The sequence below is a fragment of the Rhizophagus irregularis genome, chromosome 2 (genome assembly GCF_026210795.1).
Source record: "Rhizophagus irregularis chromosome 2, complete sequence".
NCBI classification, from domain to species: domain Eukaryota; kingdom Fungi; phylum Glomeromycota; class Glomeromycetes; order Glomerales; family Glomeraceae; genus Rhizophagus; species Rhizophagus irregularis.
This window is the reverse complement of record NC_089430.1, coordinates 4,380,695-4,445,116: the sequence shown is the minus strand read 5'-3', so window position 1 is coordinate 4,445,116 and position 64,422 is coordinate 4,380,695. Positions and strand designations below refer to the sequence as shown.

The window sequence follows — 64,422 nt, the reverse complement described above, 5'->3', positions numbered from 1 at the left end:
ACAGCGGAATGTAGTCGAGGGCTTCGCTCAGAATATCAAGCAACTTGAGAGTTTGTTCCAAATGAATAAGAGAAAACGAAAGCGAGAGGATGGTGATGATTTCGATTATCTATATGTTGTTGTCACTACAGCTCGCACTTCCTGCTCTACACTCCAGTAAAAATTTCACAAGGCAGTAAATTACCATTTAGCATCGAATTTTCCGAAGATGCTTTGGTTAAAGAATCCGTAGAATATCAAACATTACGTAATGGCGTGAAAAAGGTGTTGGGCGTAGTAGTAGGTTTATTAAAGGATAGGGCATGCGCGGAAGACGATTCTCTCTCAAAGAAAAAAGCTAGTATAGAGGAATATCGTTCAAAAAAATAAGCATGTATAATAGTCTGCAAATGTAGCATAGAAACGTCATGTACTACTGGCTGTGTCCTGATCCTTTGTATTTATTTTTGCGTGTATTAATAAAAAATTTTCTCTTGATGAAACGAGGCGCATGTAAATTGTCACCGTATCAGATGTTATTATTTTTAAGATGTGCTTGTGCAATTATTGCAATTATTAATTGATTTTATTGAATATGTGATATTATTTCATACATTTGAAGCAAATAACTATAAAGCAAATACTATATTTAAGATGGCCTCGAAGTCTCGAACAAATAAATCCTGGCTATTTGTAAAAAAAAATGTTAAGAAAATCTGATGAATATTCGTATCTATGCATTATCAAAACCCCTGGCTATCGACAATGCTGCAAAACTCATCGTTAATTATAATTTTATGTTTCAGAAGAGAACAGACGATAGATTGGCTTATTTAAAATGAATTGTTACTTTTTATTCTCTTTCGTTATTATTTGTTTATTTTTATTGTTGTGTAATATATATTTGCTATATTCAAGATTTCAAGAACTTTTTTTCTATTAATTAATGTCTACCAAATAAAATAAATAAAACAACTAACTTTACGATTTTATGATGTAAAATATGAATGAATGTTTCATTTACTTTACAAGGTTCCACTCATCTGAATTTCATTGAATAGATTAACTAATATTGGAAACCGGTATCGAATAAATTTGTTAGTAACCACCTAATGTCCTAACGTTACATAAACTTTGCCATATTTTCTCATATATTATAATTTTGATTGATAAAAAGATCAAGTTTTGGTTTGATTTATTATATTTCGTTATATATACGAAACGGAAACTATATTATTGCGCAGTCAAACGAAAGATTGATTGTTTATCAATCAATATAGGGATTATTTTACGACGTCATCGCTCACCTTCTAGATAGTTTGTATTGATATTTTAAAATTTCAACTCCATCCGGTTAAAACAATTGATTTTAATTTTTATTGTTTTAATATATAATTTACTTTCACAACTATAAGCCGGTAATACGATTATTTATTTTTATTTTTTTTTTTGACTAAACAAAATTTTCGGCGCAGTAAAAATTAGTGGTACGTTGTATGTTACACGTTCCAATGCATAAATCGTACAAAACGAAAAAAAGAATTTTTTCTTCTGGGTAAAACAAAATTTTAAATTTTTTCAAAAAAAAAAAAAAAAAAAAAATTTTAAATAAATAATAAATTTAAAATTTATTAACAAATTATGGGAACTTATGGAATTTGTAAAGAATGTGAAAAAGAAAATACTGGATATCAATGGTGTATAGAATGTAATTCAAAACATTTTCAACAAAATTTTAAAAATTGGACTAGTAATAATGATGATATTAACAAATTAATTCAAGAAACTCAATTATTATCAATTAATCATTATAGAGTATTAGAATGGATACCATACAATAAATTTTATGATATTGAATATATTGCAAAAGGTGGTTTTGGAAAAGTATATAAAGCAAAATGGATTGATGGATATATTCATCATTGGGATACCAATGAAAATCAAAATTGGAAAAGATTTAATTCCAATGAATTTGTAGCATTGAAAAGTTTAAATAATTCAGAAAATGTTACACTAGAATTTATAAATGAGGTACAAATTAATTTTTTTTTAATAAATTTTTTAAATGTTATTTTACTTATGGATTTTTGAAAAAATTTATATATATTTAGATTACAATGCATTGTAAAGCTATTGAAGACTCTTATATTTCTTTTATTGTTAGAGTTCATGGAATTACACAAGACCCGGAAACAAAAAATTATATGATGGTTTTGCAATATGCGGAGAAAGGAAGTTTACGAAATTATTTAAATAAATATTATAGTAAGTTAGATTGGAAAACTAAACTTTTTTATTTGTGGAATATTGCATATGGACTTGAAACAATCCATGAAAGGGAACTAATTCATCGAGATTTACATATTGGTAATGTATTAAAGTTTCCATATTATTCCAGTATAACTGATATGGGATTATGTAAACCTGCAGATTATAATTCATCAGAAAATTCAAAAAATAGAATATATGGTGTTTTACCTTATATCGCTCCTGAAATTTTAAGAGGACAAAATTATACTAAAGCTGCTGATATTTATAGTTTTGGTATAATTATGTATGAAGTAATTTCTGGATTATTTCCGTATTATGATTTAAGTCATGATGAAAATTTAGCAATAAAAATTTGTCAAGGACTTAGGCCAAGATTCAATAATATTAAAGTTCCCCAATTAATTGTGCATTTAATTAAAAGATGCTTGGATGCAAATCCATTAAATCGACCAAAAGAAAGAGAAATTAGTGATATTTTAATTAAATGGAATGAATATGATAACAATCAATCAGAAATAGGAAAACAAATTAAAGAAGCAGAAGAGATCAATAATAATTTGCCAACTAGCAATATGTCTTCAGTTAATTTATCATATGAAATACATTCAGGAGCTGTTTATACAAGTAGATTACTTAAATTTAATAATCTTCCAGAACCAAAAAATTCTGATGATTATTATGAACAAAATGATAATATAATTAGTGAAAAATTTTCAGGTAAATATTTTTTTTTAATATTTAAATATTAATATACTAATGTTATTTAATTAAATAGAAACTTTACAAATTGATCTTTCTCAATTGAAAAATTAATGAAATCAATAAAGATGGTAAAATCAGAAGTTCTATAAAATTATTCTTTTTTTTTTTATTTATATATTTAACCTATAAATTTTATTTTTTAGATCAATTAGCAAATGGAAAATTTTGAAAAATCTTATTGTAAAAAGAAAATTATTGATGAGTGTATTTATATTTAGTAAAATTACTGATTAAATGAATTGAATAACGATTTCCTGATTTCAATTTATCAGTAAACGTAAAAAAAAAAGAAAATTTCTCTAATATGATTCAATTTAATATTAGATCACAAAAAATAAACATAAAATAAGAGTTCTCAAGCGTAAATGACTAACAATATTCTGATAATATATTTTTTATTTGAAAATACTATGGCATTATTAAATTGACGGGCGTTCCATTCTACAATATTCATCAATATTAAAAACCACCAAAGAAAATTTTTTGTTGTTTATGATTTTCTCTTTAGTGCGTCTATATTATTGAAGTTTCAAAATTTTTATAAATTTTAATAATCGATGTAATTTCAAGAATTATTTTTTAAATTATGCAACCAATTTAGAGCTTTTGTTTTAGACCTATAAGGTAACTGTGATTCAATGAAACTAGTGAAGGAAAGATACTGTCTGTATATTAAAAACTACTTTATGAAAATACTTTCATAAATTTTTTTTTTTTTTTTTTGACGAATTTATAATTAAATAAAAGTCGTATACTTTGTCACATAATTATTTGTGATTGCGTTACAGTTTGATAATTTATCATTAAATAGATATAAAGTAGATAAAAAAATTTTCTATATCGAAAATTTCTCTGATATTGCCATCCGAACGTCTTAATTCGTATCAATTTTTTATATTCAACTCAGAAGGCTATCTTTCTTCCTAAAATCTAAAAAAATTTCGGTGTTTCGTAAAGAAAAAAAAGAGTTACAGCACCCAGTATTCCCACGTTGTCCCCAACCGTAGTACTGACTGGGCCATCAGTGGCTTAACTTCGGAGATCGGACGGGTTCCGGTGCTTTTCACTGTGTATGGCCGTAACTTAAAAAAGGGTCCAAAATTTACCCATTTAAAATTTTATAATATGAGACTTGGTTTTTTAGGAATCCAAATTTATTCTATAATCGATACATTAATTATCATCGATCTATTGCGGAAATTTTTTTTTTTTAAAAAATTTACTAAACCTTGATTCTATATCTTAAAGTCGTCTCTTCACTCTCATGTAGTTATATTAATAAGTTAAATGTTATTTTTAACACATTTTTTATCGTTTCAGAATTCAGATCTTATTATTAAATAAATATGTTTTGATTTAAAATTATTAATTATGCATTTATGGCTCAAATGAAAAATTTTTGAATATTATATTTTTTTCTATATATACAAGAAAAAACTATGCGTAGTGTATTGTAGATATTTACTTTCGCCCAACTAAATTTTAAACATATACTTTACATCAAAAAGGATGCCCATTATCATTAAAGGACTGAAAAAAAAAGTTAACTAAAGCCAGAAGATCCAAGTTATACATCCAAACAAATCCTTATATCATATCGTAAAATGCCTCCGTCAGTTTGACGATTTGAGCTTATGTGCGTGAAAAAGGTGTATACATGTTTTTACTTCATTATACAAATAATTAAGATGACCAAGTACTTTAAAAGGCAAGACCGTTCCAGCGCAAAAAAAAAATCTGACCGGAGGAAAAGTAAAGAAATGATGGCATATTTACTATCATTCCACACCAGTAGAAACTAAAAAGTAAAGCGATAACCGGCACGATAAAAAAAATATAAAAAACCTTTCTAAATATCTTAAGTTTCCCAATATTCATCTACGAATGTTTACTGCTTGATGATATTGATCTCTGAGTGTATTATAATTATTATTTTCTCAATATAAACTAAAATTAGTTCATCTTGCTGAAAAAATAACCGTTCGGTTGATCGAATACACTTGATCAATTACTGCGGCCGTCCATGACCAATTAATTAGTCGTACAACATCGAGTCAATTTCTTAGTTTACAAAAAAAAAAGACCAATAAAACCGGAGTAAATTTCCTTTATAAAGAATATGATAGTAATATGATATTACAAAAATTGATATAAAATATTTACGTTGTATTATTTCTTGTCAGCAATAAAACCTTTTGAATTTATTTGTTTACATAAAATTTAAAAATACAATGATAAGAAAAATATTTTTTCTTAAAAAAAAACAAATAAATGACGATCGAATGTATTTACACATGATTTAGGTTGCGTAAATTGCGTAACAATAGATAAATATATCTATCAATCGATAAATATATAAAATAAAATTTTCACACGTACGAAAAATTAATTGTTACACGAATCGATTAAATATAACCCGATCCTTGTGTTTTTGTTTTATTCCTGTCTTATATTTCTCTTCTAATTTAATAGAATGAGTGAACAAAGTATAATTCTTTTCGGGCGTACCGGATATGGAAAGTCCTCTATTGCTAACATGCTGATTCAAGGTGATATTTATCAAAATAATAATAAGTTTACAATTAATGACAATGCGAAAGGAGAAACTTTAAATATATACACTGGCTATACGGAAAAATATCAAGTATTTGATACAGTCGGATTAGGTGAACCACTATCTCATATCGTTCCTCATAAGGAAGCTGTTAACAAAATAAGAGATTATTTTTCGAAATGTAAAGTAACTCTCAATTATATATTTTACGTTCAAAGGAAGGGTAGAATTACCGATGAAGATAAAAAAATGTTCAAGTTGTTTAAAGAGATCTTTGAATGGGCAGAAAAAAATATTGTTATTATCATTACTAATAGTAAACCGGAATGGATTGAGAAAAATTTGGAACAATTACTGAGGATTTAGGAAAATATCCAATTATTTCGGTTGATTTTCCCTTTACTGATGAAGATGAAGATGACATTATCGCTTGCAGCCATAGAAAAAAAAGAGCGCAAAGTCTGCAACGTTTAGAAGACAAATTGTTAGAATTGAGATACAAAAGTATTAAACCAGAGGTTCTCAGTTCAACACAAATGAACGAGAAAACTGTATCAAAAGTTGTTAGATTCGTTCCAGTTGTTGGTTCAGTATTTCAACTAATTTCTTCTGGTGTTTATTATGCGTTAGATAAACCAAATAACGCAAAAGAACGGCTTGTAGATGGGGCTGTTAGACTTGCTGCAGATGTTATAAGTATAGTAACTGTTGGAGCGAGTAAAAGTGCACCAACGGTAATTTTTAAGGAGTTATTAGTAAAGAATTACAGAAAATAATCAATAACAAATTTCCCAGTTCGAGTAAATAAGTATTTTTATAGTTCTTTATAATATATATTTCATTTTGCCTTAATTGATACACTTGATAGTTGGTATTTTTTATCACCTACAAATTATAATTTTTTTATTAATTAATAAAGTTTTTTTATTTTTATGTCCGTGAAGTGTATTTACTCAATTCATGATAATTTATAATTGCTAACATAATTTCTTACGAATTTAGTGGTGAGTGGTCGCTCCATTTATACATTTTTAAGTGCGGAGTGATTGAAAAAAATTTAAAATCGATCACGTTTAATTTCAACGTATTTATTCATTTTATTGGCTAAACATCACGTGATAAGTAGTATAAAAAATTTTTAAAATTCTCTAATGACACGAGAGTTTGTAATGGGGCTGAACTATTGATACATGTGATATCACGTATTTTGTTTACCACTGGTGTTACATCCTCCCGCGACGCGATATTTATTTTTGACATTTTTAACGAGCACATCAAAACTATTGAATCACGTGATAATAACATCAGTCCAATTTTGTATATATATACCATAGTATTTTTTTTCTCTTTCTAAATAAAATAATTTTTTTTTCTTTTATTTCAGCGGCTTAGTTTTCTTTGGGTCTTGGGTGAGGAATACCTATCGCGTCTTCACTTAGAAATGAACAGGAAATAGTCGAAATAAATAAAATATTATTTTTTTCTTTTATTTCAGCGACTTAGTTTTTCTTGGGTGAGGAATACCTATTATTTGTCGAATCTTCGCTTAGTATTTTTGGGTGAGGATACCTATTATTTGTCGCGTCTTCACTTAGAAATGAACAGGAAATAGTCGAACTCTTTTGGGAGCATGAACTGGTTGCTTGCAACACCCACGACCTTCGTTTTCTGATAGCAACGCCCTCGTGTGTGCAACCCTTCTCCATTTGGCGAAGCTGGTTGGTAACGCCTTTTCTTTGGGAGTATAAACTGATTGTTTACAACACCCACGACCTTCGTTTTCTGATGGTAACGCCTTCGTGTGTGCAACCCTTCTCTATTTGGCGAAGCTGGTTGGTAACGCCTTTCTTTGGGAGTATAAAACTGATTGTTTACAACACCCACGACCTTCGTTTTCTGATGGTAACGCCCTCGTGTGTGCAACCCTTCTCCATTTGGCGAAGCTGGTTGGTAACGCCTTTTCTTTGGGAGTATAAAACTGATTGTTTACAACACCCACGACCTTCGTTTTCTGATGGTAACGCCCTTGTGTGTGCAACCCTTCTCCATTTGGCGAAGCTGGTTGGTAAATCCTTTTCTTTGGGAGTATAAAACTGATTGTTTACAACACCCACGACCTTCGTTTTCTGATGGTAACGCCCTCGTGTGTGCAACCCTTCTCCATTTGGCGAAGCTGGTTGGTAACGCCTTTTCTTTGGGAGTATAGAACTGATTGTTTACAACACCCACGACCTTTGTTATCTGTTGGTAACGCCCTCGTGTGTGCAACCCTTCTCCATTTGGCGATAACTTAAGGTTTTTCATGGAATTGGTTTTACAACACCCACGACCTTCGTTTTCTGTTGGTACGCCCTCGTGTGTGCAATCCTTCTCCATTTGGCGAAGCTGGTTGGTAACTTAAGGTTTCTCATGGAATTGGTTTTACAACACCCACGACCTTCGTTTTCTGTTGGTACGCCCTCGTGTGTGCAATCCTTCTCCATTTGGCGAAGCTGGTTGGTAACTTCAGGCTTTGTTTGCCACCGGTGGAGAAGCCGGTTGGTAACTCAAGGTTTCTCATGGAATTGGTTTTACAACACCCACGACCTTCGTTTTCTGTTGGTAACGCCCTCGTGTGTGCAATCCTTCTCCATTTGGCGAAGCTGGTTGGTAACTTCAGACTTTGTTTGCCACCGGTGGGGAAGTCGGTTGGTAACTCAAGGTTTCTCATGGAATTGGTATCACAACACCCACGACGATTCGTTTCCTGTTAGTAACGCCCTCGTGTGTGCAGCCCTTCTCCTTTTGGAGAAGCTGGTTGGTAACTCCAGGCCTCCGAATTAGTTTCTATTTTCTGCTTACTAACGTTTATTTATATTAAGATACTAGGACCTCTCTTACGTCTACGAAATTCCGTCTATGACAAATGTTTCTGATTGACCCCTTAAATATTAATTGGCTTGATTTTTCCAATCACCCGATATAGAAAGTAAATATATATGACATGCTTTCAAGGAAGGGAGTACTACGGATCCTAGGCCGTTTTAATGCGAGTTCTGCGTCATATTATTTTACTGCTCTCCAAATGTTTCCGAAAAATTCTACTGCTAATTTGTTCATATCACTATTATTGCTAACTACAAGACTTTCACTATCCCTTCTACAAACATCAGATTTCCGATTCCACCCATTAATCATTATATCACTCCTATTTCCCCACCCACACGGATTATGTAAGAATTATATTCCGCAAGAGAACTTTCGCGAGATTAAGTAATTTAGAAACTACCACTAAAGCATAAATTAAATTTGTGAGATTAGCAACTAAGGTAAAAAAAATAAGTAATGCAACGATTCATACTTACCACGATGATTCATTTTCATAACATTCCGTTCTGCCTCATATTTAAAAAATATGCGTTATAATAAAGGTATTTCGATTTTTTTATCGCAAGTTAAAAAAGCTAAATGGATCACAGAATATGTCAGCCGATTTTTAAATGAGGTAAAATTATTTATTTATTATTAATAACTATTAAGATATATTTAATTAATTTTAATTTGAATAATAGCTTAAAACACATTGGAAATTAAATTATTTACAAAGTGATTCTTTAAAATTTTATGAAATAACTAAAGACGAGATACTATTTTTTAAGCAATTTTACAACATTTTATGATATGATAAAATTAATTATTTATTACTTTTCAGCGTGGGACCTTGTATTAGTGGAAATTCTTATATATCAAGATTTTGGATTATCTGGACTATCAAATAAAACAAAAATTAGACAATAAGATACATGGTGTGTTGCCATATATATTGCCTCAAAGTTTTTAAATGTAGAACCATATACAAAAAAATTCTTTATTTGCTGATAATTCGGCAAACGCCAAATGTATTTAGAAATTTTGTCAATTAAATTTCTAACCACTGTATGATTAATCAAAATTTTATGCCTTAATGATTATGGTAATACTGAAGCTTTTATTGTAACTAATAATAATATTGTCTCATTATCACTCTACGATTTTAGAATATCAAAATATCTCAAAACATGAATTAGATTGTTTGAATTAATAATTCATCTTAAACAAACTTTTAAACGTCATTATAATATGTAATAGTTTTAAATTGTATTCTACTTTTTTTTTCAAAAACATAAATAAATAAATAAGTATATGTCATTAACATCAAAATTTATTGGAAAAAAATCTATTCATGAAAATTGATTTTATGGAATTTAATTTAAATAATGAATAATATAAGACTTAATAATAAGTTTTTCGTCAGTGTCAATTTTTCAAAAAATTATAATACTCATGAATAATCTTATTTATAACCGTTAAATACTGATAAATTTCATATCCTAATAAGATTTATTTACTGGTTTATTTTATGGAAAGTTTAGCAATTACATAGTATAAAAGGTATAAATATCCTATTAAGATACTTTCATAACGGACTTAATACCTGATGTTGATCTAGTATTTTGACGCAGTAAAAAAAAAATGATCCCACTGCTCGTTACACAACATGTTGAATCGAACAATATGAAAAAAAGTTTATTGTTCCGACGTAAATAAACTCTTCTGTCAACAATATTTAATCAACCAACTTAACAAAAATAAAATTTTAAATTATGAGATGTTGTGGAATTTGTAAAGAATGTGAACAAGAAAATACTGGATTTGAATGGTGTATTTCTTGTAATGCAATACATTTTAAACAAAATTTTAAAAATTGGACTAGTGGTAATGATGATATTGACAAATTAATTCAAGAAACTCAACTATCAGCAATTGATAGTTATAAAGTATTAGAATGGATACCTTACAATAAATTTTATGATATTGAATATGTTATAGAAGGCGGTTTCGGAAAAGTATATAGAGCAAAATGGAATGATGGATATATTGATAGTTGGGATGATAAAAATAATAATTGGAGAAGATGTGGTTCCAATGAGTTCGTAATTCTCAAAAGTTTAAATAATTCAGAAAATGTTACATCTAAATTTATCAATGAGGTAAAAACTATCTTCTTAGTATATATGATGACATTTTTAAATATGACTTTACTAATATGTATATTTATTTAGATTACAATGCGTTGTAGGACTAAAGATTTTATATTTTCTTCTGTCATTAAAATTTATGGAATTACACAAGATCCAGAAACAAAAAATTACATGATGATTTTAGAATATGCGGAGGGTGGAAATTTACGAAATTATTTAGATAAAAATTATGATAGAACAGATTATTATACAAAATTTAGTGATTTATATGATATTATATTTTGTCTTGAAAAAATTCATGGAAATGAACTAATTCATCAAAATTTACATATTGGTAATATATTAAAGTTTCAAGATTATTTCAATATAACTGACATAGCCCTATAAGAAATATGTATACGGAAAGGATACGTTTTGTATACATTTTTTGTACGTTTCTATAGATTCCGTATACAAATTCCGTATATTTAATAAGCAATTCATTTTTGAACATTTTTTAAAAAAACTAATGTATAAGAAATGTATATGGAAAAAATTAATCATGCGGAATGTATACGGAATTTTTAAACTTAATATTTTTAGAAGATAATTTTACAAAAATCCCGTATCATAACACGAGATCACATGATTGTTTATTGTTTTGTTATGATACGTTTTTTGTTTTTTATATAAACCCTTACTTTGATGAGTTTGATCTTCCTTTCTGTCTTTCCTTTCCTTTCTCTTTCTCTTGTCTTATTTTTGTTCTAAATTTTTCTTCTTTCTTCGTCACCCCCTTTTAAAAATAATTTTTTTTTTTCGTACCTCACTTTAAAAAAATTTTTTTTCGTCACTCTCCTTTGAAAAAAATTTTTTCTTTTATTCTCACTCTTCTTTTTTTTAAAAAAAATTTCTTCTTTCTATTTCTATTTCCTCTTTATAAAAAATTTTTTATTTTTCTAACTTTGACGTCCTCCCTTTAAAAAAAAATTTTTTTATAATTTTCCTAACTTCGTTACCCCTCTTTTTAAAAAAATATTTTTTTTGGTTTATTCTTTATTCCCCTTTCTTTTTTATTTATATTTAATTTCATAGGCCAGCAGATTTTTTTTTTGTGAGAATATTCAGTTTCTTTTTTCTTTTTTGTAGATCAGTTTGGGAGTCCTTTCCTTTTTGTAGGATGATTCAGGATTTTTTTCTTTTTTTAGGTCAGTTCAAATTTTCTTGTTCTTTTGTAAGTTGGGTTCAGATTCTTTTCTTTTTGTAAGTTGTTTCAATTTTGTTGCTTCAGAGTCTTCTTTTTTTGTAGGTCAGTTTTGGATTTATTTTGTTGTTTTGGTTTCTTTTTCATTAGACGCCTCATAATTCTTTTCTTTAATGTAGGTCAGACATTCTGGAGTTCTCTTTCTTTTTTTGTAGGAATGCTGACCTTTGGTGACTTGGACAATTGCAGATACTATATGAGGGGGGGTTTTGTTTCCAATCTTTTTTTTTGTTCTTTTAGGTTGTTTGACTCCAAATGAACCTGAACTTATAGATAATTTTGGTTGCAATAGGTGGTTTTAATAAGGAGGGAATTTTCATAATGTATTTGTACTTTGTTTATTTTTTATTTTTTATTTAATTTAATAAAGTAAAATTAGATTTATGTAAATACAATTATAGTAAACTATAATACAAATAGTAAATTCAGTGACCAAATCGTATAAATTTCGTGATAAAATCAGTGATCAAATCATGTAAATTCCATATAAATCCCGTGCAAATTCCGTATCCAAACCATATTTTTAGTGATACGGAATTGTGCATTTTTCCGTATCCTATTATGATACGTTATTTCTAAGGAAAAAAATCGTATAAAAACTTTATAAAAATCGTATCCAATTTTTTTATAGGGTAGGATTATGTAAACCTGCAGATTATGAAGCATTAGAAAATACAAAAAATAATATATATGGTGTTTTACCTTATATTGCTCCTGAAATTTTAAGAGGACATAATTATATTAAAGCTGCTGATATTTACAGTTTTGGAATAATTATGTATGAAGTGATTTCTGGATTACCTCCGTATTATGATTTAAGTCATGATGAAAATTTAGCAATAAAAATTTGTCTGGGTCTTAGACCAAGATTTAATATTAAAGTGCCCCAATTAATTATGCATTTAATTAAAAGGTGCTTGGATGCAAATCCATTAAATCGACCAGAAGTGAGAGAAATTTATGATATTCTATATGAATGGCATGAATATGATGATCAATCAGAAATAGGAAAACAAATTAAAGAAGCAGAAGAAATCAACATTAGTTTACCAACCAGCAACAAACTACCGTCATATGAAACACATTCCAAAGCTGTTTATACAAGCAGGCTACTTAATTTCAATAATCTTCCTGAACCAAAAAATTCCGATGATTATGACGAACAGAATGATAATATAATAAGCATGAAATCTTTAGGTAAATTTTAATTCTTTTGATATAAAATTTATTTAATTACTAATGAATTTTTTTTATTTATAAATTAGAATCTTTAACAAATTGATATTTTTCAATTGAAAATCGATGAAATTAATAAGGAAGATAAAATTTAAACTTCTATTTTTTAGATCGAAATAGCGAATCAAAAGACAAATAAAAATTTTGAAACACACCATCAACATCTCTTTCCATAAATTATTTAGCTATAATTAATTTGAATTATGTTTTAAGTTAAGTAAGCCAGTAACATTAGAGAATATTAATTTTACTTTATTATTGAGAAAATTCTACTGAGATGAACTTTATCTTATTTATTTTTGATGTTTTAGGTTGTTTTAGGGTTTTGTAATTCAGTTGTTTATTGAATAATTGATAGATTTAAAATTTTTAGGTGGTTTAGTAAAATTTCAAATTTAATCTTATATAATATGTATAAAATTAAATAAGATTTTCGGGTGTTAAATATTATTAATCTAGATTCCAGAGAGTGTTTCATTTAAGTAATCTGTCACATTTATGTATTTAAGTGCAAATAAAGAAAATATTTTAAAATCATATTTTTAAGCAAATCCAGTTAAGTTTAGTCACTGTATATAACTACTTAAGTATTTGTAATAAATTGTTTTGTTTTATCAAACAAAAGCTAACAATAATAAAGCTTATTGATAACATGTCGATATTTTTTTTGGCTGACCAATAAATTCTTTATTTGGACAAAATTTGTAATACATATCAAACAGAATTAGTCTTACTTAAAGTAGGAATTTCATGCTTAAGACGTAATTAGTAACTTTTTTTCAAAGTAAATATGACTAACAACATAAAGTGGAACGGATATCGATCGTACTGTACATAAATAAAATATGTTAGCATAAAACAAAAAAACATTTGTGTATTAAAAAAGCAATATTAATATATATATTTTTTTTATAAATAAACAGCAAAGATGCTAAAATTAACTTACAATTTTAATATACTTTCTGAATTTATTAATGTTTTCTGGCATAAATATGAAGAATTCACTTTTGACCATATTAAAAATCATTAGTTGTCAGCTGATGACTCAAATGTGACTCAAATAACTGGTATTAAATTTAAATGTCTCAGCCATTCTCATCAAATGACCTGGTCATTCTTTGATCCGTTTGATCCGATAAAACATTATGGACAAATGAAAATCAGAATTATCTTAAACATCTTAAACATACTTTATAACTTTTAAAATTCATTAAGTAAACGTAATTTGAAGTGACAAATGACGCTTTGAATATCTTTTTTTTTTTCGTCAGAACAGTGTTAAATCTACAGTATTTTGAACATGATCAGCAAAAGACAATAAAAAATTTAAAATTTTTCCATTCATTAATTTCAAAAAATAGCATTCAAGATCTTTTGAATTTTGAAAAAACTTTTAGAACAGAATAAATTACTTTTTCTTTAAAATAAAGCTTTTAAATCCTATAATTACGAAATAGGCGCAATTTTTTGTTTTGAATTGCTACGCCACAAGGAGGCTTAGCCTGACACATATTCGGACAGATCACTCAATCATCTGATCATGCTGTGTAGCCTAATTATTTTTGTATAACTAAATAAATAACTAAAACTCTGTTTGGGTTTCAATAAATAACCAAAACAATATAAAACTCCGTTTTGGTTTCAATAAATAACTAAAACAAGTACAATTAAATATAAAATTCCATTTAGGGTTTCTTTTTTTTTAAAAAAAAATAAATAACAAAAAAAATGACTACATTTTTTTATTTTAATCTTACAAAAGATCTTTCCTCAATATTAGAAGATTCCGATGATTATAATGTAATTATTCAAGTTGGTGAAACCAACAATACAAAAGAATTTCGAGCACATTCGGTTATTTTACGTGCTCGTTCTTCATATTTTAAAGGGGCACTTTCTTCAAATTGGATTGAAAAGAAAGATAATATGATTATGTTTAATAAACCAAATGTTACTCCAATCGTTTTTGACATGATTTTAAGGTAAGATGTTTTTTTTTTATTAATTTTATTATATTATATAGTAATAATAATATATTTATATTTATTTTAATTAAAGATATATTTACACCAGTGAACTTGATTTAACTAAGCAATCGGGTGAAAATATTCTTGAATTGTTGATTGCATCTGATGAATTACTTCTTGAGGAATTATTCGAATTTGTACAAGATTATTTAATTTTGAAACAAACTAGTTGGATTTATCAAAATTTGTTTTTTGTTCTTAATGCAGTTTATAAACTTGTCGGTTGTAAGAAGTTGAAAGAATGTTGTTTTGAATTTTTCAGTGCCAATTCATTACCATTTATTACTTCAAAAACTTTTCTTTCAATAGATAAAGATATCCTTCATAATTTACTTAGTAGAGATGATTTACAAGTTAAAGAAATTGCGATTTGGGATTGTTTAATCCAATGGGGTATTGAACAAACGCCTGATTTGGAAAGCGATAGAACCAATTGGAATAATGAGAATTACGAAGCATTGAAGAAAAATATAGCTAACTTTTTCCTTCTCATTCGGTATGCAGGAATTTCTCGTGAGGATATAGTTGATAAAGTCTTTCCTTATAAAGCTATTATTCCTAAATTCATTTATAAAGAAATTGAAAAATATTACCATAAAGGAACTTTTCCATCTTTAGCATTTTCATCACTTAGAAAAATTAAAATTAAATCAAATATTATTGAATCAGAACTAGTAAAAGTAATTATTAATTGGATTGATAAACAACATGTTAAATATATTCGTACTGGTAATGATCCATATTATAAATTTAATCTTATTTATCGTGGTAGACGGAATGGAATTAATAATAATTCAATCAAAAATAAATGTAATGGAAGAGTAGCAAGTTTAGTTTTAATTAAAACTAAACAATCCAATATAATCTTTGGTGGATATAGTTCTATTGGACTTAATTCATTAGGAGATAATTATATTGTTGAAAATAATTTAAGATATTATAGTTCATCAGATAATTTTATTTTTACTTTTGAAAATGGTAGTGATACTCGAAATATGAGAATAGGACGTGTAGTAAATGAAAGTAAAGCTATATTGGTTCGTGGTGATCATGGATTTAATTTTGGTCAGGGTTCATTATGTGTGGTTAATCATAATTTGTATCTTAATAATTTTAAAGATAATTATAATAATATTCTAAGTACAGAAATAATTTATAATATTGAAGAAATTGAAACTTTTATTGTAGAAAAATTTTGATTTTTATTTTAGGTTAATTTTTTATTATTGAGTAATTGACTATTTTGTGATTTTAATGATAAATAAATAAATAAAGTGTAATACTTAATTGTAATACTTAATTCGGTATTTAAACTCAATCGATTAAGAAATGGCTTAATTTAAGTCTAAATAAGCTAAAATTATCAGTCGAATCGTCGGTAGATTTTTTTATATTTTTTTCTTAAAAACGATACGTTACTGGTGCATTTAAAGAATGTTTATGGAATTAACTTTCCTATCTTAACCTTAAACCGGATGTTGCACATGGTAAAATTGAATTTATATATAACCAAGATCACTGATTACGTGCGGATAGACGAACGCAGATGTCCTCCGCTGCGCTTTGAACAATTATGAATTAAAAATTATTAGATTAAAAAGACTCAAATATTTAATAATGCACGTTAAGTAAATAATTTATTTATTTATATTTAGATATATTAAAGTACAGGAGTAAAATATATTTCCATCAAGATAAAGTTTTTCGAGTGATTGGTGGAAAATCTTAACTAAATCTTACTTGATCTCCTTCAGAGGAATCATAAATATCTCACCCTTTTAATATTATTTGGTCGACGAGAGGAAAGTAATTCGTTCTTTTTATCCTAACAAAAAAAGGTCATCAAAATATACTTTTAAATCTATTGATAATTGGAAGTAATAACTATCATGAATAATCGTTATAGCTTAGAGATAATAAATTGAAGTTTTTATAATGAAGCTTTAATTCCTTTTGTTATAATTCCAAATAAGTGGTAGATATCAGCATGTGGTTCACATCAACAATTTTACGAAAATCATTTGTATGTTTTTTAATTACTAACTAGCAGTCACCCGCCATTGCTTTGCACCGGGATTAACGTTTTTTACATAAAAAATATCATATTTTATAAGTAGAGATATAAATAAAAAATCTATAGATTATTTTAGTGATTAAATTGATTAAATGGATAGTCACTATTGGTTGAAATAGTTTTTTTTCATTTACAATTAAAAAAATATTGGTTTATATAATAAAATAATTTTTTATTCTTACTTGAATGCTTTTATTATAAATATAACTTCAGTTGTTATTAATAAAAGAAATGAACAATATTAATATAAGTATTATACTAATCATTTAGATGAAAAAATTATCTATGTAATTTAAAAATTATAATTTATTAATCTTCAATTTAACCAATTTTATGCTAAATAAAAAAATATATTTATCCTAACTAAAAAATCATGTGAAACATGTTTATTCAAATAAAAAAATCATTTATTTTGATTATATTACTTGAAAGAACAAAAAAAAATTTTAGCAAAAAAAATAAAATAATCAGGAAAATAATTATTATTAAAAATAAGAATCGGAAAAAAAGACGCTGACTGTAATGGAGTAATGCCATAGCGTTAATCCGATCACAGATCTAAAAAACAAATAAAAAAAAATGGGTTGAAAAAAAAGATCGGAAGAGGACCGGAAATGAAATTTATATAAAGTAATTTTAGTAGTTACAAGTTTCAAATTAGCTAGGTTTTATTTGATGTAGGTTTCAATATAAATTTAATAGAAAATGTATGTATGGTGAATATGGGTTTGATTACAATGTGTACTAATAAAGTCTTCGTTAAAAAAAAAAATATTAAGGGTAAAAAGTATTAGGCGACACAAAGTGGTAAAAATGGTTTTCATAGTCCGGCCGGGTTAGTTTTGTTAAGTCTTAAAAAGAAATTTTTTATATTATTACTATGCCGGGTGAGAATTTTTTAAAAATTGAAAAAAAATTTCGCATATAAAATTTTTGAAAAAAAAAATTAAAAGCCGGGTTGCCGGGTTATTGATGAAATTTTTATATTATGAAAACCATAAAATCAAGTTTGTATGGCCTTAGTAAAAAAAATCAAAAATTTATCATAAGAAAAAAAGAAACGAAAAAAAAGGTGCTTACCGTTGCCTGCGATCACCCGATCTAAACCTAAATGGTGAAAAATTCAGTTTGGAAAAAAAGCCAACCCGAAAAAAGAAAAGGTGAAAAAATTTTTTCAGATTGGAAAAAAAGTCAAAGCCAACATGAAAAAAAGAAATAGTTTAAAGAATTCGAGAAAACTGAAAAAAAAAAATTGTGGAGGGACGAAGAGAAAAATCGGGTTGAAAAAAGAAACCGAAAAGGAAAAAGAAAGAAATAATAAAAAAAAATTAGAAAGAAAAAGAAAAAAAATTTGGGGAAAGAATAAAGATAAAGAAAGAAATCGGTCTAAAAAAAAAAGATCAAAAAAACAAATAATGTCTTAAAGGACCAAAATAATAGTATTAATCAATGATAAAAAAAAAAATTATTTTTCGGTTTTGGAAAAAAAACCAAATCTAAATGGAGAAAGAATGAAAAAAAGACAAAAAAAAAAGAAAAAGGAAAAAAAACGAAAAATTTTTTAAAAAAAAGAAAAAAAGGAAAAGAAATGAAAAAAAGAAAGAACCAAAATTAAAAAAGGGGAACTGATTGGTTGGGAATTGGAAAAAAAAATTAAAATTTGAAATGCTGATCCGTATTCTTTATAGTTAATCGGCAAGTCATCTAATCCAATTCCGGTTAATGAAATTTTAATCGGAAATTTTTTTTTTTTTCAAATATATTTATTTTTTTCGGTTTCCCTTTTTTTTTAATTTTCATTTTTTTTTTATCTTTTTACAATTAGTTAATTAGTTCTTTCTTTTTTTCATATTTCCTCCTTTCTCTTCCAAAACACCTTTTTCTTTTCCTTTTTTTTTTAAAAAAAAAACAATTTTCGTATTATTATTATTTTTTATATTATTTTTTTTCGGTCTAATTTTTTTTTTTGGATTTTTTTTCGGTCTTTTTGGACCGAATTATTGTCCTTTTTTTTCAGAATTTTTTTCCGGTACTTATTTTTTTTTTAAACCGATTTCTTTCTTTATCCTTTTTCTTTTCCCCCAAATTTTTTTGTTTTCTTTCTTTTTCCTTTTCAGTTTCTTTTTTCAACCCGATTTTTCTCTTTGTTCCTCCCACAATTTTTTTTTTCGTTTTTACTTTTTCAAAATTTTTTTGTTTTTTTTTTGTTTTTTTCCGGTTGGCTTTTTTTCCAATCCGAAAATTTTATTCTCCTTTTCCTTTTTCGTTTGGTTTGGCTTTTTTCCTTCAAACCAAATTTTTTTTTTCCCGAATAAATTTTCCCGATTCTTATTATTAATAATAATAATATTTTTTTTTGTATCAAACTCAATAACAGACTAACATAATTACTTATTTATTTATTCTTTGTAACATTAAATCGTTATAATTAAATTTTCTGGGAATTTTTTTTTTTCATATTAATTAGTGAGATATTTTTTTTTCTAGAGGATGTAATTTTTTAATGGTACAATGGAATTTTTTAAGATAAAAAAAAAGGTTTTTTTGTAACAATGTAACAATAAACTACTTATGCGAAGTTGTTTTTGTAATGAATTTGTAAATTTCACAGTACTACAACATTTGTTTCATATGATAATAAATTTGCACCTAATAATAATATTTCATATACTGTATATCACTTGCACACGATCCATTGTTATTTGTATAATCATATAAATTGTGTAATTTATTACATTTATTTCCTACTAATGCCATCATAATAATAGTAAAAAACTAGACCTTATTCAAGTATCATCCCCGGCGCAACGCGACGGTTACGCCTTGTAATATTTGGAAAAAAAAAATTCTGATTAAAATTTCATTAACCGGAATTGGATTAGATATACAACGTGACTAGCGTGTCTTAAGTCTTAACTATAAAAAATACAGATCAGCAATTCAAAATTAATTTATACAGGCTAATCTAAACGTTAGTCACACAAACACTAACCTATCATTAGCTTCAAATATTGGGATAAATTCTGGTGAAATAATCAATTGTCTACTATTATACCTGTTTGAATGAATATGTGAGTGAGCCAGACTTCTTCCAAGATATATTTTATGACCCATGTTTTATCACCTACTGAAACAATTATATTTTGATTTTCCAGAAATTTAGATTATTTTTCGATACTTTAATTAGTCTTTTTAATTTTAAATTAACTACGTACAGTATACTACGTATAATATAATTATTTTATAATTTATTTAATGTGAATGAATATTTAATTACAACTAGAATTAACATTTTTATAAAAATATTCATCGCGCAATGAAAATTAAAATTAAATTATTTTTGGAGATTTTTTTTTTCCAGGACATTTTTACATTAACATTCAAGTAACTGACTAATATTAATTAAGTAAAAAATGATTAATATAATATTATAAAACAACAAGACACATTTAATTTTCTAGAAAGGATTTCTTTATATATTTAATAAAATCAATAAAATAACCAAATGGAGTAAATAATATTTCGGCGAAATGTCCATTCAGCAAAATGTCCATTTGGCGAAATATCCATTCGATAAATGGCTTTGACGAAATGGAATTCAGTGAAATAGAGTTTCGGTGTAATTGATGATCATTTTTAGCTTAACTTCTGATGAAATGTCTTACAATTTTTCTTTTCTGTTAACACCAAATCTGGCATATTTTATTAATTTTTTAAAATGCCAGAAACACTATAAAGCCAGCTGTTGTGGGAGAAACATTAGGCTGTAATAAACTGACTAACTGACTGAATGAACAAATGTGTCTTCAAGTAATTTAATTACACAATTATTAATTAAACCTTTTAACAAAAGTTCGCATGAGAAACGCTAACTCAATATTGGTAGTGCTGACAAAAACACGTATCAATATTAACAGATATTTAAACTAAACATATTTTATTATGCTGGAGTGGACGGATTTTTTTTTTTTGTTGCTAGTTTATTTTAAATTTGAAATGTTTAAACGTAACTATGTGAATTTCTTTAAAACGCTACTATATAAAGCAAATAAAAATCATCCGATTTAAATTCCAATCATTGATGATGGACCGTAATTATTCCGATAATGTATAACATAAAACATCATAGAATTTTTCGGAAACATTTGGAGAGCAGTGAAATAATATGACGCAGGACTCGCCTAGGATCCGTAGTACTCCCTCCCTTGAAAGCATGTCATATATTTTACTTACCATATCGGCTAAAATCAAGCCTGATGGGTCAATCAGAAACATTTTTCATAGACGGAATTTTGTAGATGTAAGAGAGAATCCAAAGTCCTAGTATCTTAATATAAATAATAAATAATCGTTAGTATAAAGCAGAAAATAGAAACTAATTCGGCGAAAGTTGGAGGCCTGGAGTTACCAACCAGCTTCTCCAAAAAGAGAAGGGTTGCACACACGAGGGCGTTACTAACAGGAAACGAATCGTCGTGGGTGTTGTAATACCAATTCCATGAGAAACCTTGAGTTACCAACCGACTTCTCCACCGGCGGCAAACAAAGCCTGAAGTTACCAATCAGCTTCGCTAAATGGAGAAGGATTGCACACACGAGGGCGTTACTAACAGGAAACGAATCGTCGTGGGTGTTGTAAAACCAATTCATTGAGGTCTGAAGTTACCAACCAGCTTCGCCAAATGGAGAAGGGTTGCACACACGAGGGCGTTACTAACAGGAAACGAATCGTCGTGGGTGTTGTAATACCAATTCCATGAGAAACTTTGAGTTACCAACCGACTTCTCCACCGGCGGCAAACAAAGCCTGAAGTTACCAACCACCAGCTTCGCCAAATGGAGAAGGATTGCACACACGAGGGCGTTACTAACAGGAAACGAATCGTCGTGGGTGTTGTAAAACCAATTCATTGAGGTCTGAAGTTACCAACCAGCTTCGCCAAATGGAGAAGGGTTGCACACACGAGGGCGTCGCCAAATGGAAACGAATCGTCGTGAATGTTGTAAACAATCAGTTTCATACTCCCAAAGAAAAGGCTTTACCAACCAGCTTCGCTAAATGGAGAAGGGTTGCACACACGAGGGCGTCACCAAATGTAAACGAATCGTCGTGAATGTTGTAAACAATCAGTTCTATACTCCCAAAGAAAAGGCGTTACCAACCAGCTTCGCCAAATGGAGAAGGGTTGCACACACGAGGGCGCCACCAAATGTAAACGAATCGTCGTGAATGTTGTAAACAATCAGTTTCATACTCCCAAAGAAAAGGCGTTACCAACCAGCTTCGCTAAATGGAGAAGGGTTGCACACACGAGGGCGTCACCAAATGTAAACGAATCGTCGTGAATGTTGTAAACAATCAGTTTCATACTCCCACAGAAAGGCATTACCAACCAGCTTCGCCAAATGGAGGAGGGTTGCACACACGAGGGCGTTACCATCAGAAAACGAAGGTCGTGGGTGTTGTAAACAACCAGTTCATACTCCAAAAGAGTTCGACTATTTCCTGTTCATTTCTAAGTGAAGACACAACAAATAATAGGTATTCCTCACCTCAAAAAACTAAGCGAAGATTCGACAAATAATAGGTGGTATTCCTCACCCAAGAAAAATTAAGTCGCTGAAATTAAAGAAAAGAAATAATATTTTATTTTATTTCGACTATTTCCTGTTCATTTCTAGTGAAGACGCGACAAATAATTGGTATTCCTCACCCAAAAAAACCTAAGCGAAGACTCGACAAAATAATAGGTATTTCTCACCCAAAAAAACTGTCGTTGAAATAAAAGAAAAAAAAATAATATTTTATTTTATTTCGACTATTTCATGTTCATTTCTAAGTGAAGACGCGACAAATAATAGGTATTTCTCACCCAAAAAAACTAAGTCGTTGAAATAGAAGAAAAAAAATAATATTTTATTTATTTCGACTATTTCCTGTTCATTTCTAAGTGAAGACGCGATAGGTATTCCTCGCCCAAGAAAAACTAAGTCGCTAAAATAAAAGAAAAAAATAATATTTTATTTATTTCAACTATTTCTAAGTGAAGACGCGACAGGTATTCCTCACCTAAGAAAGAAAAACTAAACCGCTGAAATAAAAGAAAAAAATAATATTTTATTTAGAAAGAGAAAAAAAATTATACTATGGTATATATATACAAAATTGGACTGATGTTATTATCACGTGATTCAATAGTTTTGACGTGCTCGTTAAAAATATCAAAATAAATATCGCGTCGCGGGAGGATGTGACACCAGTGGTAAACAAAATATGTGATATCACATGTATCAATAGTTCAGCCCCATTACACCCATTACAAACTCAGTTCAAGTTGAAACTAATTGGCGTTTTGTCATTGATAATACGTGTTTTGATTGTTATGGTTTTTTCAGCATGGGTAAAAATCCATCTATTGGCTCTTACATTACCAATAGATTTAATATCGCTCATTTAAAATATTACTGATTTTATCACATAATTTGATAACGCAAATTTCTTTTAACTCGCAATAATATTTTTTGAAATTTTATTACTTACGTAATTATATAATTATATATTATTGGATGATTTAAATCTAATGCGGCACGTATCTTCCATATTATTTAGATCTGATTTCTGCAAAAGCTATTTAATTATTAGTGTAAATTTAAATAATAAACTTTACGAAATTTACAGAATATACCTAATATTTTTTCGCTTAATTCATTATCATTTAGGAATATTTATTGTTTCTGCATTATCAAGTTCACAATCTTCAAATTGTTTTCAATCTTTATATCAAATTCATCATTTATATCTTCATCCATGTGCAACTGATTGTTATATGACCGTGTTAATTCATCAATAGAAGTAGCTAGGTAAGAATAATAATGGTGACATCGGAGACCCAGTTTTTGGCAGCATTCTTCATGATATGCATGGCCACAAATTAATACTTCTCCATTTTCATCTGTAAAATTTGCACAATTAATGTGACACAGAACTTTTCATCACTTGGTAGTACTGTTGAATGATATCCAATAGGTAATATACCGGTAGAAAATCGTGATTCTATTACGTAAGAAAAATAGTAGTAGGTTTTTTTATTAACTTTACCATCCATTTTTTTCTTTACTTGGCCATTATTTTTCCATATTTCATCAAAATAATCTAGAAGAAAAAGAGCTGTTTTTTTACTAGATTATCAAGAACTTTTTTTTATACAGATAATCACGTTTTGACGCAAAAGAAGTGGTAAATAGATTATCATTCCAAAAATGATCCAAAAGTAAAGCATCACTCCAGCTGTTGATACTTTGGCATTGGTATGTCGTCGTAATAAGCTATGGAAATTTTCTAATACATATTCATCAAACTTATTTAAATTGCTTTAGTACATCAATAAAGGGATGTTCCAGTAATGAATATCCGACAGAAATGCCAGTGAGATTTTGTCATAGTTATGTCGATTAAATCTTCTCATTACAGTCCATAAACGAAATGCTGTAGAAATGTACTCTTCAAAATGTTTTCTACGAAACAAACGTAGCATAAATATCCAAGGAAGAAGGTACTAAATTATCAAGAAGATCAAAAAATGTTAAATATCCTACACTTTTTGATAATTTAAAACGGTCTTTTACATATTTTTTAACTAGTTGCCAGCCTGCATGAGTTAAATATAGCAGTAAATTGATTCTCTATGGCTATAATTTTTCTACCAACTTTTTTTTCATTCCAAATACTCTCCTATACATTAAATCAAAAAATCCTCAAAATATCAAGAAAGTCTAGTATTAAGTGTATGATGCAAAGGTCCCAAAAAAGGTAACAAGCGAGTAATTTCTTTTGGAATATTTGAATTATCTGATTCTAGTTTTTTCACAATGGCTTTCCTAATAAAGAGTTTTCCAGGGAAGTCCGCAGGAATAGGAATAATGTAATTATTAAAATATGCTTGTACTTCAGGTAATCACAGCTTGTAGGTAGTCTTTCGTATTCTTAAGATTTAATTCAACAAGATCAACCAGCTTTATTTCAGTGAACTTGCGCCCATATCTTTCAAAAAGGTCAGCATCATATGAGTAATGAGTGTACTATCAATGATTCCAAAAGACTCGGCTTGTTCACAGTAATATCTTGTATTTGAATCCAAGTGGTTTTAAATGAATTGTAACTATGGCAAATGAAATCATATAATTCTCCCAAAGTGTTGTCTTTAAAATAGTATCATCAACTCCATTAGGATTATGTATAGAAGTATTATTTAGAGAAATATAGGTATAGGGGATAGAAATTGTCTCAATATTATTAAACAATATGGACGCCATATGTGATATTTGTGAAATAGATGTTGCAGATGGAATTCGCGTACTGACAGCCCGCCGCACCGCGAAGGTTATTATAATCATCAATACAACCAATAAACTATAATAAAATTAGGTTACGATCTGAGGATCATCTCCAGATTTCATCCATCAGATGACGGATGACGGATCATCTGACCAGATATCCGTCAGATTAACTTTTTGAAATTTTTATAAAAATTGTTTTTTAGGTTATTTTTTTTTTATATGTAATGACTTTCAATTGGTTTTTTTAACATTTATTAACATTCTATTTTTGTTTTTTGTGAGTTAGGCATGTATGGACTCATTAAAATGATAAACTAAGGTGAATGTTATTATTATATCTAATAGAATACTTTTTGCATTATAAAAAGAAAAAAAAATGTCTTTAATCTTAATTGTATAGAATTCAATTAGAAAGTGAATTAACCTGCTGATCCATTTTTTTTCAGTTTTTCTAAAATGAACAAGAGCGATTTTTTTTATGTAATAACAAAAAAAATTGTTTTCCATTAATAACAAATTTAAAAAATTATATTTAATTAAAAATTATATTTTTCAAAAATTAATGGTGGAATTGCGGCATTTAGACTTCAAAATCAGCAATACCGAACGCTGTGAAATTCCATGGAATTTCTGTGATTAATCCAGGAGAGAATTGTTGGTTGAAAAGTTTTTTTATTTTTTTGATGGAGAATTTTGTTATAAGTCTCAATAGAAAATTATATTGAAAATAGTTTTTTTTAATAAGGGTATCGAGAATTTTGGCATTAAATTACATTAATAAGATTAAGATAAATTAAAAAAAAGTATGATAGAGTCCTAAATAGCATAGTAAAATTAAGCTCCGCATAAGCCGAGCCGGCTTGTAAGCTGAGCCATACTTAATAAATTGGCTTGATGCTTGACAAGCCGGCTCAAAAAAGCTCAAGCTGGCTCGCCTACAAAGTAATAAAATAAAAATTAATCTTTAGTATTTTTTTTTTTGTTTTATTTGTTTCATTTTAATAATTTCAGATTTCTAGAATTTATTTTTATGGTATTTTTTTAAAAAATTTATCTTTCTTTATTTAATAATTTTCTTTGGTATTTTTTGATTCCATTTTTAACTTTAATTTTTAGCATTTTTTTTAATTTTAATATTTTTTTAATTTCATAAAAAATTTTTATACAAATTTCTTATTATATAATCATATAATATTCATAAATTAAAAAGAACAAAATTGGGGATTGCCAAACGTCGCCTAGGCAACTCATCGCCTGGGTTTTTTTTCAAATATGTCATATGATGTATCTAATTTTTGATCGGTTATTATTGCAAAAGATATTCTTTTTTGCAAACATATTTATTCAAAATAATTTAATGAAATTTATTTGCAAATATTAAAATTTAAGTCACACATTTACGATTTTAAAGAAAAAAATCACCAGATTTATTTTTATTGAAGTGTACAAATAAAAGAAACAATAACAATAAATAAAAAAGATAAGTAAATTACAATGATAAAGGAGAAAGATGCTAATAAAAAAATGAAATAACAATGGAGTAATGGAAAGTAATAGAAGATGAAAGGGAGTAAGAAAGAGCAATGAGAAGTGATAGGAAACAAAAAGGAGAAATAGGACATGATGAGAGATGAAAAAAAGTGATGGAGATGAAGAGGAGTGATGGGAGATAAAAAGGAGTAATGGGATATGAAAAGAAGTAATGGGAAGGTGAAGAGGAGTAAAAATTTATTAAAATTGTAAAATTTAATAAAAATTTTCCAATAAATTTTCAATTTTTTATAAAAAAAAAAATTTCAAGCCAAAATTCTCGATACACTTATTAAAAAAAACCATTTTCAATAAAATTTTCTATTAAGATTTCTAAACATCAAAAAAATAAAAAAAATTTTCAACAAACAATTCTCTAATGAAATTCTCAATCAAAAAATATCCTCGATTAAAGAAAAATTCAAAGATTCTTACCACCTATTAAAAAAAATTCTTAAAAGAATTTCTATATCAAAAAAAAAACTCCTCTCCTATTAAAAAAAAAAATCTTTACCGAAATTCTCTATCAAAAAAAAATATCCCCTGTTAAAAAAATTTACACTAACGAAATGATCTATCAAAAAAAAAAAATCTTACCTATTAAAAAAAAAATTCTATGATGAAATTTCTATCAAAAAAAAAAAAAAAAAAAAAAATTTCTCAGCGAAATCTATTAAAGAAAATTCTTTAATGAAATTCTCTATCAAAAAAAATCCCCCTATTAATAAAAAATTCTCTAATAAAATTCTTCGTCAAAAAATACTTTAACGGTTTCACTAACGGTTTCACCTACTAAAAAAAATTCCAAAAAGAAATTTTTTGTCAATAAAAACTCCCTTCTATCAAAAAAAAATTCTAACGAAATTCTCTATCAAAAAAAAAAATCTCACTTGTTAAAAAAATTTTCTAACGAAATTATCTATCAAAAAAAAAAATCTTCCCTATTAAAAAAATTCTTCAAATAATTTTCTACAAAAAAAAAATTCTCTAATGAAATTCCTGTCAAAGTTTTTAACGAAATTATCCATCAAAAAAAAAACTCAGAAATGTCCCTATCAATGAAAAAAATTTTCTAACAAAATTTTTTATCAAAACAAATCTTTGTATTAAAAAAATTCCCAAAGAAAATCTATCAAACAAAGCCTTTGCCTATTAAAAATAAAAATTCTCTACAAATTTGTTTATAAAAAAAAGCCAATTAACAAAGAAACTAATTTTTGACAAAGATAAAATTATCGAGTACAGTTGGATTAAATCAACACAGACGGACAAAAATATCAAGCACAGAGGATAAAACCATCAAGCACGTACCAGATTAAATATCAAGCACGGACAGATGAATATCAAGTGGCACGGTGTAACATTTTGTCAATCCATGCTTGATTTTTCACCCGCCCAATGCCTAATAGTTTAGTCCAGTATATTGATCGGGATCGCTATTTATTTAAAACACCCCTTTTTTACTGTATTTTTTTCTTTAAAATAATTTTCTGACAACTTGAAATACATTATATCATATAGTTTATAGCTTCCGGACTCTCTTGGACCGTTAGACCGGCTAAGCTTTCGAAAAAGTTTTCAAATAGGTGTATATGACCGTCTTGTTTATTCTTGGGAACGTGAGTATGTAGACTTTATTTATTTTTTTTTTGAAATTCTTTTTTGTAAGGTATAGTATACTAACCTACTAAACTTTTTTTTTTTTCTAGAAACCAGGATTTTTGAACGCAATAGATTTCAGAATACTGTGTTTACACAAACAAGATGGGCTGAAGTAGATAAAGTCAACAACGAAATGATGCTCAGGAGGGTAAGTTTCCAAAATTTGAAATGTTTTTTATATATTTTTATTTGAGGGAACGTTATATTAACGTTTTCTTTTTATTTTCTAGGATTCAGTATTCCAGTTTTCTTGGGTAACATCGACATCACTAGTCTGATAGAAAAAATGGTATAGAAGGTGAAAAACATTGCAAGGATGGTTTATGTAATAACTTAAACTTAACCGATCGTATGGTTGTTGATAGCGACGAAACTCGTAACAATTTTTTCTTCAATCGTAATTGAACCTTCAACTGCATCTTCCCATAAACCTAAACGATGATGAAGGTCATCACACATCGTTGATTTTTGTTATAACTAGTATAGCCCTTATCCTCCCATCCATCTCTTCGGTATCTATTCTTCAATAAGCCGAAATACTTTATCATACGTTCAAATTCCCCATTTGTAGATACGTAAGGATGCTGATAAAAGAAAAATAAGTACGTATTGAAAATTTATTATAATGAAATCTTTTCATTCTAATATGAATTCACACCTTGAACCTCGCTGCCATTCTTCTCGTATCAATCGTTCTTCCATCACAGTGAACGATGTCTCAGTATAAATTAGCGAAGCAAGGAACCCTACAATCGTAATGAATGAGATTATTGATGAATTCAAGTAAAGGAGTAAGGGGATACGATAAAGAAAAAGGTTATAGTAAAGAAGAGATGGTGTTAATGATAAAAAAGAATTCGCGAATAATCTTCTAGGTGATATGGAGAAGAATGAGCCAATAGATCAAGTTTTAGGACTCTGGATTTGTTCTTGGGTAATAGGGTGGTAAGTTTTAAAACTTATAACTTAATAAATAATTATTTGAGGAAACGTTTTATTAACGTTTCCTTTTTCTTTTAGATTCTGAATTCCAGGTTTGTTCTTTGATAACGAGTGGTAAATTTCGAATTTCGAAACTTAATCATTTTTTTTTTCTATTTTAGGAATCATTTAATATAATTAACGTTTTCTTATTTTATTTCTTTGGGACCGGTGTAACTGGTGAGTCTCATAATCCAAACTTTTATTTTTTTGGAAACTTTTGACTAACGTTTTTATTCTTTTTTGTTTGATTAGGTTTGGGTCTTTGGAATTTGCTTTGATGGTAAGTTTTGAAGATATACTTCAAAATTTTACCTTTTTTTTTCTTTTAGAAACATCTTATTAACGTTTAATTTTATTTCTTTAGAATCGATAAATTGGCAGAGAAGTTTCAAAAATAGTTGTTCGTTGGAATCGAACCAACTGGAACAATGTTCCAAACCATTAACAACATACACTTATAATGTAGATAAACAGAATAACGAATGTAATTTAAGTATTGTATAATAATGAAATAAATATATATATATGTAATAAATAAGTAAATGAGTAAATAATAGTATATGTGTAAATAAATAAATAAATAATAAAAAATCTGTAGCGAATATAGTCATTATACACCTTAAGGATTAAGAGAAATATCGGATTGCTGAAATTCTTCCAATATTCATATTATACTAACCTGAAAGTCATGTGATTTAAACCCGATCTGCGCCAAGAACCGGAGGCAGATCAATTAACTATATAATATGACTATCGGCCCTTGTGTAAAATATAGTATAGATATTTTAAAGGAAAATTAAAAATATTTGAAAAATAATTTTTGGTTTTAGAAAAAACAAACCCGAAAAGGAAAGGATGAGTCGAAAAACCCAAAAAATTATGTTTTTAAAAGAAAAAAGGAACAAATTAAAAAAAAATCAGTTTAAAAAAAAAACCGAAAAAAAAATACCAAAAAAAAATGGGTTAAGAAATTTGTTTAAAAAATTGGTCTAACAAAAACAAATATAAAAAATGGGTTGAAAAAAAGGTTTGATTACAATGTGTACTAATAAAGTCTTTGTTAAAAAAAAAATATTAAGGGTAAAAAGTATTAGTAAAAAAAATCAAAAATTTATCAATAAGAAAAAAAAAACGAAAAAAAAAGGTGCTTACCGTTGCCTGCGATCACCCGATCCAAACCTAAATGGTGAAACAAATTCAGCTTGAAAAAAAAAGCCAATCCGAAAAAAGAAAAGGTGAAAAATTTTTTCAGATTGGAAAAAAAGCCAAAGCCAACCTGAAAAAAGAAAATAGTTTAAAGAATTCGAGAAAACTGAAAAAAAAATTTTGTAGAGGGACAGAGAAAAATCGGGTTGAAAAAAGAAACCGAAAAGGAAAAGGAAAGAAAAAATAAAAAAATTAGAAAGAAAAAGAAAAAAAAATTTTGGGAAAAGAATAAAGATAAAGAAAGAAATCGGTCTAAAAAAAAAGATCAAAAAAAACAAATAATGTCTTAAAGGACCAAAATAATAGGATTATTCAATGATAAAAAAAAAAATAATTTTCGGTTTTGGAAAAAAAAAATCTAAATGGAGAAAAAAAAAGAAAGAGGAAAAAAAAACGAAAAATTTTTAAAAAAAGAAAAAAAAAGGAAAAGAAATGAAAAAAAGAAAGAACCAAAAGTAAAACTAATAAAGGTCACCGGTTTTCTTGGTTCGAACCCATAATTAATTTCCTTTTTCTGTTTTTAGAGCGAAAACATGTGAATAAATAGCCAATTGACCAATCATAAGATGGATCGCATTTATATGATTTTCTGAATTTGTTAATGAAATTTTAATCGGAAATTTTTTTCGGTTTCCCTTTTTTTAATTTTCATTTTTTTTTATCTTTTACAATTAGTTCTTTCTTTTTTTCATATTTCCTCTTTTCTCTTCCAAAACACCTTTTTCTTTTCCTTTTCTTTGCAAAAACCTCACATTTTTTAGTTAGCATTATAATATGCTAAATTTGGCAAAAATCAGCCATATTACGGGCTATTAAAAGTATAGTAAATATATGTTTCATATAATATTGAAAATATAAGCCCATACTAGGTCATATCAAAGGACTACAATTGGCTGATGGTAGTTTTTCGATTATCCCGGCAGATTGGTACTATTCACTAAAAAATTTATATTGCTTTTATAATGCCATCACAATGCTATTACAGGAAAAAATAATAAATTAAATCGTATTTAGCAAAAATTAATGCTAATAATAGACCAATAAAGTCTCTTTTTATCATTTTTTTTTAATGTATTAATAAATAGAATTTCTTTTCATTTTATGAGAATCCAGTACAGTAAATCTGCAAATCAATTTTTTTAAGTCAATATTTAAGCGCACTACATGCATTCGTTTAAAAATAAATTTTATAAACACTTGCTATAATTATTTGCCCTATCAGCTAATTTAATTTAACATGAAAATATTTAATTCTACGTCAATTTGATAAATGTTTAATTCATTTACATAATTACGTTAGCTTGCTGGTGAAATGAATAATTGAAAGGTAAAGTGATCAAAATTTTTAATTTTTAATAAAACACGGTATAAGAATTATCCAGAGGTCAATTTTTTTGAGATTGCAAGTTGGTTCTAATGGTTGATAAGCAAATTCCGAATGAATGTGAAAATAATTCTTTATCATATGTGTTAAAGGTCGGAAAAATGATTTACATTATAAATTGGGATCAATTGAAGTTTGATCCATATTGATATTAACAATATGATTATTATCCAATTTTTACATTTATTAGAAACTGTTTCAAATTCTTATATTCAGTTTATAAATGTTTCTTGCCCAATGGTACCTCATCCCCCGGAGTGGGCATCATGGCGGATTTATGAAATACCCCAAAATTTGTCCATGTCAAATTAAATAAATATTTAACAGGAGTCAACCAAGGGCGCAGCAGGAGTTTTTGCCAAATTTCATAAATGGGCCCACTGGCTTATATAATATAATAATAAATTAATAATTAGTTTATAAATAAACTTTTTAATTTAATTGGTCTAAATTAGTCTAAATCAGTTTAATCAGCTTAACAATACAAAACATTTCTTTCTTGTAATTAAAATTTTTTATTCTTTGAATTTTTTTTTATAATGCTAAAAGTTAATATGAGTAGACATCATCCTTTTTAACCAGAAATCTTATTAATATCCTCAATTTTAAATAAGAGCACCTAAAAAAATATACATTATTATCTAAGTATCTAAAGATAACTATCAAATGATTATAATTAACAAGAAGATCAAAAAATGAAAATAATACTTTGGGACGAAAAAATTATCAAGATGATTATGATTTGAGCAAGCAAACAATGATTTTTTTGAATGATTTTGAAGATCTATTCAAAAGTTAACAAATTATGTTTTAATTTATAAAACTCAAGAACTACCATGAAACATTACCATCATTAATGGAAACATGAAGTCATAAAATACCAGTCAACATTAACAAATCTCTTACTACCAAAGAAATACTAACTCAAGTTTATTTTGAATATCTTAAAAGAATATTGCAAAATCCTATTATTGATATTTGGAGCCAGGAGTTTACGATAAATATGTTGGCAAGAAGATTCGATTACGGGATATCCGGATATCTGAAGTTAATCATAGTGTTGGTGGAAAATTGGTAATGCTGGCAAGCACCTAAAAATCACGTGCCTCCACATTTGTTTTTTGCTATATACCTATATACTAATGTATAATAATTGATAACGGATTATCTGACAGATTATCTGGATTTATCCATGATGGATGATGTATCCCGAAATTATCTGCTATCTGGCTTTGGATCAGATGAGATCGCATATCTACGTAAATATGTCAACCATGTTATACAAAGAGATTTAACAAATATTTTCTTTGACACTATTTTTAATAGTAGTGACTTGATTCTAATATTACTCATATACAACAAGGTACAGAATTAGGGTCGTGATCTCCCAGTCCTTTGGATCCATATTTCCATGATCGATATCATAATGATTCTGAGTTTTAAATAAATGGTAAATAATATTTTAGCAAAAAAATCATGATAATATTGTTTAATTTAAGTGTTCTGATATATACTTACAATCCAAATGGCGTATTGAAGCTGCTGGATTTATTTCTTCCAATCCCATAAAAGTGACCTCTTAGGTGATGCTATGCAAGTTTAATCTTCATATTTTTCAATGGAACAAGCTTTATTATCAATTCACACCCATTTTTATAATTCTGCATCTTACACTTTCCAAGAAGAAATAGTGATTATCAAAAAATTAATGTTTGCGTTGGTGATGTGGTTGGAATTGCTTCAGTGAAAGTTGAAAGCTTTGCTGGCATTAAAGCAATACTCAAACTCCCATGGAATGATGGGCAAGATTATATTTTTACATATTATCCGTTTGAAGATGTTTCAAGGTGAGATGAATTACTTTCATATCCAATATACCAATTACAAAAAGTTACTAATAATTCTTGGTATCGAATTTATCATAGACTAGTAGAATCATCTCAAATTTTGAATATGTCCGTAATAATTTTTTATTTTTTGCAATATAATAATATTTTATTAATATTTTAGTGGAAATAAATGTAATGTTAAATTAGTTATATTGTTATCATATTAAAAATACCTTTTTATGTCTTTTATTATTATTACAAATGTCTTTTATTATGATTATAGATGTTTTATACTGGCCTAATATTATTATTACAAAAAGCCTGACATTAGACTATTCCGTTCCTAAAATATTTATTTACAATTTTCTTACTAGCACTATTAACGAGCTTGATGATAGGCCTGATTTATTACTATTACTAGCACATGAAAATACTTTTATTAGCCTTATATTAAATCTACGGTTTTTTGTAAAGTTTTTTTTTTTAAAAAAAAATTTTCGTATTATTATTATATTATTTTTTTTGGTCTAATTTTTTTTTTGAATTTTTTTTCGGTCTTTTTGGACCGAATTATTGTCCTTTCTTTTCGGAATTTTTTTTCTTTTTTTTAAACCGATTTCTTTCTTTATCCTTTTTCTTTTCCCCCAAATTTTTTTATTTTTTTCTTTCTTTTTTCTTTTCAGTTTTTTTTTCAACCCGATTTCGTTTTTATATTTCAAAATTTATTATTTATTTTTTTTTTTCCAGTTGGCTTTTTTTTCCAATACGAAAATTTTATTCTCCTTTTCCTTTTTCGTTTGGTTTGGCTTTTTTTCCTTCAAACCAAATTTTTTTTTCCCGAATAAATTCTTCCCGATTCTTATTATTAATAATAATAATATTTTTTTTGTATCAAACTCAATAACAATTACTTATTTATTTATTTTTTGTAACATTAAATCGTTATAATTAAATTTTCTGGGAATTTTTTTTTTCATATTAATTTATAGTGAGATATTTTTTTTCTAGAGGATGTAATTTTTTTTAATGGTACAATGGAATTTTTTAAGATAAAAAAAAGGTTTTTTGTAACAATGTAACAATAAACTACTTATGCAAAGTTGGGTTTGTAATGAATTTGTAAATTTCACAGTACTACAACATTTGTTTCATATGATAAATAAATTTGCATTTAATAGTAATATTTCATATACTGTATAAACACTTGCACACGATTTATTGTTATTTGTATAATCATATAAATTGTGTAATTTATTACATTTATTTCCTACTAATGCCATCATAATAATAGTAAAAAACTAGACCTTATTCACACTACATGGAAAATAAAATATAAGTGTGATTATTACTCTCTTACTTGATGGGCAAGTATCATCCCCGGCGCAACGCGACGGTTACGCCTTGTAATATTTGGAAAAAAAAAATTCTGATTAAAAGGAATTGGATTAGTTATACAACGTGACTAGCGTGTCTTAAGTCTTAACTATAAAAAATACAGATCAGCAATTCAAAATTAATTTATACAGGCTAATCTAAACGTTAATCACACAAACACTAACCTATCATTAGCTTCAAATATTGGGATAAATTCTGGTGAAATAATCAATTGTCTACTATTATACGGACATTTATACCTGTTTGAATGAATATGTGAGTGAGACGTATAATATAATTATTTTATAATTTATTTAAAAATATTCATCATTATTTTTAGATTTTTTTTTTTCAGGATATTATCACTTTAACATTCAAGTAACTGATATTAATTGTTTTAAAGCAATATATAACCTGAAAACATTTAATCAGTAAAAAATAATTAATTGCCAATCCGCCACTCAACGATACAAAATTGATTGGTAGATCCGTCGCAAGTTCTTATATGAATGACGTTGATCGGCACATTTCAACTCCAATTTTGTCCTACATAAGTCATGCTTATTGCAACCAATTAAAACGTGAATATGTCACAAAAACAAAATTTTTTTCGTTTGCTATAAAATTTAAAAAGTTTACCTTGGGGGAAGTCACCATTCCAGCTCATATTTTAGGTAACTTTACACCAATTATTCGCGAATTTTGCAAATTTTACAAAGGTTTTTTTGTACTATTATGTAATATACGGTATATTCTTGCTTAGAAAATAAAAAAATTTTTTTTTTTTTTGGCAATGTTTTAGTTTTACCAGTTTTATAAAACTATACCTAAGTAATTAACACCTTTTTTTAATGTATTTTTAGGGCATTTATATTACAACAAAACTTTTTCAAACTTGTGCAAACACCATTCAGAAGCAATAGTATTTAATATAAAAATGTGCGACGAGATTAATTATAGAATGCCGATCATTTCGCATCGCTGAGTGGAGAATCGGCAATTAATATAATATTATAAAACAACAAGACAAATTTAATAAAAATTGGCTAATTCAAAATTTTCCTAGAAAAGATTTCTTTATATATTTAATAAAAACAATAAAATAACAAAATCGAATAAATAATATTTCGGCGAAATGTCCATTCGGCAAATGTCCATTTGGCGAAATATTTATTCGATAAATGGCTTTGACGAAATGGAATTCGGTGAAATAGGGTTTCGGTATAATTGATGATCATTTTTAGCTTAACTTCTGATGAAAAAGAATCTTAATAACTTCTGATGAAATGTCTTACAACTTTTCTTTTCTGTTAACACCAAATCTGGCATATCTAATAATTTTTTAAAATGCCAGAAACACTATAAAGCCAACCGTTCCGTTGTGAGAGAAACATTAGGCTGTAATTGACTAACTGACTGAATGAACAAATATGTCTTCAAGTAATTTAATTACACAATTATTAATTAAACCTTTTAACAAAAGTTCGCGTGAGAAACGCTAACTCAATATTGGTAATGTTGACAAAAATACGTATCAATATTAACAGAAATTTAAACTAAACATATTTTATTATGCTGGAGTGGACGGATTTTTTTTTTGTTGCTAGTTTATTTTAAATTTGAAATGTTTAAACGTAACTATGTGAATTTCTTTAAAACGCAACTATATAAAGCAAATAAAAATCATCCGATTTAAATTCCAATCATTGATGATGGACCGTAATTATTCCGATAATGTATAACATAAAACATCATAGAATTTTTCGGAATCATTGTGAAATAATATGACGCAGGACTCGCCTAGGATCCGTAGTACTCCCTCCCTTGAAAGCATGTCATATATTTTACTTACCATATCGGCCAAAATCAAGCCTGATGGGTCAATCAGAAACATTTTTCATAGACGGAATTTTGTAGATGTTAGAGAGAATCTAAAGTCCTAGTATCTTAATATAAATAATAAATAATCGTTAGTAAGCAGAAAATAGAAACTAATTCGGCGAAAGTTGGAGGCCTGGAGTTACCAACCAGCTTCTCCAAATGGAGAAGGGTTGCACACACGAGGACGTTACCATCAGAAAACGAAGGTCGTGGGTGTTGTAAAACCAATTCCATGAGAAGCCTTGAGTTACCAACCGACTTCTCCACCGGCGGCAAACAAAGCCTGAAGTTACCAACCAGCTTCGCCAAATGGAGAAGTGTTGCACACACGAGGGCGTTACCAACAGAAAACGAAGGTCGTGGGTGTTGTAAAACCAATTCCTTGAGGTCTGAAGCTACCAACCAGCTTCGCCAAATGGAGAAGGATTGCACACACGAGGGCGTTACCAACAGAAAACGAAGGTCGTGGGTGTTGTAAAACCAGTTCCATGGGAAACCTTGAATTACCAACCGGATTCTCCACCGGTGGCAAACAAAGTCTGAAGCTACCAACCAGCTTCGCCAAATGGAGAAGGATTGCACACACGAGGGCGTTACCAACAGAAAACGAAAGTCGTGGGTGTTGTAAAACCAGTTCCATGGGAAACCTTGAATTACCAACCGGCTTCTCCACCGGTGGCAAACAAAGTCTGAAGTTACCAACCAGCTTCGCCAAATGGAGAAGGATTGCACACACGAGGGCGTACCAACAGAAAACGAAGGTCGTGGGTGTTGTAAAACCAATTCCTTGAGGTCTGAAGTTACCAACCAGCTTCGCCAAATGGAGAAGGGTTGCACACACGAGGGCGTTACCAACAGATAACGAAGGTCGTGGGTGTTGTAAACAATCAGTTTTATACTCCCAAAGAAAAAGCGTTACCAACCAGCTTCGCCAAATAGAGAAGGGTTGCACACACGAGGGCGTTACCGTTAGAAAACGAAGGTCGTGGGTGTTGTAAACAATCAGTTTTATACTCCCAAAGAAAAAGCGTTACCAACCAGCTTCGCCAAATAGAGAAAGGTTGCACACACGAGGGCGTTACCATTAGAAAACGAAGGTCGTGGGTGTTGTAAACAATCAGTTTTATACTCCCAAAGAAAAAGCGTTACCAACCAGCTTCGCCAAATGGAGAAGGGTTGCACACACGAGGGCGTTACCATTAGAAAACGAAGGACGTGAGTGTTGTAAACAATCAGTTTCATACTCCCAAAGAAAAGGCGTTACCAACCAGCTTCGCCAAATAGAGAAGGGTTGCACACACGAGGGCGTTACCATTAGAAAACGAAGGTCGTGGGTGTTGTAAACAATCAGTTTTATACTCCCAAAGAAAAAGCGTTACCAACCAGCTTCGCCAAATGGAGAAGGGTTGCACACACGAGGGCGTTACCATTAGAAAACGAAGGTCGTGGGTGTTGTAAGCAACCAGTTCATGCTCCCAAAAGAGTTCGATTATTTCCTGTTCATTTCTAAGTGAAGACGCGACAAATAATAGGTCCCTCACCCAAAAAAACTAAGCGAAGATTCGATAAATAATAGGTGGTATTCCTCACCCAAGAAAAAATTAAGTCGCTGAAATAAAAAAAAAGAAATAATATTTTATTTTGTTTCGACTATTTCCTGTTCATTTCTAAGTGAAGACGCGACAAATAATAGGTATTCCTCACCCAAAAAACCTAAGCGAAGACAGCGATGACTCGACAAATAATAGGTGGTATTCCTCACCCAAGAAAAATTAAGTCGCTGAAATAAAAGAAAAGAAATATTATTTTATTTTGTTTCGACTATTTCCTGTTCATTTAAGTGAAGACGCGAAAAATAATTGAAAAAACAATATTTTATTTAGAAAGAGAAAAAAAAAATACTATGATATATATATACAAAATTGGACTGATGTTATTATCACGTGATTCAATAGTTTTGACGTGCTCGTTAAAAATATCAAAATAAGCGGGAGGGTGTGACACCAGTGGTAAACAAAATACGTGATATCACATGTATCAATAGTTCAGCCCCATTACAAACTCAGTTCAAGCTGAAATTAGTCGTGTCATTGATAAATACGTGTTTTGATTGTCAGCATAGGTACCGCAGCTGAAGCTGCGGTAATTATTAATTTAATATCACGTGGGGAAAAATTTTTTTTATATTTTTATATGTGCTCATATACATTATTAATATTTAAATATTAGGTAATATAAAACTATAAGTATCAAAATTTTCGATAGATAAAAATTAAGATTTGTATTTAAAAGATTTGCGATAAAAATTAAGATTTGTAATTTAATATTAAGATTTGCGATTATAAATACAAAATAAAAAATTAAAATAAAAATATATAAGAATTTCATTAGATAAATTGAATGTTAACAATGTTAACAAATTAAAATTTACAATAAAAACTAGCCAATATAAAGTAGCAATATAAAAACTAGACGATCAAAACAAAAAAGATGACACTTGGAGTCTACCATATGGTCACGTGATAGTCACATGGTAGTATCGTTAAGATTGCTAAATCAGAGGTTTCAGCAAAGTATCTATATTTGAATCCTCTTTGATATTCTTTCCGACTTCACATAAAATAAAATAAAATAAAATAAAGTATCTATATTTGAATGATATATATTTACAATATGATTAAATTAAAATGATTTAGTATTACAATAAATAACTTAATACAAATATTATAATATTAAACAAATGTTGCAGTATTATAGAATTTATGGTTTATACGTTTACAGACTCATCACAAAATCAATTCTGAATAATTAATTGTTACAAAAAAAAAAAATTTTCTCATCACTAAGAATACCATCATGCGAATGTATTATTACAGAAGATTATATCATAGTAATCTATTTAAAAAAAATTTCCATTATCAAATCTATTGTTACAAAAAAAAAATATTCTTATCACCAAAGCCTATTGTAAAAAAATCGATAGAACTATTACTTAATAGTATTAGAATGATGCCAGTTACCAGGAAGCAAAAAAAAAGTAAATTTTATTTTAACTGGGAACTAACTATTACTAATTAATCTTGGTAAATGTCAGTTACCGAACATGAAGAAAGGGCAAAGTCCGATCTATTGTTGGAAAAAATAAATTTAATGAAAAAAAAATTCGGTCTGTTGTTATAAAAAAATAACTAAACGATCTATTAAGAAAATAAAAAAAAGTTACTAAACGATCTATTAAAAAAAAATAAAAAAAAATTACTAAATAATCTATCGTTAAAAAAAAAATTAAAAAAAAATTACTGAATGAAAAAAATTCTGATTGTAAAAAAAAAAAACTAAACAAAAGAAAGGCCAAAAGTTCGATCTATTGTTTAAAAAAAATAAAATAAAAAAAATTAGTTTACAATTTATAAGTTTAATTGTCTATTAATATTATAATATTAGCAAAACTGGAAACTAAAAATATTTTATATTAATAATCAACATGGATTTGGCAACTACTATATGAATACGGAATAGTTCAGGCGTAGACAAATCATGTATTAGATTACACAGGGATTTTTTTGGATTTTTTTAGTATATTACTGAATAGATTAGGCGCGGCAGATCATGTGTTTCATATTACACAATTATTTATATACGGTAATCTAAACATGACCAAATCCTTTTTTTTGGTACTTATTTTTTTACATTAAACCGATTTCTTTCATTATTTTTTTCATTTTCTTTCGAATTTTTTTTTATTCTTTCTTTCTCTTTTCAACCCGATTTTTCTCTTCGTCCCTCCCCCAAATTTTTTTTTTCGTTTTTATTTTTTGAATTTTTTTATTTTTATTTTTTGTTTTCGGTTTTTTTCCGGTTGGCTTTTTTTTCTTTTTTTTCAAACCAAATTTTTTTTCCCAAATACATTCTTTCACCATTTAGGTTTAAATCGGTGATCGGATCGATGCTGCGATGCTGCCTTTTTTCCTATTAATAATAATAATATTTTTTAGGTTGTATCAAGCTCAATAATAGACTGACATAATTTACTTATTTATTTATTGTAACAATAGATCGTTATAATTAATTTTTCTGGGTAATTTTTTTTTCATATTAATTTATAGTAATATATTTTTTTTCTATTTCTATAGATTGTTATAATGAATTTCAGTTCTTTGAGATATGGTAACAATATATGTATTTTTTCAACAGAGGATGTAATTTTTTTAAAACTTTTAAGATAAAAAAAGATGATTTTTTTTGTGACTATGTAACAATAAACTACTTATACAAATTAATTTTGTAATGAATTTGTAAATATATAAATAAATCAAAAATTTCACAGTATCGCAAGTTAAAACATAGTTTTGACATGTGAAGTTGCACAGATTTTATTTGTACTTGTTACGGAATTTATAAAAATGTATGTCACATGTGAATAAAACATAACATTTCCATATACAGATTTTTATAGGGTAAAATCTAGTTTTCTTATTAATTTTTACAAAATGATATTTTTAATTAGTAATTAGTTTTTACTAAGGTTAAATTGATTTAAAAAAAGAAATAAAATTAAATTAAAATTGAGATTCATCGTCAAATAATTATTTAATGCATAAAAAAATATCTTAATTTGATTTTTTCGGCTAAATTTTGATGACAATACCACCTATTCACCACCTATTCACCACTTATTCACCACCTATTTAATAGCATTTTACAACTTCGTAAATGTATAAAATCTTTTAAGTTTTAAGAAATATACTGATTTTTTTATTATATTTGAAAATATTTTATCAAAATACAATAATTTCCTCTTCCGATTTCATAAAATAAAATTATTTCCAATGAAAATTCACCAAATTCACCAAAAACCCACTTTCAAAAATTATTTCTTTAATAAAAATTCATGAAATTCACATATTCACCTCCCAAAAATATAAAAATAAAATGAAGATACATACAGTGACAGCAATTGTAATTTCCTAAAACCTTCCGAACCAGAAGGAACATTTTCTTTTGACATTACGCGTTTTACTAACAAGTTGATTGAAACTTGGTGTAGATAAGGTCTCGCATTTAAAAGATAATTTTTTTGCTTGTTCTTTTGGGTTGCGTAATCTATTATTAAAATTACCAAATGATTCTTGTAAAAGACTACGTACTGTCAGAAAAGTATCTATTTCATCAACAAAATGTGACAATGTCTTTACTGAAGTAGGAATCGATGCTTGACCAATATGATGCATAATATATAGCCCTGGAGCATTAAGTTTTATTGCATAAAAATCAATTGTATATTCTAGAAAGCAATGATGAAATTTTAGGATTACATGAAGGAGCAAAGCAACAATTATTTAATTTATCTTACCTATACATTGAAAACCTAGAACTTTAATATCTGCACCTTTGTCTAAGGCCGAATCAATGCATTCTTTCATAAAAACTCCAATTCGGATTAAATCATTACAGTTCTTATGCACGTTTTCTTTCTCTGCAGGAGAGGTTACTTCACCTATAAATAACGTTCCACTCGTTTCTAATTGGTGGATTGCTGATACTAAGAAATCAGGCTGCCTCGCTCTGCCTTCTATTTTTCTAGCTTTAGTTTCCTTAAGACCTGTGTTAGGCCATTCCACTATATACTTATCAGGAAGGTGAAATAGTCCTTTCATGATGTAATCTAGATAATTAGTAATGAGAGTAATCTCACTTGGTTTACTTTTTAATTTGTGATTAGGTAAAGACTTTAAGCCATCTAAAATAACAAATCCTAGGTTTTCTTTAAGTCTACTTTCAGATTCTGCTAAGTGACCTAGCAATGAGTTAATAGCATTATCTCGTGAGATATTACTTGACTGTCTTATGATGTTTCTAAATTTAGCTTCATATTCCGCATTAAATTCTTGTTTATTTGGTTTGAGATTTTCACTTATTTTGTCTAATAAGTCTAAACCAAAGATATTCATCATCATTTCAGAATGAGAATTTGGCGAAAGCATAAGAATTGAAGTCAAAGATAAAATTTTGTGGACATTTGTCTCCACATATAAACCATCAGAATTAGCAAGTTTATATGATTCATTTTGATACTGTTGAAATAATTTTGATACATTATAATCTTCTATAACAAACTCATTTCCGTCATTACTATTATTTAAAGATAATTGAGGAACATTTCTTATAATTGTAATTTCATCATCTTCATTGTTGTCATCCAAATCAATTGTTAGCGAAAGTAATTTTTTCATTTCAGATAAAGGTGGCGAGTATGATGATTCATGATCTAACCTGGACTGAATTAAAAAAGCAATATATGTCAGTTTTTTTTAACCAAATAAGCGCGGAAAACACTGCTAAAGTTGTGCAATTACCTTATTTGTTGGTGTTACATCCAATAATTCTTCATCTCATTGCACTCTAGTGACATCAGAACCATCAAATGAGACATTACTTCGAACTTGTTGTTCCTTAGAGGTGGAACATTTTTCATGTTCTGCCATTGAATCCCAAAATGCAATGACTTCATTGGACTGACATGATATATTGAGTTAATTTACATTTCGCAAAAGGGATACTAAATAAATGAGAAAATTATAACTTACAGTCATTTCCTTCAACAACTTTTTTGCATGATCTTGAGCGAATTGTGGTAGTTCTTGGTCTTCACTCATTGGATTCAGGAGTTTCATGTAAAACCTATCGATTGATCTCTGTTGAATACTCTTTAGTTTCTGTTCTAAATTGAGCTGGTGCAGAAACTCAATGTACGTGCAGGTCATGAAAGGAGCTGATGAAAAGTATTTATGCATAGGTTCTTTATGAGGGATTACGAACTAGAAAGCAGCAAGTATAGGGTTAACTTCCTCCAGAAAATAGAGTTGATCACAACAATAGTACTAAATACTTACTTCGTTTTGATCGTTTTCATACATATTACTTTGTTATTACTGGTGTCAAAAAAAATTCAGAGAATATTTTTGTGTATTGATAAAAAGTGTGTATCAAATTCAAAAAATTATGTTTTATTGAATGGGTAGAAAAAGTTTTACTGATTAAAATCAAAAAAATAAGAGCACTTAAATATGTAAAAAATCAACTAAATTTCGTAGGGATGGCATGTGATTTAAAACAAGATATTTTAAAATTTATTGTTTTACTAGAACATTTTTTTTTTCATTTCAAAACATGATTATTGTATAATTATTATTATTTTTTTTTTTTGAGCTAAAATTGTAAGTCAATTTACTAAAATATAAAAGTAAACAGTATAAAACCAATAATACTAAAAATAATACTTAAAAAGAACTACTGGCTCCCTATCTACTATAGTAAACTAGTACCCAGACAGACAAACCCAACCTTTCCATATTGCGGAATTATATTTTTTGACACATTAAGATATTAATTCCACATTATATTTGGAAGAAAATTTTGATTGTTTGAGGGTTGGATCTACCTTCGCTATTATACTGTATGTAACTGATGTCGTATTGTTGTTATTTCGGTCAGAGCAATTCCTTACTATGTGTCCTGGCTGCTAAAATTGTAAGTCAATTATTAAAATATAAATGTAAACAGTTAAAAAACCACTGATACAAAAATAGAACTTAAGAACTACTGGTCCAGACAGACGAACCCAACCTTTCCATATTGCGCAATATATTTTTTGATACATTAAGATATTAATTCTATAATATATTTGAAAGAAAATTTTGATTGTTTAAGGGTTGGATCTACCTTCGCTTGTTATTTCAATTTATTAAAATATAAAAGTAAATAGTGTAAAAACCATTGATACAAAAATTAATATTTAAAAAGAACTACTGGCTCCCCTATCTACTACCTTACAGACGAACCCAACCTTTCCATATTACGCAATTATATTTTTTGACACATTAAGATATTAATTCATAATATATTTTGAAGAAAATTTTGATTTTTTGAGGGTTTGATCTACCTTCGCCCTATAAAAAAAGAAAATTCGGAATCTGTCCTGAAAAGTATGGAAAAATGTCCAGAAAATTTCCGTGCGTCCAGAAAACATTCGGAAACGATCACGTTTTGGAACACTTTCCGGACACACAAATTCCAGACATTTTCTTGACACTCCAGAATTTGTCCAGAATTTGTCCAGAATCGAGCATCCGGAAAATATTCCAAAACGTGACCGTTTCCGAATGTTTTCTGGATGCACGGAAATTTTCCAGACATTTTTCATACTTTTTAGGACAAATTCTGAATTTTCTTTTTTTATAGGGTCGTTATTGTACGCAACTGATGTCGTATTGTTGTTATTTTGGTCAGCGCAATTCCTTACTATTTGCCCTGGCTGTCCGCATAAATAAAACGATTATTACTGCTGCAATGTCGCTTGCTGATCTAATTATTTTCTGATTATCAAATTTTGCCCTGAATTTTTGAGCGGGTTTCTTAATTTTTCATATAAAAAGATCAGCAGAGGTTACCCTCAATTTTGGGTATATATAATAATAATAGGACCCCGGATATCTAATATAAAGGTCATAATGGACTTTTGGCCAAAAACACCCCTTTTTGCTGAAACTCAAAAAATCGTTTTTTGTAAATATCTCAGCATCTAGTAATTCAATTTTAATGAACTTTTTTTTATTTTGTAGCCCTCATTTAGCTCTACAATTTAAAAAAATGTACATCAAAATTGGACCACTGGATGCCGAGATATTTACAAAAAACGATTTTTTGAGCCCCTGAAAAATTGGCCAATCTGCCGAAAGTGTGACTTATAACCTGTTTTGGAGATATCCGGGGTCCTATAATAATAAAATAAAATATATTAAAAAAAAACAAAAAATTATATATTTTTATGGGGTTTGTTTTTCACTTGCGAAATATCGCATCCCCATATAAAGTCAAAAACAATATTCTAAACCCTTTTGGTATACTAAATAAAATTGAAAAGCAGGCAAAAATACGGCATGCTATATGGTTTTTAAAAGTGTTACAATAGGTACACAAATCGAGAATTAGAAAATTTGGCAAAGATCGGCAAGTTATTATATAAAAATTGAGGGCATATGCGAAAAAATAATATTAAATCCTATTTTTATATATAGAGGGTTAACAGTATATCTATATCCTATCCATATCATACCCATACATATCCATATACAGTCCCCTCTCAAAAGTATTCGCCCTCGATTTTTGTAATTTTTCCAAAATTGTGCATAATAAATTTATCCAATTTTTTTTTAAACGAAAGTATTTGATTATAGCTACGTTGCATGTGATTGCAGATCATTTATTATATAAACATGCGATGAAACTATAAAACATAAATATTTACCCTTTTTAACGATTTTCACATGCTTTTTTTCACACAGTTTACTCATGCCAAGAGAAAGAGAACTCACACCTTTTGAGCGTGGTCAAGTTATTGGAATGTGTAAAGCTGGAAAAAATCGTTTGACAATTAGTAATGTTCTTAAAATTCCGAAATCTACAGTTCGCGATATGATAAACCATTATGCAATTTCTCAAAATGGGACTAGTGAAAAGCGGAGTGGTCGCCCACGTGCACTTAATGATAATGATCAGCAACAATTACGAAATATTTTAAAGGAGAATAATCGTCTTACTCTTGCCGAGACTCAACAAAAATTTCAAGATTCTCAAAATAAAATTGTTTCTGAAAAAACTATTAGAAAAAACCTTCATCAATTGGGACTTCATTCACGCATTGCAGCATCCAAACCTTTTTTAAACGAATCACAACGTGTGAAACGATTACAATGGTGTATTAATCATCAAGATTGGTCAGTTCAAAAATGGAAAACGGTCATATGGAGTGATGAATCAAGATTTACTCTTTATCAAAGTAACGGACCTTGCCGAGTTTGGAGAGAAGCTGGTGCACGTTTCAATATTGAAAATTTGTTTCCTTCAATTAAACATGGGGGTGGTGGAATAATGGTATGGGGCTGTTTTTCAGGAAGAGGGCTAGGACCATTGGTTAAGGTGGATGGAAAAATGAACCGTTTTGATTATATTCAAATTTTAAATGACCATTTGCTGCCATTGGTTCATTCTCAATTTCACAGAAGGCCGTATGCATTTCAAGACGATAATGCACCCATGCATCGTGCTAAAGATGTAGAGAATTGGATTGCTGAAAAAAATATTAAAGTTCTATCGAATTGGCCTTCTCAATCTCCAGATCTCAATCCGATAGAACATTTATGGAATGAACTTGAACAAAAAATACGAAAACGCCATACACGGCCAAAAAATCTTAGAGAACTTGAAATGGCTTTACAAGAAGAGTGGAGGAGAATTCCATCTGAAGTTTATATTAATTTAATTGAAAGTATGCCTAAACGAATTAATGCATGTATCGAAAGCCAAGGATGGCCTACAAAGTATTAAATATTAAATAAATAATAAATAAAAATACATTTTTTTTATTGGGCGGATACTTTTGGGAGGGGACTGTATATATATATATCATCCCAAAATTTTCAGGGTATTCAATATTGCACAAATAGTTAAATTTCTCAAAATTTATACAATATAATTAACAATATTATACGTATAATTCTTTGTACAAATTTATATAAAAATTAACCCATTTTTTTACAATATATTGTTTTTTTTTTTTTTTTTTTTTTTAAACTGTAATGCATCTTTATTAAGGTCTATTAACTACCCTAAATTACAAGACACGTAGAGCCAACATGCTTATACATCATGTCAACCCTATAACAGAGTGTTCAGAACAAATTACAAAATACATTACAGAAAAATAATAAAATAAATACAATACCTGTCATAATAAAATATACTAAAAACTAAACAGACTATTTAATTTTTGAAACCTAACTATTTGAATTCTAATTTTTAAAGTGTAGGATTAAAAGTGAAATGCGTAATAGTGTCCAGGTCTGCCTTGTGCAGCTTCAAAAAGATGATCCCCAACGGTCTCACACCCAAACATTTTATTCCACCAAATCCCCCTTATACCTACAAAAAATAAAAGTTAGTATTCTAAACTAAGACTAAACTAAAACTAAAGTAAAAAGGAAAGAACTTTTGTTATTTTTGTTATTGGAAAATTTTCGACATGTATCACGTGACTTCGATTAAAAAAGTTCTTCCTTCGCTCTTCACTCTTCACTTCTTGTTGTTCTTCTTCTTCTTCTTTTTCTTTCCACCGTTCTTCTTTGATGGTGATGTCTCGGGTTCTAATTCTTCTTCTTCTTCTTCTGCTTCTTCATTTTCTTCATTGTCTTCTTTCACGGAAGGGGATTGGATCAGCTCTCTTTGCCTTTTTTCTAAATAAAATGCCTTGAAAGCCTTATTCCTCTCCTCTTCATCCTCTATGTCACTCCATTTACTCAGCGATTCTAATATTGGACTTTTTTCGCCAATCTTCTTTTCATCTCAGTAGCGATTTTTGTTCTCCAATCTTTGTTTGAAATTATCGTTTAGGGTGGTATATTCTTCGAATATTTTTGATTTTTTTGCTAAACTTATAATCTTTTGTCCTAAACGGAAAAAATTGTTTTTTTCCAAGGCCCAATTCTTTGCTTCGTTCCAATTCCTTATCCCGTGCTCCTTGCGTAATTCGTCTACGGCCTCAACATTAATTTTTTCCCATTCCATTTTATTGGACGTTTGATTGAAGATTTCCTTCACTTCCTTCAGCTTATCCACCAAGCTTCCATCGTGGGTTGATTCTTGATACTGAACATATTTGATTTTATTGGTTGTTCTGTAATCTTTTATGATTTCAACCACTTCTTCAGGCACTACGTTATCTTTCTTCAGTTGTTGCCCCTTATTTTCTGAAGTGTCCTTTTGATCTAGAGTGTTCTCTTCTCCTACTCTCCAGTTTTTGATCATCTCGACAACTTCATTTTCGTCTGGCGTCTTACTAGTCCTTGAGGGCTGTTCCGCTTTTGATGGATGTTGTAAGCTTTCTTTTCATGAGGCAAAGTTCCCTAATTCTCTATAAATTCTCTCCGGTGGTGTAATAGGTGTCTTCGGTTCACTTGCCAGCCGTATAGGAGAACTCATCCTATTTTCCGTAGCAGTAACCTTTTCTTTGAACTTCTTCTCTTGTGCTTTCGTCGTCGCCTTTGTCTTTGCATCACCGTCTTTATATATCGTCTTCTTGTTTCTCACAAGCCAAACTCTATTGATATCTCCTTGTGTACACGAATCCTCCACTGCTTCTTCCATTTCTTTGAGGTTCTTGAAATACCCAATCACTTTCCAGTTTTGTGTGATTTTGATAATTTTAATGAACGCCATTTTGGAAGTTTGTTGCAGTTTTTTCGTGAAGTCGTATGTATTTCCCTTTTTTATGGATTCCATTTCCTCATTAGTTAGGTCTCTCACAGTCTGCCATTGATCCCGCTCTTGTCGTCCTTTCAAATCTAATTTTGCGTCGTACCATCTGATAAAGTTTTTGCTAATACAAATACCGAAATGTCCATCCACGAACGTTTTTTCAAAATTTTTATTCAGCGCGATTTTTGCCTTAATGGTTTTGTATTTGTATTATCCTCGGATTTGCAGTCTATAAACCATTCCTATCTTCATTAGATTTGTTCTTACGTCATCTTCGTTCCAATATTTTGGTATATCGTAGAAAAATATGTCACGTGCCTCCTTTGCCTGCTGATCATTACTGGTATTTTCAGGTAAAACTGGTATCTCTAAAATTTCTTCCCGTTTTCTCCTGTTTGATGTCGATCTTCCTTTTTTAGATTTGTTCGGCTGATCAAATTCTTTGTTGACGCCAGTTTTAACCTTTTTTAGTTCTGATCTCGTTTTCTCTACTTTTTGCGAAAATTTCCTTATTTGTTCATTTTTCTGCGATATTATTCATTCTTGTGTTTTCTCCAACTTCTCTTTCTTGTCCATCATGTGATCTTTCCTCCGCAGTTCTTCTCACAACTTTGAATTTTCCCATGAGAGTCTTTTTATTTCATCTGTATAGATATCGAAAGAAGTTGCTGAACACTTTAAAACTATTTCTTGTATAGTCTCTTTTCTGCGTACAGCGTCGTTCTGTATTGACTCCAGGAGGTTTTGTTCTGTTTTACTGAAACTAAAATCTCTTCGTGCTCTTTCTTGGCCTTTTACCGTAGTTCGTGAGTTCGCACTAGAAAAATTTTTTGTTTCTTTTAGAAACCTATATCTATATTCTGTAAATTTGTATGCTGACTCCATTTTTGAGGTTTTTTATTTGGGTTTTATTAATAAAAAGACTCGTAAAAGACGTTTTTCCTTCTGCTAAAAATTTTGGGCAGAATGATCGTCAGAAAGAGTTCCCCCTCATCATCCCCTTCTTTTTACAATATATTGTATGAAAAATACATTATATATATTAAATTTGCAATTAATGTGCATTTTCAGGGTATGCAAATCAAGTTTTTCATGTACAAAATATTGCATATTTTTTACATATAAAAAAATTTCCTGATGATATATTGTAAAAAAAAAAATATCCAATGGATTTTATTTGTATCATTATAGGGAATCATGTGCCTTTATCAACAAGAGTAAAATTTTGACCTGTGCCACTTATAATGCACTTTAAATTAGAGCATCAGGATATGTTTTTTTCTTTATTTACATACGAAATCCGTGATATCATACCAAATTTTGGATATTTTTTTTTTTAAATTAATTCGTGATCCGGATGTAAAAATTCGTAAATAATAAGAACACAAAAGACAAGTCATTTTTTAATTTTTATCGGAAGGGAAATGATACTACCTTACCCATAAAAATGCCAATTAAATAATTTCATACAAAACCTCGCCCCATTTTTTGATAGTAATTTTTACTGATTTATAATCAGATCTCGAATTAATAATTTTTTTATTTAACAAAAAAAAACTCATAAATTTTTTGATACATTACCATCCTGCTATTTTGAGATTTAATCATAAAAAACTAAATAAACTTTTTAAAATGATAAATATAATAAAATAAAAGTTGCATAACTTCATATGCCAAACTGCATTTTGGTTTAGTTATAAAAATATAATATGAAATTACAAATAAAATCTGTGCAACTTCACATGTCAAAATTATGGTTTAATTTTTATTATTTACAAATATATAATAATAACTGATAATGAATAATAATATATACTATAAAAAATCTTCTCATATAAATAAATTACCTTTATATATATATTAAATAAAGAAGTGTTCTTTTTATTCTTTATCGCTAGTTTTTACATTCTTAAAAAAATTAAGTTTGATATTTTTCAAATAAAATACTTATAACATGACCACCTCTTTGACAGTAGTTTGTTTTATTAACATTAAGCAAGACACATCGGGATATTTTTTTTGATTTTACATAAAATTTTTGAAATCTGTGATCGTTGTACCAAATTTTTATTTAATTGTTATTTTTTTTTTAAAATTGAGTTTTTATTTTATAAAAATACTATCATTAATTAAAATTATTTTTATTGATACATTATTACCATGATCCTACTATTTTGAGATTTACTAATCATAAGAAACTAAGATAAAAAAAAATGTAAAATTTTTAAAATGATAAAATACAATAAAATAAAATTTGCATAACTTCATATGTTAAACTACGTTTTGGTTAGTTATAAAAATAATAATAAATAATATATATACTGTAAAAAATCTTCCTCTTTATTTAATATATACATATAAAGGTAATTTATTTATATGGGAAGTATTCTTTTTATTCTTTATCACTAGTTTGACATTCTTAAAAAAAATCAAGTTTGATACTATTTTTGAAATAAAATACTTAATAACATGACCACCTCTATGAAAGTAGTTTTCTAATTAAGCAAGACACTGACCGGTATAAATTGGATACGTTTTTTATAAAGTTCTTATACGATTTTTTTCCTTAGAAATAACGAATCATGATAGTCCGTTGAAAGGATACGGAAAAATGCACAATTCTGTATCACTAAAAATATGGTTTGGATACGGAATTTGCATGGGATTCGTATGGAATTTACATGATTTAATCACTTATTTTATCATGAAATTTATACGATTTGGCAACTGAATTTACTATTTATACTAAAGTTTATTATAGTTGTATTTACATAAATTACTTATTAAATTAAATAAAAAATAAACAAAATACAAATATATGATGAAAATTCCCTTCCTTATCAAAACCACCTATTACAACCAAATATATCTATAAGTCCAGGTTCATTCAGAGTCAAACGACCTAAAAAAACAAAAAAAAGAAATATAAGAATGTTAATTTAATTGGAACATGTAAATAACATATAAATGAAGTTTCTATTAAGACAGCTACAAAAAAACAAAATCTTATGAAAATTAACTTTGGTATTACTTATGTGGTAATTTTTTTATTTTTATGTTTCAGAATATGCTAAGTCGTAGTACAAATTATCAGAACAACAATAAATATACAAATAATACTGCCGTGAAAATAATTCGAACACTACGAACCAAACCGCAAGCTAGTAAACCAGACAGATGATGACTCCTGACCTTGAAGAGGAGAGAAACGGACCTGATCCAAGATCAACCCCAGAACTCCCCCGCCAACATGGAAAGAAATAAAAAAACTAAGAAAAACATAAAAATACTATCTAGTATATATCTATATTATATTTTATAACATTATAATAAAAATTTTCAAATAAATCTATTTTATCAAACCAAATTCGATCTCTATGAGATTCCCAAGAACCTGAATGTAAAAAATTACTCGACGTCCACCTAATAATGTGTGCGTCATTATCAGAGAACCCACCGCTATGGCTATAAGGGGTGGAGTGATTTTGATTAAAATAAACACAATGAATGTTCCTATGTCAATTATCGTCCTTATTCAAATTCAGACGGTTATAATGTAGATTGTGATGTTGTCTGTAATATTTCTTTTTTTGTTTGTTAATATTGACACAGGTCAAAAAGTGAAAAATCAGGCACCAATCGGTCACCAATCAGGTAGCTGATTGGTGACTGATTGGTGACCGATTGGTGCCTGATTGGCATTTTCGCCAAATACCGTCACCAATCAGGCAGTTTGCTAACTTTTGATCCAGTGATCAGAAAAGAATGAAATATAGCTCATTGGAATCGCCTCAGCAAGACGAATCTAATGGTAATAAAATCGCATTTCTAGGATTAATACTTGATGAGAAATTTAGTAAAATATAAAATAAAAATGTATCATTTATATTTTATTTAATTTTTTATTAACTATTAATCCTAGAGATGCGATTTTACTACCATTAGATTCGTCTTGTTGAGACGATTCCAATGAGCTATATTTCATTTTTTTCTGATTACTAGATCAAAAGTTAGCAAACTGCCTGATTGGTGACGGTATTTGGCAAAAATGCCAATCAGGCACCAATCGGTCACCAATCAGGTATCTGATTGGTGACCGATTGGTGCCTGATTGATGCCTGATTTTTCACTTTTCGACCTGTGTGAGGCTGCGATCCCGCAGCGTTACGGTGATTCCAAATATTTGTATCAATATTCTCCATAATGATATTCATAAATTTAATGAATAAATCAAAACGAATTTTCTTTTTTGATATATAATTATGAAATATATCAGTGAGGTCTCTGAATAAGTAAATAAAAAGGGTGACTCTTTAATAAAAAAGGATCCAAATTTGTGTTGAAAATTTTTGAGTTATTAATAGTGATTTTTAAAGTCAAATTGCGTTCAGCATCGTCATTCATCAATAGTTCATATAATGTGTCAGATGCATTAGAAATAATTTGTTGTATAGTTGTAGTATGAGCTGTACAAAGGCCTATATGTTCATTATTGTCTTTTACAGCGTTGCATTTCACACAAGGGATTATAACTCGGGGATATAAGCGAAGGTAATTTCTTTGTTGTATGTCATTGGTAGGGTGTGTAAAATTGCATTTTTTCATTTTATTACCTTGTATTTTTGATAATTTAGCACTACAAGGTGTGCCTAGAGGGTTACTGTTGATCCATTCATGGGTGAAGTTCCAATCTATATCATCATCTGTTAACGATTGTTCAATTAGTTTGAGTTTGGAATTGTTAATCATTGAATTAAAAATTGTAGGTTGGATAACCGTATCTGACCATTTTTGTACATTTCTATCTATTACAAATATATTATTCCAGGTAATCAGACCTAGACTATTTTGATGAAAAAATTTGTGATTAACAATAATGGGATCTTTGATATGAGCGCCAGCATTTGCTAGTTCGTTAGCTTTGTTATTCAACAAGTTGTCACTATGTCCTTTGACTTCAGTTTATGTAGAGTGACCAATAAATTTTTGATATTAATTAAATAAAAAATTAAATCCCAGATCAAAAAATTCTTTTGTTTCAATTTTTGTCGTGAATTTAAAATAGGAGATAATAAAAATTTGTTGAAAGTTGTAATACAATTAGCGGAATCGGTATAAATGTTCAAATGACTATTGAAAGGTACGACAATTATAGCCGCAAGTATGGCCATCGCTTCACTTTTTGTAGACGATGGGAAAAAAATCGTAGAGCCATGGAAAGAAAGTTTTGGTGTATTAGGTTGACACTGAATCCAGCCATATCCACTGGAGCATCTGGAGGTTCCTATATGTTTGACTGAACCATCTGTATAAAAAGTCAATAATGTTTCATTATCTAATTTTAAAGCGATGGACTTTAACTCTTTTTTGATATTCTTATGACAGAGTAAAGCTGAATCAATGTGTGCGTAAATTTGTGATAAAAAATTTTTTCCTTTTTCTTTAATAAAAGATGACGAATCAATAGAATCAGGGGTAATAATATTTAAAGGTATTTTTTCTAAATTTAAAAAATATTCATAAGCTATATGCCTAAGAGAATGCAAAGGTTTAGTAACTACATAAAAAGGAGTATTATTATAAAAATTAACCAAAGATTTATAAGAATGTGAAGATTTTTGATAAATTTTAATAAGTAAACGTTGAGTTCGAATGGCGATAACGCATGTTGTACTTATTGGTTATTTTAGATGATAAAAATTAATTTATTATTGGCTATTAACTAATATTAATGATTGTAATTTAAGTAGTAAATTCATTGACCAATTTTATGCTCAAATTATGCAAGTTCTATGATCAAATCAATATAAATTCAGTGTAAATTATGGTCAAATCATGAAAATAATGCATTTTGTGATATGGAATTGTGCATTTTCCCATATTCCTATATAGATTAAATGTATTATTTTTAAGAAAAATTGCAAAAAACCAAGCTCACTGCTATATTTAATATTTACTTGTTTATTTACAGTATATGGGAAAAATTTTTTTGCAGTATGTATTATTATTTATTAGTTTAACATCATGTGAACTAAGTTACACAGATTTAATTATTTGTATTTTCATATTATATTTTATTTGACATATGAAGATATGTAATTTTATTGTATTTTATCATTTTAAAAATTTTATTTTAGTTTTTTATGGTTAAATCTTAAAATAGCAGGATGGTAATGTAAAAATACTACTAGTTTATCCAAGAATTTGGTACAATATAACGATCACAGATTTCGCAAAAGTTTTTAATTTTATGTAAATCAAAAAAAAACATATCCTGATGTGTCTTGCTTAATTAAACAGACTACTGTCATAGAGGTGGCCATGTTATAAGTATTTTATTTCAAAAATATCAAACTTGATTTTTTTAAGATGTAAAAACTAGTAATAAAGAATAAAAAGAATACTGTCTCTTTAATTAATATACAGTATAAAAAGGTAATTTATTTATATGAGAAGATTTTTTTACAGTATATACTAGCAGTTACGAATGTAATATAAATAATGAGAACAATGAAACTAAAAAAACAGATCCCTCACCTCTGCAAAGATATTGTAGTCAACCTACTGAACTAAGTGACTTGTCATTGTTTAGGTTATACCTGGAATACAAGGTAGTGAAAGGAAAATAGGTAAAATGCAGTAAAGAAAACGTAATACGTGTCTGGCCGTGACAATCTCCAATCAAAAATGGTCCTCAGTTGGAAGACTTTTGTCGTATAAAAGTTCTCTTATATGTTCGCTATAGAGGTATCCTTAGCCTTACAGAGAATGATACACTTTCGTGAATAGACTTATATAACCGGCATCTTTCAAAAATCAACAGTGATCCTAGTGACTAAATTGGATCTGCAGTGGATAATCTTGAGGAAATGGATAGTAATGATTTAGATGATGATACCGATAACATTGCACAAGAAGAGAATGAACCTCAAGCTGATTGGATGGTACTGTCCGAAATGATGCCAAAGAGACGAAACAACAATTTTACCGATTCTTTAGGTAACCGTGATATTGACATAAATCATGACTGGGTTGGTGAAAGTTGGTCACGATTTCCTGAATTTGAAGAAGCAGAAAGTTTCATTCAGTGGTAATTGGTGACAGTGATGCAATTCAAGTCAGGAATAATTTAGCAGTAAAACTCTAAATGATAAACAAAGGATAATATTTGAAAGAATCGAAAAACATTACATTGCTTCAACTTCAAATGAAAATGTAGAACCTTTGCGAATTATTATTATGGGTACTGCTGGAACCAGCAAATCTTACCTAATAAATATCATTCGGGAAAGGTTGCAAGAAAGTAGCATTGTACTTGCTTCAACAGGCGTTGCAGCCTTTAATATTCAGGGTAGTACTATACATTCAGCGCTTTCCATTATATGTATACGGAAAGGATACATTTTGTATACATTTTATGTACGTTTCTATAGATTCTGTATACAAATTCCATATATTTAATAAGCAATTCATTTTTGAACATTTTTTAAAAAAACTAATGTATAAGAAATGTATACGGAAAAAATTAATCATGCGGAATGTATACGGAATTTTTAAACTTAATATTTTTAGAAGATAATCTTACAAAAATTCCGTATCATAACACGAGATCACATGATTGTTTATTGTTTTGTTATGATACGTTTTTTGTTTTTTATATAAACCTCCAATCTTCCTTTCTGTCTTTCCTTTCCTTTCTCTTTCTCTTGTCTTATTTTTGTTATTTTTTCTAAAATTTTCTTCTTTCTTCGTCACCCCCTTTTAAAAATATTTTTTTTTTTCGTATCTCACTTTAAAAAAATTTTTTTTTCATCACTTTCCTTTGAAAAAAAATTTTTTTTCGTCACTCCTTTAAAAAAAAATTTCTTCTTTCTATTTCTATTTCCTCTTTATAAAAAAAATTTTATTTTTCTAACTTTGACGTCCTCCCTTTAAAAAAAAATTTTTTTTAACTTTCCTAACTTTGTTACCCCTCTTTTTAAAAAAATATTTTTTTTGGTTTATTCTTTATTCCCCTTTCTTCTTTATTTATATTTAATTTCATAGGCCAGCAGATTTTTTTTGTGAGAATATTCAGTTTCTTTCTTCTTTTTTGTAGATCAGTTTGGGAGTCCTTTTCTTTTTGTAGGATGATTCAGAATTTTTTTCTTTTTTTAGGTCAGTTCAAATTTTCTTGTTTTTTTGTAAGTTGGGTTCAGATTCTTTTCCTTTTGTAGGTTGTTTCAGTTTTGTTGCTTCAGAGTCTTCTTTTTTTGTAGGTCAGTTTTGGATTTATTTTGTTGTTTTGGTTTCTTTTTCATTAGACGCCTCATAATTTTTTTCTTTTATGTAGGTCAGACATTCTGGAGTTCTCTTTCTTTTTTTGTAGGAATGCTGACCTTTGGTGACTTGGACAATTGCAGATACTATATGAGGGGGGTTTTTATTTCAATCTTTTTTTTTGTTCTTTTAGGTTGTTTGACTCCAAATGAACCTGAACTTATAGATAATTTTGGTTGCAATAGGTGGTTTTAATAAGGAGGGAATTTTCATAATGTATTTGTACTTTGTTTATTTTTTATTTTTTATTTAATTTAATAAAGTGAAATTAGATTTATGTAAATACAATTATAGTAAACTGTAATACAAATAGTAAATTCAGTGACCAAATCGTATAAATTTTGTGATAAAATCAGTGATCAAATCATGTAAATTCCATATAAATCCCATGCAAATTCTGTATCCAAACCATATTTTTAGTGATATGGAATTGTGCATTTTTCCGTATCCTATTATGATACGTTATTTCTAAGGAGTAAAAATCGTATAAAACTTTATAAAAAACGTATCCAATTTTTTTATAGGGATTCCTATAATATGCAGCACAGATTATACTTTACTAAAAATGGCCAATTTTTTGAAATGATTTTGGAATAATTTTAAAATACTACAAAAATACATTTAATACATCAAAATGTTTTTATTATATGTTTGCTATTATTTTGTAATTATATTGTATCTAGGTCTATAAAAATAACTCAAAATAATATCACAATAATTTTTTAATGTTTTTGTTATTATTTTATTATTATAATATAATTAACTTTGATATTATTTTAATATTTTAATCTCAAAAATACCTTAAATATATCTTGATATATTTTAAAAATTTTACAAAATAATTGCACAATTGTTTTGAAAGCCATTGTATCTAGGTCTATAAAAATATTTCAAAAAATTGGTCATTTTTAGTAAAGTAAGCTTGAAGGCGAATCTCTGAAAAAATTACAAAATAGAATGAAGGATATTAAATATCTTATCATTGATGAAATGAGCATGGTAGGTCGTCACTTTCTTGCTATAGTTGATATGAGATTGCGTAAAGCATTTCCAAAACATTCCAATCATAATTTTAGTGGGCGGTCTATAATCCTTGTCAGTGACTTTGGACAGCTACCTCCAGTGTGTGATATTCCCATGTATTCTCAAGATCATCGACCATCAGATTCCTTATTTGAGGATGGACGTAATATCTATCAGCAATTTCAAGAAGTTTATAAACTTGAAGCTGTACAACGACAACTTGGTAACTCAGATAAACAATGCCAATTTAGGAACCTTCTGTATCGCTTACATAATGAAGAATCTACATTAGCTGATTGGGAATTATTAATGATGCGAATCCCAGAAAAATTGCCAGAATTAGAGAAACAAATTTTCAAATTTCATCAGTATTCTCACAACACGGGAAGAAGTTGATAGAATTAATGCTGATAAACTTCGGTCACTAAACCAACCTGTCGCTAAGATTGGAGCAGTTCATACGGGTGGCTTTGAAGCTTCGAAGGCTGATTCAAATACAGCAAAAAATCTTGATTCTGGAATATTATTAGCAAGAAACGCACGTATTATGCTCACTGCAAATCTTTGGGTTGCCACTGGAATTGTAAATGGTATCATGGGAATAATAACAGATATATTATATAAGAAAAACCTGAGCACACATCATTACCTAATGCCATTCTAGTTTCCTTTGACCAGTATTGTGGCCCAACTCTTACAAACTTGGATGGAAGTGCGGTTGTACCTATTGTTCTTATACGACGTATGTTGGAAAGCAAGTCTGGTGTTTTCTCCCACCTACAATTTCCACTTTCTCTTGCATAGATCTTGGCAAGAAGGAATTTGCCACTGGTTTACCATTTGTAACAATCTCCCACATTCGTTCTCTCAATGATATTATTTTCAAGCAATTTGGTTTTAACAGACTTGAGCGTATAAAAACTGTAAAAGGCTAAAAGAACGTATAGCGGAAGAAAAAAGGCTAGCTGAAATGGAAGCCACGGTGCAAAAATAAAAGTTGATAAAATAAAAGTTTTTTTTTTGTTCAGATTTTAGGAAAATGTGCGTTAGTAACAAAAAAAAAAAGTTTTTTTTTGTACGCGTAATAGTATTATAATTGTTACAATCATACAAATGGTATAATATATGCAAGTGTTACATGATTATATATTTATTTGGTATACTACAGGGGCATATAGTAAGTATAGTTACATAAAATCGTGAATCGTGATACAAATTATAAAAAAAGAAAAAAATTTGACGATTGTGACAGGGACAAAAATGGGGGTTAAAACAAATTTTGTTAATTCAGTACAGTAAATAGTCCTTCGCTAATGCTACGGACAATCAATCAACTCAAAATTGAAATTTGATCATGCCTTTACAGAAACTTTAAGTTTTCAAATGATATCATTTCGATATCATTTCAATATCATTTCAATATCGATTTAATATCAATACGATATCGAAATAAAGTATTATCACTTCGATATCATTTCGATATTAAATCGATATCGAAATGATATCAAAATGATAATAGAAATAATATCGAAATAACATCTTTAAGTTTAATTTAAAGATATCATTTCGATATCATTTTAATTATCATTTTGATATCATTTCGATATCGTTTTAATATCGAAATAATATCGAAGTGATAATACTTTATTTTGATATCGTATCGATATTAAATCGATATTGAAATGATATTGAAATGATATTGAAATGATATCGTTAAGATAAACTTAACGATATCGATTCTATATTGATTAAAAATGGTAAGTTTCTGTAAAGTGAGATCAGTGTAACCTAGGGATGCTCATGGTTCGAACCGAGCCAGTTCGGTTCATAGGCGGTTCGGCTTGGTTCAGTTCGTGAGTGAACCAGGTAAACCATCGACTCACGGCTAAATTCTGTAATTCTGGCCGGAGTTAACTAATGTCATGTGATATTACACTGATTTCCAAAAAGAAAATCTTGTTTCTTATAAAAACCGAAAATGAAAAACGGAAGCTACAAAAAAAAAAAACTCTTTCCCCTTTCTGTTTTTTTTGTTAATATTCCGCAGTAACCTATTTTTTCTCACGAATAAATTTTTTTCAAGAGGAGAGGACCACGGGGTGGCCTCCACAGAAAGGCTTCCTCTTATTTCATCTGTTCTTTGAAAGAGTCTGAGATGGGAAATAACACTATCTCTATAGATAATATGCCACTAGAGGCTATTTCTTTCCCTTCTTTACAAAAAATTTCTACAAAATCCACTTTTCATAACGAATATAGTTTTCTTATTTCGGTGAAAAAATTTCACGTGAATAACAACACTCGTACCGGTTATAACAAGATTTACGAATTTAGACGCTCAAAAAGTTACTTTTTTGAGCTTGCCAATCAATTTTCAGGCACCAATGATATTCACCTTATCATACATACAAATGATTACAACATGCAGACTAAACCGACCCAGTATATTTCAACGAGTCCATTTCCCAACAAGAAATTCCAAATTAGTAAAATGCTCACGCACTTCTTTTCCTTACAACGAGTCATACCACGAAGAATACAACAAAGATATTTTAACCTTATCCGCCACAAGCTATTGGATCGGTTTAATATTATCCGATCCCGCGTAGGCAGTACTCTCTTACCTGATAATGAAGATCACCCTCACCTCGGAAGTCAACATAACAAATCTTCCAAAACTTTCTTCAACTTCTCGTACAAGAGATATCGTTTTCGCTTCGGCTGTTACATACCTTGCCGATGCTTGATGACTTTAAATAAGTCCAAAGATATATCTTTTTGCCATGTCCCCAGTCCTTTTGTAATGACTAATGATCGTCACGCTTGTGTCGATCATCAGAAAGAATTCTTTCGAAATCGACTCTTTCATTTTATCAAACACGATAGTCCACGAGATCAAGTCTTGTCTAATAACAAGACTTCTCACGCTACACAGCTCTACAATAGATGGAAAGAAGGCACAGAAAAGGAAATTTTTTCGCGACGCCTTGGCATTGAATTCTCTATGAAATACTTGGCCGCCAGTAATAAAAACATCATACGCTACAATCACCGTTATATGTATATGAAACGGTTGTTTAATTTCAAATTTATACACTCACCTAATCCGAACATAAAAAAGAAACAACAGAAGCGTTTCAATCGATCTTGCAATAGAGTTTTTAATACCCGTTACGATTCCTCGTGTATTAGTTTTGAAGAGAAACTTAAAGCTGCTCAAGCAAATCATTTTATTTTTCACAAACATCAAACTATTCACAAAAATCTCTCGCACCTCACCTATTCGAAGAAATCGGCAATTTCCGATGCTAATAGTTACCCATTTAACATTCCTTTTTACGAACTGATAATTGGACCTTCGGCCCCTAAAGAAGACCTCCTCCTAGATGAACCCGCTTTGGTGTTCTCCGGGGTATTCAAAGTTGATTTACCTGCCAATACACCTTCACTGAACTTAAATTCATCAGGAACCTCGATGAACAATTTCAACTTTAACAATTCTATAGACAATTTGACGTCTAAGGATATTTTCACTTTTTCACCACATCCTGCACATACCATGGTCCCTACAGTAGAAAACTACAATCCGTTTCGCAAGTCCTTAGGTGACCGATTTAAACCCTTCGTCCCTAGATCTCCCATTTATGATCATTTCGGTCATTATTTACCGCCTGAATCTGACGGATGGTTACAAGTTGTTAAGAAATCCTACGCATCAAGAAACAAACCCGACCCGGTGGTCGAGCTGCAACAATGGCAAGCAAGTAAAAAAAAGAAAAATCGGCTCAAGCCTAAAGAATATCAATGTCGGCTAGATGAGGCCATACGCCAATCAACTCTACACATTTATCACGGCACTAGTGCCAAACACGTTAAACGTCTTCTTGCTACTACGACCCATCTTACCACATTACAGACAACATATCACCGGTACATGTCCTATGCGACCAGCGATTGCTCAGAACGCATCTATCAACATGAACTTAAACGTTTCCAATATTATCTGGATGCCCCTCCAAAAAATTACATGCTCCCGCACCTCGAGGATATCGCCTATAATGACACCTCCGACGATACTAAATGCCTCGAAGTTCGTCCCAAGAAACGGGACACTCTTACTAACCTCTGTGATCGTTATCTCCACAGAGACCGAATTAAACATATACGACTGGATACGGGTTACCCTATTGACTCCCCTGTTTCTAGTTTGAACAAATCTTAGATTTTGTTAATTTTAATTTACTTTATATTTACATTTGTAATGAGTTCAAAATTTTAACAGCTCCGTTCCTTCAGTTTCACTCTGATCAACCTTACCCCTTATTAGCGTGAATTGAAGTTTAATGAATTTAGAACAATTTAGAATAGTGTGAATCATTCCACCTCTGACAGTATTTACAGGTGGTCACCCATGTGGGTGAAAAGAAAAATACGGGCCGTTACTTTTTATGTTTTGGTTGTTTCATTTGATAGTCCGTTTTAGACTCCAGGTTATGCTTGATTGTTCTATTGAATAATAGGCAAGACGACCCCTTCAGGCTCCTCCTGAGAGGTTGGGTAAAACACTAGCTTTGAATTTATTGATCTTTTAGACCATGTCTATTCCTATTTAGCGTTCGACCCCAGTCGAGTCTATATCATAAAAATAAAAATAAAAATAAAAAAATAAAAACCGAAAATGTGTTACACAAACATTCCAAAAATGGTATGCCACGTGATTTACAGATAATTTTGGTAGCTTTTGCCAAATTTTGGAAGTTTCGGCTAAGTTTTGGTAATTTCGGCCAGTTTAGAAAGTTTCGACCAGAGTTTCAGCCAAGTGTTTTAGTTTTGGAAATCTAAAATTAGCTTTGGTAAGCAATATTAGATTTTGACTATCATTAATTAGATGATCTAAATACTATAAAAAATCAATTGAGTCGATGGTTCACCCGGTTCACTCGCGAACTGAACTGAACTGAACCGCCTATGAACCGGCTCAGGTTCGAGTCATCGGTTAGTGAACCGTGATCATCCCTAGTGTAACCCAACCAAAAAAGCTGATTGAACAATTATGAACTGGCCTATTATAATATTATAATGATATAAATTATATTTAGAATAATGTAGCTTATATTAATGATTTGACGTTTGAGTGTAGAATGAAATTTGGATTAATTAAGGAAGATTATAACTAATTTTCACTCCAGGCGATTTAACAATTTTTCACCTAGGATGATTTAACTTATATAATTTACCCGGTGATATCACCTCATTATTAAATTTGTACATGCGTACTCAGATAATCTTTTTTTCTTTAGGTCCTTTCACTCTTTTGCACAGCACTCAATGTACGTTTTCTTTTTTGCTTCTTGCATTTTGTATCCTACTAACTTTATTTTGTTTTTTAGGTCTTTTGGTTCTTCTCTGAAATTAGTTGTTTCTTATTTCATTTT

At 28.9% G+C, this 64,422-nt stretch overlaps 9 protein-coding genes across 9 annotated transcripts; 5 read left to right on the top strand and 4 right to left on the bottom strand.

Moving 5' to 3' along the window:
• Positions 1-6,102: 6,102 nt before the first annotated feature.
• OCT59_012321 (uncharacterized protein) lies at positions 6,103-6,342 on the top strand (the record flags this gene model as incomplete). The annotated part of the gene is made up of 1 exon (XM_066134372.1): positions 6,103-6,342. One exon carries the CDS (start codon positions 6,103-6,105, stop codon positions 6,340-6,342), a length of 240 nt encoding a protein of 79 aa, XP_065989642.1.
• A 1,210-nt stretch (positions 6,343-7,552) lies between these two features.
• On the bottom strand, positions 7,553-7,942 carry OCT59_012320 (uncharacterized protein; the record flags this gene model as incomplete). Its single annotated transcript, XM_066134371.1, has 1 exon — positions 7,553-7,942. One exon carries the CDS (start codon positions 7,940-7,942, stop codon positions 7,553-7,555), a length of 390 nt encoding a protein of 129 aa, XP_065989641.1.
• Positions 7,943-7,973: 31 nt separating this feature from the next.
• On the bottom strand, positions 7,974-8,276 carry OCT59_012319 (uncharacterized protein; the record flags this gene model as incomplete). Its single annotated transcript, XM_066134369.1, has 1 exon — positions 7,974-8,276. One exon carries the CDS (start codon positions 8,274-8,276, stop codon positions 7,974-7,976), a length of 303 nt encoding a protein of 100 aa, XP_065989640.1.
• A 684-nt stretch (positions 8,277-8,960) lies between these two features.
• On the top strand, positions 8,961-9,343 carry OCT59_012318 (uncharacterized protein; the record flags this gene model as incomplete). Its single annotated transcript, XM_066134368.1, has 3 exons — positions 8,961-9,050; positions 9,118-9,151; positions 9,258-9,343. The coding sequence occupies 3 exons, from the start codon at positions 8,961-8,963 to the stop codon at positions 9,341-9,343; spliced, it is 210 nt and encodes a 69-aa protein (XP_065989639.1).
• Positions 9,344-12,705: 3,362 nt separating this feature from the next.
• Positions 12,706-13,091, top strand: OCT59_012317 (uncharacterized protein; the record flags this gene model as incomplete). Its single annotated transcript, XM_066134367.1, has 2 exons — positions 12,706-13,006; positions 13,075-13,091. The coding sequence occupies 2 exons, from the start codon at positions 12,706-12,708 to the stop codon at positions 13,089-13,091; spliced, it is 318 nt and encodes a 105-aa protein (XP_065989638.1).
• A 1,925-nt stretch (positions 13,092-15,016) lies between these two features.
• OCT59_012316 (uncharacterized protein) lies at positions 15,017-16,271 on the top strand (the record flags this gene model as incomplete). The annotated part of the gene is made up of 2 exons (XM_025329932.2): positions 15,017-15,027; positions 15,104-16,271. 2 exons carry the CDS (start codon positions 15,017-15,019, stop codon positions 16,269-16,271), a joined length of 1,179 nt encoding a protein of 392 aa, XP_025188583.2.
• Positions 16,272-37,236: 20,965 nt separating this feature from the next.
• On the top strand, positions 37,237-38,124 carry OCT59_012315 (uncharacterized protein; the record flags this gene model as incomplete). The annotated part of the gene is made up of 3 exons (XM_066134366.1): positions 37,237-37,331; positions 37,427-37,720; positions 37,818-38,124. 3 exons carry the CDS (start codon positions 37,237-37,239, stop codon positions 38,122-38,124), a joined length of 696 nt encoding a protein of 231 aa, XP_065989637.1.
• Positions 38,125-42,300: 4,176 nt separating this feature from the next.
• On the bottom strand, positions 42,301-44,250 carry OCT59_012314 (uncharacterized protein; the record flags this gene model as incomplete). The annotated part of the gene is made up of 5 exons (XM_025308971.2): positions 42,301-42,617; positions 42,687-43,611; positions 43,744-43,848; positions 43,921-44,151; positions 44,227-44,250. The coding sequence occupies 5 exons, from the start codon at positions 44,248-44,250 to the stop codon at positions 42,301-42,303; spliced, it is 1,602 nt and encodes a 533-aa protein (XP_025188581.2).
• Positions 44,251-53,917: 9,667 nt separating this feature from the next.
• On the bottom strand, positions 53,918-54,394 carry OCT59_012313 (uncharacterized protein; the record flags this gene model as incomplete). The annotated part of the gene is made up of 1 exon (XM_066134365.1): positions 53,918-54,394. The coding sequence occupies one exon, from the start codon at positions 54,392-54,394 to the stop codon at positions 53,918-53,920; it is 477 nt and encodes a 158-aa protein (XP_065989636.1).
• Positions 54,395-64,422: the final 10,028 nt, after the last annotated feature.